The following is a 61,734-nucleotide window of genomic DNA, read 5'->3' on the forward strand; positions in this document are numbered from 1 at the left end:
TTTTTGACAAAGGACTTGCTCACTATTGTGCCGAAATTTCAGCTTCCTAGCTCAAAGGATGGCTGAGATATCGTCCGGACAAACAAACAAGAAAGAAAGCAAGAAAACAAACAACCAGAGTGAAAACTGAGTACTCTCTTTCAGCGTGCGTCACTGCCGAGCCCCCTTCGGTGCCCGGCAATGACGATTTGCAATGCCTGGAGATGGCATTGGAAAGGAGCTGTGTACAAAAAGCATGTCATTACTGATGGATGGAAACCAGGAAACTCCAAACATCACATTGAAATACAAGATGGGTGACATCAGCTAATGCCCAAGTCTGTAGTCATCAACATATGAGGGAGGGGGAGGGGGGGAGGGGGGAAAGGGAGGTGGAGGGGGAAAAGGGAGGGGGAGGGGGAAAAGGGAGGGGGAGGGGGAAAAGGGAGGGGGAGGGGGAAAAGGGAGGGGAGGGGGAGGGGAGAAGGGGAGGGGGGGAGGGGGAGGGGAGAAGGGGAGGGGGGAGGGGGAGGGGAGAAGGGGAGGGGGGAGGGGGAGGGGAGAAGGGGAGGGGGGAGGGGGAGGGGAGAAGGGGAGGGGGAGGTTGGAGGGGGAAGGGAGGGGGAGGACGGAGGGGGAAGGGGGAGGGAAGGGGAGGGCCAGTCAACAATGACGTTGCAGTTCTCATGGTCGGAGAGCAGCACAACAATCGCGACATAGTCCTGCATATTCGCAACAGCATGAAGCGGATATTGGAGACTCACCGATCCTGTGACGTCCTCCAGTACCGGCGTTGCCGGGCGGGGGAAGGGAGACCCGTACATTCCCAACCCGTACATTCCCAACCCGTACATTCGCCCTCTCGACTCAACCTCACTCGGACAAAAGCCTCACACAAATTACACCGTGAAGGCCCAATGGTCATGTCTATGCCACAAATCACGGGCGCACTGAATTGAAAATATATAGAACGCTCATACTCCGTGAAAAGTGAAGCCGCCGTGTCGCCATCTTGGTCAGCACGACTCGACCGGCTCGCTTCGCGGATCTCGTTTTGTGCAGCAATAAACTGCTCCAATCGGTTACGGAAGGGTTGTGGAAAGACGTTTCACAGCTGTTTCAAAGACATTTAATTCATATCGCACAAAATCGATACAAAACACGATCGCATAAAAGGTGAAAAAACGTGTGATGTGTGACGGGATGGAACATCACGTGATCGCTCTGAGCGAATCAGTCTGGCGGCGGGAATGGAACATCACGTGATCGCTCTGAGCGAATCAGCGCGCTGCTCTGGAACCGGCTGAGATTAGCGGGTACTTCGCTGAAATGCGCTGAGGAAAATATGAATAAAAAATATGGATCTCGTCAAATATGGTCTCGGCCATGTTCGTCCCAGGCTCAATGGCTATGTCTATGCCAAATATCAAGTACGTGACGCTCTCCGTTTAGGAGTCTATCGGTAACATTACACACACACACACACACACACACACACACACACACACACACACACACACACACACACACACACACACACACACACACACACACACACACACACACACACATACACAAACTGTGTTATATATATATATATATATATATATATATATATATATATATATATATGTATTGTTTAAGTTTTGTGTTTTTGCAATAAAAGGTTAATTTCCCCTCATAGTTTAGTTACACTACAACACGTAGCCTCGTTAAAGCTCAGTTATTTCATAGTAAGTGTAAGCGTAGACCTTTCCTATGTTTAGTTTGCGTTGAGTAGAATAATGAGAGTTAGGTCTCCTTCCAATGCTTATGCTGCCTCGATGCTTTGAGTTTTGGCGCAAAATACCACGAGGCCGGCCTGAACAAGTCGATCCAGGGCGGAGGAAGGCGGGACAGAGGGAGTGGGAGTGACGGTAAGCATGAGCCGCCAATCAGGGCTCGAGGGGAGTGGCTTACCACTGCGGCAAAAGGCGTGGTTTGGAACATTCGATGCGGGCTCGGGCGGGACCAATATAACCCTGTGCCCGAAGCCCCCACCTCAGTTATGAGGAGAGACGTGCTGCGCCAAGTGATGAGAAGGGAGGCAGACGAGACGAGTTACAAGTTGAGATCTTGGTTGAGCTTGATTCAGATCCTCCGTTGAGTTACGAGAGTGAAAGCGCGCAGTTGTATTAATCGCGCTGTGAAAGACAGCCGTGCCGGGCTACAGAGATGTGCGTATATTTCCCTGCCTGCCTGCCTTTGCAAGACACGCGCTGTGAGGATTCCTCCCGCCTGCCTGCCTGCCTTCGTCGGGGGACGTGCTGTGACCGCCAGTGGGCCACGCCGGGTGAGCTGTTCCTGAACGACCAAAGCCGGCACGTTCAGCGCATGAACAATTCTTCCTTCATCCCCCTGTGAGTGTGAATGGGCCCATTGTCTGGTGAGATAAGTAAGACTGTTTGAGACTGCCCTGTGTCTCTGCTTCTTCTCCCAATCATTGTGTAAATAATAATTATAATTAAACCTGTTATTTCTTTGATTCGACCGTCTCGTATTTTCCCTCATTGACTTAGCATGGTACGAATTATATCGCTCTGATCGGGTTCCAATACCAAGGTAACAGCACGGACCACGTGGTATGCAATCCGCTCGGGTTTACTCAAATTACGCGTGGTTCGTGCGAGACCTGATCCCCGCTTCCGCGGCGGCGTGGGTACTTAGGTACGTGCGAAAATTGTCACGAAACCCTGTCCCGCGTCTGACCGGAAGTGGCGACTCAAGTCTCGCGGTTGCGAAGACCCAAGGAGAACAAGGGGCTTAATCTCCCCTTGGTAAGGGAACGGGGGTCGCGCAAAACCGTAACAATATATATTGTTACAGACACGACTTTGATGTTAAAGTGGGCCGAGCGGAATGGCCGTCGTGTCCGCACAAATTACCCGACTATACTCGACGTTGACGAAGTCGCGCGATGCTGACTCAATAAGAAAAAGAAGACACCCGGCTGGATTACAATAACACAATACGACACCAGGGGTTCAGTTCTCAAGACCTCCGGAGGAGGTTATATTAAGGCGGAAGGTTAGATTACAACTACAAGAGGGACAGCATAGAAAGACAAGCACTTAGACACAATCTTATATTATTCCCAACAGACGACAGATAAACGGGACAAAGCTGACTCACACGGGGATTGATGGAAAGGACAGGCGGGTAGCGATGGCTCCAGGTGCACCTGGGCTCAAAGGTCAGAATCGACTCGGTCCGGTCCAGAGATGCGGGGAGGTCGCAGCGCTCGGATGGCGTCTTGTCTGCTCAAGCTGGGGGCGCATCTGACTCAGCGCTCGCAGGTGGCTTTCCTTCTCCAAGCTGGGTGCGCATCTGACGTCACATCCGGCACGGGGCCGCGTATATCCGGCGGGGAGTGACACGCCCTCGGCTCGTTAGCTCCGCCTCGTGGAATCGGCACGTTGCTTCTCATTGGGTGCGTGCGGGGGGTTTACCAGGCTCCGCCCTTGACGAGGAGCTGACAAGGAGCCCCTTCGTGGTAACCCCGTGGAGCGCATGGTCTATGGCGCTAATCGAGCCGGTGTGAGGACGCATCCTCCCCCGCTCCGCCGCCATCTCCTCTGTTGTTGTTGTAATTGTTGGGGAAGAAGATGGAAGGAGGTATGGGAAAGGTCCTAAACTCACTACTGATGCCATATAATCACATTCTGGTGCAACGAAGAGTCATAATTAATGGAGACGAGGCCTTAACTGACATAGAATAAGAATAACTAGGAAGATGTCCGAAAGTTGTCTACGTGTGGTGCGGTGGACCTGGGCACGACATTTAATGGGGGAATAAGGGGAAGGTCGGCTCTACTGATTGTTATTTACATGCAATGGGACTAGGGAATGGGGGATTGGGGAAAGTTGGGGAGTATTGGAGAAAATAGGGGAATATTTACAAGCGGATATGGAGGCCAAATTCCATATTCGCAACATTGCACCCTTCTCTACCCTCGGGGCGTCCCGACCCGATAAATTTTTACCTACTTTAGTGTGGCACGCAATGTAGTTCCCTCTACTATTAACTCTACCCTGAGTGCGACAGTTTTACAGATATTCACAAATGAGTAAATATGTCCCCCTGCGACGTTGCACCCTTCTCCTCACAGAAACACACCCACAGGATAACCGAATCCGGAAAGAATTCTCAAACTAAACATACAGCCGGTAGGGAGCATTATTTACAAGACTACGCTGCTATTTACACTACGATCCAGGACCTGTCTTTGGAGGAACACATGCAGATGTTATGCATAGAGAGAGCGCGCTTGCCAGCATCGATACACCAACCCACGAGTGCTCTGTGGCCGACGGCCTTTAATAACGTGCAGAGCACCCTTCCCGAGCATCAACAGCACCACCCCACCACCAATCGGTGCAGTCACCATTGTTCATTGGAATAAAAATAAATTCGACAACCCCTAACCCTGCAGGTGTCTCTTGCTCTTCTTGTGGTGCACTTGGTGGTGTTAACTATTAGTGGTTCACCTGTATGGCATAGGTGCCACGTTGATCCATAGGTCCATCCCCGGGTGGTGCTTGGCCGCAAACGAACTGCGGTCCATTGTGGGTGGCCACAAACATTGCGGTCCATATGTTGTATCGATCCCGGCAGCAAACAGCGAAAGTGCAGGCCCACAACTGCGCAGCCAGCACCTCTCTCTCCTCTCTCTCTACCCCAAAGCCAGATCCTCGGAGGTGGGAGACAAAAGAAGAAACAAGTGAGTAAGGTGGTAAGGGCGCAAAAGTGCACGCAATGTAAGGTGATGCACACTGGGGGCACATGGGAACCAGGTGAGACAGGTACGTTCCTATCGTACGCCCCCCCCCCCACCAGGTAACCTACATGGCCCCTCCCTTACCCCTTACTGCATCCACAAAACACAACACTACCCATAAACATCTACTTTACAAATCAACAAACATCCCTACTGTCTTCCCCGTTCCTCCCATATACCAAATTCGTCTTCTCTCCCTCCTAACCAATCAAATTTGCCATTTTCAACTCTCATCAAAATTTGCCATTTTCAACTCAACATCAAAATTTGCCATTACCAATTCAACATCAGTCCCTCCTAGGGAGGGAGAGATGGAATCACCCCAATGTCTCATCCACGTCGTGATGCGTCTCACAAATCCTCACAGCAATTCTCATTTTCTGCAACAAAACAAAGAAAACACAGGTGTGGAGTCATCATCATCACCACAGGTAAGTGGCTGCGTATGGTGCGACAGGTTCATCAATCCTAACTATTTCCTAAGTGACTTTAACAACTTTACACTACCCGGGGTCTTTCTCCGGCCAAACCATTGGCCCTCTTACACTATGGGTTCTACAAACCAATTCCCATTGGCCAAACTGTGGTGCTCTTCAATTTGGGGTCTCACTCCCCCGATTCATCTCCCGGTGCCCTCGCACAATTTCTGGGCTGTGGCGTGTACCTCTCCCAGTGGGTCCACCCACCTGCACACCTCCACCACTGCAGTTGCCTCCGAGCTTACCTGCTCCTTACCCTAACCTAACTACCTGGGGAAGGCCCTCTGGCACTCTCCCCACTCGGTGCCCTCTCTGGCACTGGGCTACCCGGGTCCATCCTCCGGATCCTCGGGCCCCATCCACAACTCTACCGGCTCCCAGAGCCCACCTGCGGCCTCACCTGGCCGACATCCTCACAGTGGTGGAGTGCCCAACCAACTACACACACTAACAGGCTACACGCCCCGCCATTTCCACAACACTAATGCACCCATTCACAACACCATTCTGCAACCGCACCACAAATGCCAATATCCAACCACAATTTACCTGTACCCTCTACCTAACACTTACACTACCCGCCCCGGGTACTCGTGAAAGGGGTCCACTCTTCCCCCATCCACACCTTCGCACCATGCACACCACTCCGTACCACTTACTCCAACTCTCTCCACACACCTGTACTTGCACACCTGTGCTCTCACACTTGGTGCCACCTGCACCCTTCTCTCCCCAAGCGCATTCGCGCTGATCCACACACTCACTACTCATACACTGCTCCACACACCTGTCCAATTGCACACCTGTGCAATCACACCTGTTCCATCCTCACACACACGGCATCATCTCAGCTAACTACTCCCTTCTGAAACTTGCGCTTCCCAGTCGTCCCTTTAAACTATTGCGCTCCCACGTCATTATCATCCACACTAATCTACCTGCGTCCCCACTACAGGTATCAGTCACTAACTAACCTTAACGTTACCTAAGGTCATCTTCTCTAGATCCCTACACACAATATCCTAACCCACCCGGGCTAGTTTTCACTGCCATACACCCCATAATCTATTGCTCCCTTGCCCCCCACATGGGAAAGGTGGCAGGGATGCCACCCTCTCCCACCGGGCCTATCGCTCCTCAATCCCCCAGTCCTCTGGCACTAATAAGCCCCCCTTATTCAGAGGTACTGGGTCCCGCCTCGGCATCAAAAGCCGAGGCAATCCACGGGGGCGCCTGCTCGCCGGTGTAAGGTCTTATCCGGTCGGCGTGGACGATCCGAGGGAGGGCTCGTGGCCCCATTTTGATCTTAAAGACCACGTCACAGATTTGCGACAGGACGACTCCTGGGCCTTGCCAGGGGGAGGTGAGTTTTGGGCACCTTCCCTTCCGCCTCCGGGGATTAAAGAACCAAATCTTCATCCCCGGAGCGTATTGACTCCCCTGGCTCCGGTCGTCGTACCTGCGCTTCATCTTTTCCCCCGCCAGATGGAGTTGGCGGCGGGCGAAGGCATGGACTAGCTCCATGCCTTCCTCTAGGTGACGTGCGTACCCCTCCCTCGGCGGGTTAACCACTGTGTCTGGCACGGGACCGCATAGCAAGTCGGCGGGAGCCCGTAACTCCCGCCCATACATAAGCAACGCTGGACTGCATGCGGTGGCCCCGTGCTGGCTGGTCCGGTAGGCCATAAGCAAATAAGGGAGATGTTCGTCCCAGTCATCCTGACGGGTGGTGGTGAACAGTGCCAGTTGTTGGATTAAAGTTCGGTTGAATCTTTCCACCATCCCGTCAGATTGAGGTCTTAAAGGCGTTGTCCTGGTTTTTCGAATTGACAGGAGACTGCACACATCTTTTAGTAATTTGCTCTCAAAATTTCGTCCCTGGTCGGTGTGCAACTCCTGTGGAATCCCATGCCGGCACACAAATCCTTCCACGAAGGCCTGCGCTACCACCCCTGCTTCTTGGTTGGGGAGGGCGTAGGCCTCCGGCCACTTGGTGAAGTAGTCCATCACAACGAGGATATACTTATTACCTTGGCGGGTGCGGGGCAGCGGTCCTAGAATATCCATAGCTACCCGCTCAAGGGGGGCCCCCACCTGATGTAATTGAAGGGGGGCCCTCATCCTCCGTGCTGGTCCCTTTTTGGCAGAACAGGCGTCGCATCTCCGACACCAGTCCTGTATGTCGCGCCCCATATTCACCCAATAGAACCTCCGGCGGACCCGAGATATTGTCTTTGTCCTGCCCAAATGGCCGCCGGAGCGGGTACCATGCACCTGTTGCAATATGACGTTCTTGAATTTGTCAGGGACTATCACCAGCCAGGAAGTTCGATCAGAGGGAACCTCCACCCACTTGCGATACAAGATGTTGCCTTTCAATTCCAGGGTCTGCCACTGAGCCCAATATGCCTTTGTTTGTGCCCCGAGGGGGGTGACCTCTTCCCCCTTTGGTCTTTGCCCCAATTTGACCCATTGGAACACCGGCCCCAGAACAGGATCCTCCTGCTGGGCCGTGCTCCAAGCCAACTCTCCAAATTCCTCGTCCGCGGTTAGTGGCAAAATTGGCCCTCTCACCCGGGTTGCCCGGACGACGAGAATCGGGGCGGAATCGCCCAATTGCTCCCTCTCCTCGTGTCTCGCACAAAATTTACAGTTTTCCCCCAGACAAGGACGCCGAGAGAGTGCGTCCGCATTACCATGGGCCTTCCCGGCCCTATGGGCCACATCAAAATCGTACTGCTGCAACTTTTCCAACCACCTTGCAATTTGGCCCTCCGGTTCCTTGAACCGAAGGAGCCATTGCAAGGAGGAATGGTCAGTTCTAACCAAAAATTTCCGCCCGTACAAGTACGGGTGGAAATGGTTCATGGCAGCCAGCATAGCCAATAACTCTTTGCGAGTGACGCAATAATTTCTCTCGGGCCTACTTAAGGCCCGACTATAATAACCAATCACTCTCTCCACGCCCTCCTGTGTCTGAGACAAAACTGCGCCCAATCCTTCCTGGCTCGCATCCGTGTCCAGGGTAAATGTCCCGTCACTAGTGGGGTAAGCTAGAAGGGGTGCGGATGTTAGACACCCCTTCAATTTTTGGAAGGCCTCGTGGCACTCCCGTGTCCAATTAAATCGCGTCCCCTTCTCCGTAAGCCGGTGGAGGGGACGGGCCAACTCCGCAAATTTCGCCACAAAGCGCCGGTAGTAGGAGCAGAGTCCCAAAAATCCCCGCACCTCTTTGATGGTACGTGGTGCGGGCCACTCCTCTACCGCTTTAATTTTGTCTGGGTCTGTTTTTACCCCCTCGCGGCCAATCACGTGACCTAGATAGGCCACCTCTCTTGCAAACAAAGTGCACTTACTCGGGTTCAGCTTCAACCCTGCCTGTCTGAGGCACCCGAACACCTGGTCCAAATTAGCTAGTGCCTGGGGGAACGTTTGGGCATGTACCAGGACGTCATCCAGGTACACCAGGCATGATTGCCATGGCATGCCGCCTAGTACATGCTCCATCAATCTCTCAAAGGTGGCGGGGGCGTTACACAAACCAAACGGCATCACAGTAAACTGATACAGTCCCTTACCTGTGGAAAATGCCGTTTTCTCCTTCCCTGCCCTATCCATCTCCACCTGCCAATACCCACTCTTGAGGTCCAAAGTTGTGAACCAATTTGAGCCCGCAACGGCATCGAGGGTGTCATCAATCCTTGGCAGGGGATATGAGTCCTTGAGTGTCACGTTGTTTAGCTGGCGATAGTCCACGCAGAACCGCGTGGTCCCATCCTTCTTTTTGACCAGCACAACAGGTGACATCCAAGGACTTCCCGAGGGCTCGATCACACCTGCGTCGAGCATTTTTGCAACCTGCTCGTCAGCTTCCGCCCTCTTGCTCCAAGGGAGCCGTCGGGCGGCCTGACGAATAGGCCGGGCCTCACCGGTGTGGATCTGATGTTTCACCAGGCCCGTACGTCCAATATCCTCGGTGGACAGGGAGAAGAGGTCCAAATGGGACCCAACCAGTTTGTGTAAGGCCTCCCTCTGGGTACCTCCCAACTCTACGCTACTACGATTTACCATCTCGCAAATGGGATCGGGCCAATTCCTACTTGTTATTGAAGGCTCCCCCCGGGGTCGGCTCGGCTGGACGTTCTCGCCCCTCACTGTCGCGACTTCCTCAACTGGGGTGCAGCCAGCTACCCTCGTGCCCCTTACTATAGTGCGTGGTTCTGTACTCACATTTACTACTCGGACGGCCACTACCGGTCCGTCCGTTTTTACAAGGGTGCGGCCCACGATTAAACCCGGTATGGACTGCGCTGCCACCGGTTCGACCAGGCCGCAGGACTCCTGCCATGTTGGGCGAGCTGCCCACCGGGCCGGCACTATCGCCTCGGCCCTTGGGGGGATGGTCACGGCCTCGGAAGCCTCCAGCTCCGCTCTCTCGGCCGTGCTCACTCCCCCTAACGGCAGCTCTTCTACTCCCACCTGCAGGATCCCCCGGCACAAGTCGATTTTACAACCGCTGGCAGTCAACAGGTCCAACCCTATTAAACATGGGTCGCACACCTCCGCCACCCAAACATCTATCTCCCTCCTTACCGACCCTAACTTGAGGGTCACAGAACCACGCCCTATGATCGGGGCCGTTACCCCGGTAGCAAGCTGCAAACTATAATTTTGCAGGCGCTGGATCTTATCCCAGCCACCTGCGCTCGAATCAAGGACCACAGGGCTGATGATCGTGGCGCTAGCTCCTGTGTCCACTACGGCGTCTACCCCCACGCCGGCAATTTTGCATCTAATTGTCAGGCTACCGGTTCCAATTTGGCCACAATAAATGACCTGTCGCGTCAATGAGGGCTCTCCTCCATCCTCTGCTGCCGAACACCGCCCTACGTGCCCGACACCTTCTAGTTTCCCGGGGTCTGGCGGGGGGGTGTCTGGGGTCGGCTAACCCGCTCCCCCCTGGGCGGAGTTGAGGACCTCAACTGCCGGGGATCATCCCGGCGCGCGTTTCGACAGTGCCGCGCCAGGTGACCCAGGCGGTTGCAGGTATAGCACCTCACCTGATAAGGTGCTTGCCTCCGGAATTCCAAATTCCCCCCCCTGTAGGTCCGAATTGGATTACCCGCTCGTGGTCCACCGCGGGCCACCTCCGTGGCCGCCTGCCATGGTCCAGGTCCCGCCAGGCGCTGGTCCACCAGCCTCCGGACCATGCCCGCCAGGTCAGGACCCACGTCGGGGGCGGGTCCCCTAAGGGGTCCGCCCTCCATCGGGGGTCCCACCTGGCGGACCGCCATTGCGAGACGCTCGCCCCCTCGGGCCAGGGGCCTCGCTGCTTCCCAACGGGCCGCAGCGTCAGCCGCCTGGCTCAGAGTCTGCGGGCGCCACATGGCGAGCTGTTGCCGGAGCTCAATATCCGGGAGGGCCTGGATAAAATGGTCCAGCGCCAGGCTTTCCCGGGAATCCGCTGCCATGCTAGCATGTGCGATCCCCACTGCGCGGCGAATGTCGTGGGCAAGTTCCCCGATGGCTTCCTGGGGCTTGCGTTTTCGCAGCGCGAGCTGAGCTTTAACAAGCTCGCTCTGCTGTTCTATGCCGAATCGATTAATTAGGGCGTCGCGGAGGGCTGGCAGGGTGAGAGCACCCGCTGGTAATGCCGTCAGCACCTCCGCCGCCGCGCCGCGCAATGCGGCCACCAGGTGTACTCCACCTTCGTCCTCACCCCAACCGTTGCCCTTACACACACAGTCGAACTGCGCCAGGTACGCGCGTAGATCACTCTTGCCGTCATACGGCGCGAGTGGGACCTTGTGGGACCACCTCGTATGTGAGTCGTTGCCCGCCTGCCGGACCCCGTGCGTCGCCCCTTGCGGGGTCAGCGCGGGGCCGAACCGGCCGGGCCCCCACAGTACACTACCCCCAAGGGGCTCTCGTGCCTCCCCGGTCCCTCCAACAACTACCCCTGTTGGTGTCGATGCATGGGTCACACCTCCGCAACCCGCTACCCATTCCATACCACCACCACCACAACCTTGCTCACCCACACCTCGCACCTCTCGTTCCATACCCTCCGGACCAGCCATACACCTCACTCTTGGCCTCTCACGAACATCCGGGTCTATCTCGACCCCCAAGCTTATTAAATCACCTGGCGCATCATACGCACGACCATATTGGTCACCACTTACACCGGGTCCTCTTTCTCTTCGCTTCTCCTCCATCACCTGCGAATCCCTCATCCGGTTAATGAGCACATCATCACGATCCGAACACAGACTCTGGACCAATTCTTTTACCTCCTCTTTTATCTCTTTCTTATCCTCTCTCCGTCGCTTTTTAATTTCGCTCACCCCTTCTTCCACTTCTTCTAATTTTTGCTTCATCTCCTTCATCTCTTCGTGCGCCCCTTTAAGTTCTTCCTCTAACTCCACTTTATTTTTTTCTATGTGCTCCCGCACCTCCCGCTCTTTAACCTCCATTACCTCTACCACCTTGTCCATTTTCCTCGTCAGGTCCTCATGTACCGTCTGACACTCTTTTTTAATTACCCCTACGTCCTTTTTCATCTCCTTCTGTGTCGATTTTAAACCCTCTATTACCGCTGTGTTCTTCTTTACCTGGTCCCCCAACTCCTTTTGTCCCACTGTCAGTTGTTCTACTCCCAGCGTCAACTCCTCTATACCACCTTGCAATTTTACAGTCCCCTTTCTCACCTCTTTCTCCATGCGCTCCTTACAGTGCCTCACCTCCTCGCGCACTCCTCCGACCTCCTCACTCACTCCTCTTCTGATCTCCTCTCCCATCACTTGCATCTCCTGCCCAGATGCCACCCTCATCTGCTCCATTTCCTCCCTGTGAGCATCCAGTTTGGTTTCTACCCCCATTCTGACCCCCTCTATCTGCTGCTCCATTTGTTTAACTTCCCTTTCCGCTTGGTCCCTCATGTCCCTCAATTTGCCTTCCATACTGTTTTCTAACCCCTCTAACCCATTTTTCACTCCCTCTATCTGATTCTCCTGGGCAGCCATTCTATTTTCTACCCCCATTAACCCATTTTTCACTTCTTTTATCCCGTTGTCTAACCCCTCAAAATTATTGTCTATCTTCCCAAATTTCTTGTCTAACTCCTCAAAATTATTGTCTAACCCCTCACTGGTACCCCTCGCTTCGTCCCTCATTACCCCCATTTGCTCACTCTGAGCCCTCGCTTCGTCCCTCATTACCCCCATTTGGCCCTCCAATCGCTCACCCAATCGCTCAATTTGGCTCCCCATACTCATCTGTACAGCTGCCTGTAGCTGCGCAATGAGGGCCTGTATGTCAATCGGCTGCATGTTAAAGCCCGTTGATACAGCGGGCTCGGCTACCGCGCGCTCTTGCGAGGCGCCATTTTGCGTGCCTGCTACCCTCGCTGTTTCGCTCTCCTCATGTCCCTCATTTTGGTCCTGGACCGACCCTGCTTCACTCTCCGCTACCGGACCCCAGCCGTCTTGATCCGCCATAGCGCGACTTGCAAAATTCGAGTTTCGTAAAACAAATCCAAATTTTTTTTTTTTTTTCGTTATAATTTCGGCGAGCGCAGTAACCACGGGACCGCGCTCCGGCTCGATTTTGTCGAGCGCAGTACGCGCTCCGAACCGATTTTCCCTCCCAAAATTTGGGCCTAACTAATTTAGTCCCGGGTCCGAATCTCACTCCTCGACACCAATTGTTACAGACACGACTTTGATGTTAAAGTGGGCCGAGCGGAATGGCCGTCGTGTCCGCACAAATTACCCGACTATACTCGACGTTGACGAAGTCGCGCGATGCTGGCTCAATAAGAAAAAGAAGACACCCGGCTGGATTACAATAACACAATACGACACCAGGGGTTCAGTTCTCAAGACCTCCGGAGGAGGTTATATTAAGGCGGAAGGTTAGATTACAACTACAAGAGGGACAGCATAGAAAGACAAGCACTTAGACACAATCTTATATTATTCCCAACAGACGACAGATAAACGGGACAAAGCTGACTCACACGGGGATTGATGGAAAGGACAGGCGGGTAGCGATGGCTCCAGGTGCACCTGGGCTCAAAGGTCAGAATCGACTCGGTCCGGTCCAGAGATGCGGGGAGGTCGCAGCGCTCGGATGGCGTCTTGTCTGCTCAAGCTGGGGGCGCATCTGACTCAGCGCTCGCAGGTGGCTTTCCTTCTCCAAGCTGGGTGCGCATCTGACGTCACATCCGGCGCGGGGCCGCGTATATCCGGCGGGGAGTGACACGCCCTCGGCTCGTTAGCTCCGCCTCGTGGAATCGGCACGTTGCTTCTCATTGGGTGCGTGCGGGGGGTTTACCAGGCTCCGCCCTTGACGAGGAGCTGACAAGGAGCCCCTTCGTGGTAACCCCGTGGAGCGCATGGTCTATGGCGCTAATCGAGCCGGTGTGAGGACGCATCCTCCCCCGCTCCGCCGCCATCTCCTCTGTTGTTGTTGTAATTGTTGGGGAAGAAGATGGAAGGAGGTATGGGAAAGGTCCTAAACTCACTACTGATGCCATATAATCACATTCTGGTGCAACGAAGAGTCATAATTAATGGAGACGAGGCCTTAACTGACATAGAATAAGAATAACTAGGAAGATGTCCGAAAGTTGTCTACGTGTGGTGCGGTGGACCTGGGCACGACATTTAATGGGGGAATAAGGGGAAGGTCGGCTCTACTGATTGTTATTTACATGCAATGGGACTAGGGAATGGGGGATTGGGGAAAGTTGGGGAGTATTGGAGAAAATAGGGGAATATTTACAAGCGGATATGGAGGCCAAATTCCATATTCGCAACAATATATATATATACAGACTTGGCATTTAATATGGAATATTTTTTTTGTGGGGGTGAACTTACTTTTCAAGATGTTTTAGAACCAAAAGTTCATTGGAATTATGTTGAAATTATTCTAGATTTTGTTAATGTGACCTTTAAAAGAAACAAAAACCACATTTGACATTTCGAAACAAATAAATTGATCCTTGAAAGTGATGTAAACTTATATCGAACTCAATTCATGGACAGTACTGTGTTAAACTTCTGTACGTTTTCCAGAAGTATCTCTTTATTTTTCACATTAGCCAAAAATGTTTTTAACAAAAACAAAAGCTAAATTATGACTGGGATTACGGACAGTAAAATTACAGTTCAGTACTTCGTGTAACCCCCACGAGCATTCAGGAGAGCACGTACACGTTGACACATGCTGTTCACGAGATTTGCCAAGGTTTGGACAGGAATCGCTTGCCATGCAGTGACAATAGCCTGCTGCAATTCACGCACAGATGTCGGCTGCTGGTCCAGGTGGTCGATTTGACGCGTTAATTCTGCCCACAAGTTCTCTATCGGATTCATATCCGGGGACATGGCAGGCCACTCCATATGCTCTACACCATGGTCAGCAAGAAAGTGTTGGATCATGCGAGCACGATGAGGCCGTGCATTGTCATCTTGGAAGACAAAGTTTCCTCGAAAGGCTGCACGAGCAAATGGAAGCAATGTTTCTTCCAGAATGGCCCTGTACTTGAACTGGTTCAGGTTTCCATTCAGAACAACCAGGTCAGTTTTGCCCCCTGCATGAAAAGCAGCCCAAACGGTCGCCCCACCACCTCCAGCTTGGACTATTGGCACTATACAATCTTTGTTGTAGGCTTCATGCACTTGTCTGCGCACTCGGACGTGGCCATCTTGACGATAGACCAGAAATCTAGACTCGTCACTGAAGATCACGTGATTCCAGTGTCCTGGCTGCCATTGACGGTGCTCTCTGGCCCACTGCAATCGGCGCTGGTGGTGTTGTCTGGTCAGGCGTGGCTTTCTCAGGGGACGCCTGGCACGATAGCCTGCTTGAACCAGTAGTTGGTTGACTAGCCTTCTGGATACAGGCACATTTTCCAGTTGCTGCCACTCAGCCCTAAGCCAATTAGCTGACTTGGTACGGCCATTGCGGACTAACCGGTGCAGCTGGCGATCATCGCTCCTTGTGGTTCTGCGTGGACGTCCTGGCCTCGGTATTGGAGTAGGGACACCCCTCTGAGCATTTCGTTTCAGGATCTTTGACACCTGACCTTGAGTGATGCCATACTGCCGAGCAATAGCACGCTGTTTCATGCCGTAATTTCGTAAAGCCACCACTCCATGACAAACAGCATTGTCGAGTTGACGGACCATCTCCAGAGGAAGCGGCAATAACTTTTGGAGACGTGCAGCAGTTGTTTTCCACTAAGACAGAACGCAACAACCCTTGTATACCCGACTGTGAAGCCAATCATCAAATGCACCTGTCCGTACATTTTGCCACGCCACCTGTGATATAATCCTGTTGTTGACTTCTTGCTGCGACAGTGACATGGTTCTTTGAACAAATAAATCACCAAAGTGTGAAAGAAACTCACCAGATTGATATACTGAGTTAAGAAAGTAAACCCAAGTCAAGGAAAAAAAATATTCCATATTAAATGCCAAGTCTGTATATTATATATATATATATATATATATATATATATATATATATATATATATATATATATATATATATATATATATATATATATATATATATATATATATTGTTGCGGTTTTGTAAATACAGGCAACCCCCCCCCCCCACCCCCCCATAGTTAGTTACACCACAACATGTAGCCTCGCATAGTTAGTTATTTCTTATTAAATGTGAAGTATAGTCTCCTTCCCAGTGTTAGTATGCGTTGAGGCAGGCAGGGTAATGGTCGGCCTCATTGCAGCCTAAAGTGCCTCGTCATGGGCCAGGGCGAGGCCTTGCAGGCCCGAGGGAGGAGCTGGAGGGCGTGGCCGGTGAGCAGCGAGCAGCCAATGGGAGCTGAAGGGAGTGGCCAAAGGTGACCAATAAGGGGCTGTCACGACACGTGACCCCAGGCGGCCAATGGAGGCCCGTGGAATGTTCGAGTGGGGGTGTCGGGGGGCTATAAAACCCGGCCTGGACCCCCCACTCTCTCTCTCTCTCTCAGTCTCAGACTCAGGATGACATGCAAATTCGTGAAGCGTTCTCTCTCAGACTCGCGCCAGGCTCCTGAATATAGACTCTCTGCCTCACTCTCTCTGCCTTGCTGATCCTGAGATACGCTGCTCTTCTTGTCGGGTTCCTGCTACGTGCACGTCCTTGATCAACGCCCCTACCGCGAACATCTCCGGCTGTGGTGCCCCAGGTTGGAGCGATCCTTTGGGGGTTTCCGTCCAACGAGCCCGTCCAGGCAAACTGCACGAAGCGGCCGCGCTTTGTGCGCATTACCCTCTTCCTTCCCTTCCCCGAATGAATCTGAAGGCCCTTGTCTGGGAACCTAGGTAAGGCCGCTAAGATTCTTCGCTGTGTCCCTTTTCTGTGAATACTGTACATTGTAAATAAATCCTGTGGTTTGGTTTCCAACCTGGCCGTCATCGTCCTTTCAACATTGGCTAGCACTGCCCGAATTAAAACCGCTCGATCGGGTTCAATAGTGTTAACGACACGAGTTACGCGACGCACAGCCGCTCGGGCGTCCAGTACCAGCGTGACTCTTGCGAGGTTCAGTCCCCGTTCCGACAGCTGCGTGTGTCAAAGGTATTCGGGTCGTGACCATTAACCCTTCCACGCATAGCTGCGGGCTCGGCGGCTGGAATTACTTAGCAATCTGTCCATCACGAGTGTAGTGTGGGTGGCGGCCTCGTGGACCGGGAGTTTGAGGGGGAATAGGGCTTAACCCCCCTTAGTACGTCGACGGACCCGAGAGCCGCAACAAAATTGGTGTCCGGGAGTGGGATATTTGGACCTGGAGTGCGCTGCACATACTCAAAATTACGAGTGTACACAATTTAGTTTAAAAACAATTTTTTTGGGAATTCGTGCAATGGCAGGCCAAGACGACCAGGTGCCGGTGGGAATAGAAAATATGGACGAATTAATAACCCAGGACCAGCAGGAACAATTGGAAAGGGGAGTTGATGAGGGTGCAGCAGGAGGAGAAATGGCGGCGCTTCGCACACGGCGGTGGAGGCGGAGCCCGCTGTGCAAGCCGGGTTTAACATTGAATTATTCTTAATTCAAATGAAAGCATCCTTTGAAGTGCAAAGTGAGAAATCAAACAGGGACATGGAAAAGATGGGTGCAGAGGCAAGAAGTGACATGACCCGCCCTGAAAAGATCACGTGATTGACGTGGGGAATCTGCCGTGCGGAAATCGCGAATGAGATAGTTTCGCTTGCAGAGGCAACGCGTCACGTGATTCGTTTTTACCAGAGCACGTGATTCGTTTTTACCGGAACACGTGGTTTGTACTCGTGTATCAGAGAGTAACACGTGACTACACACTACCTTAACTCACGGTTCTTTGCACTCTGCCTTTCAGTCCCCTCCCGTGCGCCATGAACCGAGATGTCTCCGTTCTGGGAGATTCTCCCTCAGATCGCGGGTCCAGGGTCGTTCCACCCGAGGATGAAGACCCGGGACCAGGTACGTGTCCTTCTGTCCACACCGTCACCTTCTGGTGGTTCTTGAAAGTTTAGTTTGAATGGATTTTTTGCTTTCAGGTGTTGTGAAGGTGAAGTCCGAGTACGTCGATGATCCGCGCCCTCACCATGAAGGTTTGAACCAAAACACACACACACACACACACACACACACACACACACACACACACACACACACACACACACACACACACACACACACACACACACACACACACACACACACACACCTACACACCTACACACCTACACACATACATACATACATACATACACACATACACACATACATACATACATACATACATACACGATCTGTTAATGTTGTACTTTTTATTATCATACAAGGTCGAGGCTCATGGAAGAACTTGGACACAGAACAGATCACGACACAACATAACAATGGGAACATCAGGAGAACTCAGAAAGGGGAACACGAACAACAGAGAAGAGGGGGAAAGGGGGAACACGAACAGCAGAGAAGAGGAGGAAAGGGGGAACATGAACAGCAGAGAAGAGGGGGAAAGGGGGAACACGAACAGCAGAGAAGAGGAGGAAAGGGGGAACATGAACAGCAGAGAAGAGGGGGAAAGGGGGAACATGAACAGCAGAGAAGAGGAGGAAAGGGGGAACACGAACAGCAGAGAAGAGGGGGAAAGGGGGAACATGAACAGCAGAGAAGAGGGGGAAAGGGGGAACACGAACAGCAGAGAAGAGGAGGAAAGGGGGAACATGAACAGCAGAGAAGAGGGGGAAAGGGGGAACATGAACAGCAGAGAAGAGGGGGAAAGGGGGAACATGAACAGCAGAGAAGAGGGGGAAAGGGGGAACACGAACAGCAGAGAAGAGGAGGAAAGGGGGAACATGAACAGCAGAGAAGAGGGGGAAAGGGGGAACATGAACAGCAGAGAAGAGGGGGAAAGGGGGAACATGAACAGCAGAGAAGAGGGGGAAAGGGGGAACATGAACAGCAGAGAAGAGGAGGAAAGGGGGAACATGAACAGCAGAGAAGAGGGGGAAAGGGGGGGGGGGGACATGAACAGCGGCGAAGAGGGGTAATGGGGGAACATGAAGAGCAGAGAAGAGGGGAAAAGGGGGAACATGAACAGCAAAGAAGCGGGGGAAAGGGGGAACATGAGCAGCAGAGAAGAGGGGTAAAGGGGGAACATGAACAGCAGAGAAGAGGGGTAAGGGGGAACATGAACAGTGGAGAAGAGGGGTAATGGGGGAACATGAACAGCAGAGAAGAGGGGTAAAGGGGGAACATGAACAGCAGAGAAGAGGGGGAAAGGGGGAACATGAACAGCAGAGAAGAGGGGGAAAGGGGGGGGGACGACATGAACAGCGGAGAAGAGGGGTAATGGGGGAACATGAACAGCAGAGAAGAGGGGGAAAGGGGGGGGGGGGAACATGAACAGCGGAGAAGAGGGGTAAATGGGGAACATGAACAGCAGAGAAGAGGGGGAAAGGGGGAACATGAACAGCAGAGAAGAGGGGTAAGGGGGACCATGAACAGCAGAGAAGAGGTGGTAAGGGGGAACATGAACAGTAGAGAAGAGGGAGGAAAGGGGAAGACAAACAGCAGAGAAGAGGGGGAAAGGGGAAACGGTCACTCTCCCACTGACGTCAGGTTTGGTGAGCTCTATATTTTGCACAAACTTACAACTGACCTTACTCCTCCTGCTCTCTCACTTTACCAATTTCCAGACAGGTTGTGCACCTGCATTAATTCACCTCCATGTTCTCTCGATTGTGGAATCGTGTCTCTGTGTCCACTGCATCGTCCTCATTTCACTCTTTCAGAAGTGCTACTGATCACTACCTCATGTGCTAACCCACACACACACACACAATCTCTTCCACATGCGCTCATTCTTTCCCATTATTTTCCTCTCTGGGCCACTGTTGATTGTTCTCATGTTGGTCCTCATTTCCTCCTTGTCCCACAAACCCTTTGGTAGTTTGTGAACCTGGTGCCCTTTTATCGTTTTGCCTGCCCCATGAACCTCGACCCTTGCATTAAAATTATTGCAAATTATACATTGTGTTGTGATCTTGACATAGTCTTCAAAAATGCTTTACGCTCTTGAATTTCATCTGTATTCTAATTAACAATTTGTTTTCTTGTTATTACTTCTATTTTGATGATGTAAATGTATCAAAATTTGCTATATATATATATATATATATATATATATATATATATATATATATATATATATATATATATATATATATATATATATATATATATATATATATATATACATATATATATATATATATATTGTTGTGGATCTCCAAACGTCGGCCTCCCCCTTATCAAGGGGGGATTAATCCCCTTGTCTTGTTACTAGCCGACGCGAACCCGGGGCTATCACGTTCCTTCCGGTCGGTGTTAAATAGGGTTGGAAGCCGAATTAGTCTTATTCCCTAAGTACTATCACCGGCCGTGAAGCAAGGAAATAACCCCACCCGAACCACGGTTTCAGTGGACACGCCGAGCGATTAGCAAGCCGCGATTCGGGCCGTTAACAGGTACTAAACCCGATTGGAACGGCTCCTGATCGTGCCACGCTTACCCAATGGAGAAATCACTAAGACGGTCGAATCAGGAAAACAGGAAGAACAAGGAATTTATTTACACTTTGTACAAATAAGAAAAGGAAAAGAAGCAATGTACAGGGAAGAAGAAGCAGATACACAGGGCAGTCTTATATTTATCCCTGGACATGGGCCCGTTCGCACCCAGACTCACTCTCAGACTCACTCACACGGGGTTGAAGATGGTCGGGTTGAGGGTCCACCGATGGCGTCCACAGCTCGCTCCGGTCCCCGACTCGTACCACGAAGCAGATGGTGATGGTAGACGGCAGGCAAGATCGTCCTGTGTCGGTGGCGCGGACCGGACAATTACACTGGGGGGGATCGGCAAGCTGGCGATTATACTGGTGTATGTAATAGTTGTTCCGGCGCCTTATACGCGCTCCCGGTCTAACTTGGTACAATGTGCCACTTCCCCAAGTCCTCCGCAATGCGCCGCTCCGGCAATGCTTTTACAATGAGGTCACCAAAGCCAAGCCAATTCCCAGTTCTTTGCCACTGCCGTATGCACCCGAGTCCTTCTCATATATTGAGTGCCGTTCACTCCTCTTGGTAAAACGCAATCGTGCAAGTCCTTAAATAATGGCGCCTTCCACAAAAGTCCTTCTGCACGAATGCCAAATGTGACAATCCTTTCACACGAGTCCTTCAGAGGGCTTTTCGCTCGCGGTTATATAGCGCCGCTTTGCGAACCTTCTCAAATCTGGGAGATGCGCACTCACCACGCCCCTTAGCCATGCCCACTCGATCCCTGGTTGGTTGATGGGGTCTTACCGGCTCCGCCCTTTATGTCTGCTTGACTTGGCCACACCCCCGACCTCGTGCTCCACCCCCTTTTCGGGCCTTACCTCGTGGCATTTGGGCTGGTTTGAGCGAGCAACTGGCAGCTAACGCTGCCGGCCCAACGCGTAACAAACTGCGAGCATCCTAATGCGAGGGTCAATTGGGTGCAGACTGGATGGGTGCAATGGGGCATGGGGTGCAGACTGGATAGTGCGCAATGGAGTCGATTGGAGGGAGGGCTGCAGTTTGAACGGGGCCTACTCTTATTTGTTTTACACAACGCAGATGATAACTATTGGAAATGGCCTTATCTCACATATACTAAGAAATAACTAACGTTCTAAGGTGACCTACGTGTTGCCTGTGGCCTAACTATGGGGTGCAACCTTTAACCTTTTAATGATGTTACCTGTGTGGGTTCTCAAAACCGCAACAATATTGTTGCGGATCTCAATGTCGGCCTTTTCCCTTTACCAAGGGGGGATTAGTCCCCTTGTCTTTTTGCTAGCCGACGTGATCCGGGGCTATGACGTTCCTTCCGGTCAGCGTTAGGTAGGGTCATAGGCCAAATTCCTAATACCTAAGTACCAACGCCGGCCAGGAAGCAAGGAAATAACCCCGCCCGAACCACGGTTGTAGTGGAAACGCCGAGCGATAGCGAGCCGTGATTCGAGCCGTTAACAGGAACTAAACCCAATCTGAGCGGTTCCGAATCATGCCACGCTTACCCAATGGAGGAAAGGACTGATACGGTCGAATTAGGAAGAAACAAGGAAGAACAGATTGGTTTATTTATAATTTGTACAGGAAGGAGAAGAAGAACACACAGTGAAGCTTATACAGTCTTAACTTATCCCAGGACACGGGCCCGTTTCACTCTCAGACACACTCACACGGGGATGTAGATGGTCGGGTTGATGGTCCAGGTATGATGGCGTCCAGGCAGTTCACTCTGGTCCCCGACTCGTACCGTGAAGCTGATGGTCAGAGCGGCAGAAGCTCCCCGCGGGTCGTTTACGCGGAGCGGACAATTACAGGGCGAAAGGCAAGGCTGGCTGGCGGTTACTTCGCGGCTCCCCGCATACGTATTAGATGGACTGGCGCTATACGCGCTCCCAATACCGCTCAATAGGCGCTCCCTAATGCAAGTTCAATAGCATCCGTGCTCTTTCAAAGCGCGTATCCGCTCCAGTCCTCTCCCAATGCGCTTTCCTCACGAGTCCTTTGCAAGCTCTCATACAACGATTCCTTCTGGCCAGTCCTGTTATATAGTTCTCTCATAAGGGCAGTCCTTTTACAACGAGTGCAGTTGCGTCAGTCCTGCACAAGGGCTTTGTGCGCGCATTTATATAGCGCCGCCCAGCGAAGCCTCTGGAACTTGCCAGCCGCACCCTTACCACGCCCCTCAAGCCATTTCACCAGAGCCCTGGTTGGTTGTTGGCTCTCACCGTCTCCGCCTTTGACGTGCTGCTTGACGTGGCCACACCCCGACCTCGCGCTCCTCCCCCTTTCCAGGCCCAACCCGTGGCATTTGGCTGGTTTCGAGCGAAAAATGAGCCGAATCAGGGTGCGGGATGTGGTCCGAGAGCTAGGTGGATTTTATTTGACGTGGAAACTACAAAAGCTTTGTCATGCTGGTGTGGTACAGGTAGCTTACCTGACCCCAGAAAGCCAATTCTTAAGTGCAGCTAGCGGTGGGTGGGGTAGGGGGCGCCACTCAAAGTACCCCCCAGATTGGTTTTATTTGACATAGAGACTACAAGACCAACTCATATGCCAAGTGGTAGGGTGATCTCCACCGACTACAAATCTGCAACTTAAGAAGAAAATTTCTGGTGGGGAGGTCACTTAAGAACAACATTAATTGGTGCTAATTAGGCCTTTATTTGACATATAAGCTACAAAACTGAAATCACATACAACATGTAGAGAATGGTCCCCTCATCAATAAACAACAACTTAAGAACAGAATATGTGGTGGTAAGGTCACTTAAGAAGAGGTCAAAGGTCACAGAATAGGGGTTTCCAGCTCTTAATTACTTTTTGATTACAACATGCCACATGATACACACATGGCGTTGTCATTGAAACCTATATCAGTGGAGCCTGAAGTGAGATACATGAGAAGCAGAAATTTTCCAATACCATTTCCTTTGATTTCAATCAGCGAAAACATTTTAAAATGCACCTATTTGACCCCCATGGCTAATAACACTGTTATTTGACATGTAAGCTACAAAACTGAAATCACATACAAAATGTAGAGAATGGTCCCCTCATCAATAAACCACAACTTAAGAACAGAATATGTGGTGGTAAGGTTACTTAAGAAGAGGTCAAAGGTCACGGAATAGGGGTTTTCTGCATTTAATTACATGAGAAACTTGTAAACTGTGAAGACAATGTCAAAGCTGTAACATTTATTATAACAATTTTTGCTAAATTAGTACAGGTAAAATTTCTTCTAAATTACTACAAGTAATTTCTTAGAATTGCCTGTACAAACTATACTTCAACAATTTCCGAGAAATTATATTTGAGGAATTCCCTGTCCAGCAATTTCCTGTAAATTATAAACTCCAAGGATTCCTCATCTAACATACTCGAAAATAATTCACCAAATTCCGAGAAATAATATTTGAAGGACCCCACCCACCGCTAGCTGCACTTAAGAATTGGCTTTCTGGGGTCAGGTAAGCTACCTGTACCACACCAGCATGACAAAGCTTTTGTAGTTTCCATGTCAAATAAAATCCACCTAGCTCTCGGACCAATGGATGCTGCCCAACGAGGTCGATTTGGAGGGTGGGCCGCAAAATGAATGGGACCTAAGCTTATTTATTTTACACAACGCAGGTATCACTAATGGAAATGACCTTATCCTACACACATACTATGACATAACTAATGTTCTAAGGTGGCCTACGTGTTGCATGTGGACTAACTATGGGGTAAACCTTTAACCTTTAATGATCAATATGTACATTCTCAGAACCGCAACAATGTGTGTGTATATATATATATATATATATATATATATATATATATATATATGTATATATATATACAGTGAAACCTTGACTTACGAGTTTAATTCGTTCTGTGAACCCTGGTGTTGGGCTAGCGGCTAGGGTGTCAGCTTAGGATCCTAGGATCCTGGGTTCGAAACCCGGTCGATCGCTGAATTAACGCCAGGGGGGTTGACTCAGCCTGTCATCCTTCCGAGGTCGGCTAATTGAGTACCAGTTCACTGGTAATTCCCTGTTTGTCGTTAAAGGCGGCAAAAAGGGTTGGCGTCAGGAAGGGCATCTGGCCGTAAAACATTGCTTCAAAAAGGGGACCGAAAAACAACAACTACCACGGTTCCCGAAAAAGGCCAACCCCCGCTTGCGGGGAAAAATGGCCTCTAAAGGTGGTGTGACCGAGCTCGTAACTCAATTTGCTCGTTTCTCAAATTAAATTTCGCCATTAAAATGAATTGAAATACTATTAATCCGTTCCAGCCCGCCAAAAACCACACCAATTTTTTTTGAAATATATATATATATAAATATCTCACGCTTTATATTTCACCTGTATGCAGCATACAAGTTGGCAGGATGGCCTGGACTGGAGGTACGCACACTTGACTCTAAACTGTCCAGCCTGGGTTTGAATCCCGACCCAGCTATAACCTGTCATGTCGGTGTTTCACAGGCAGGGTGATTCATCAATGTGTGTGCCGCTAAACTTGGCGCCCCGTTTGCGTCCCATTAGTTGTTGGATGTTAAGGATCTGTGTAGTGTTCTGGTAGTGTTCTGGGCCCTGTGCTATTTCTGGTCTTCATCAATGACCTCATCGAAATGACCTCATCAATGACCCATCGAAAACCTTGATCTTTTCTACCCCCGGTAATTCACCCCAGAGTCCTTGCAGTGTTCATATGTTTTATTCCTCTCCCACCTCCCCCCAAGTCCTCCCGATGTCCCTGCTCTCAAATGTTGTGTTTGTGTCCTTCCCCCTCTCTCCCCATCTTGTCTGCCGCTCCCCTTGTTTTTTGTGTTTTGTGTGTCGGTTTGTCTTTTTGTGTGATTAATGTTAGCTCTTTCACGAGCCTCGATCTTGTATACAAAGAAAAAAAAAAAAAAAAAAAAAAATCTCACCGTGTCTTCCACAAAGAGAAGGCGAGCTATCGCCGGCACTCTGAACAAGTTGTGGCCTGGCATGCTCTTCTCCTCTGCCGTTATATACGTCCTCCTCGGCATCTTTTTCCAGAAGAGCCCTGTCTCGTCACAGTTGAAGATTTGCTGGGGGATGTATCCTTCGGCTTCTATCAGTTCGGCAAAAGTTATAATAAAATCTTCAGCTGCCTTCACATCTGAGCTTGCTGCCTCACCATGCCTGACGACGGAGTGAATGCCGGTCCTCTTCTTAAAATTAAGAAGGATTAAGAATTAAGAATTAATTATTAAGTTCTTAAAATTCTTAAAATTAAATTCTTAAAATTAAGAATTAAGAATTAAGAATTAAATTAAAATTAATTAATTAAAATTATCAAACCATCCCCGACTGCCTTTGAATGACTCTTCCGATGCCTCGTCCGTTGATGTTCCCGCCGTCTGCTGCACCAAATCCCCGTAAATGTCTCGTGCCTTCTCAGAGATGATGCTGTCGGTCACGGTATCTCCTGCGAGCTGCTTCTCCGTCAACCACACAAACAACAACTTCTCCATCTCTTCATGGACAGAGGTCCGGAGCTTTGAAATAATCGTAACGCCCTTGGCTGGCGTTATAGCCTTTATCGACTCCTTCTGCTTCAAAATCGTACATATCGTAGAAGTACTACGATCGTACTGCCTCACCAAATCGACAACACGCACACCTCGCTCATGTTTTTCGACGATTGCGTGTTTTATATCCAAGCACATCATCCTCTTCTTCTTCTCAGTACTGCCCTTGGCACTCAATTTCTTAGGACCCATGGTTAAAACTAAGAAATTTTCCAAAATAAACAAAATGCGAAAACAAAGCAGCAGCGATATACGGCAGAGATGCTTGCACGGCAAGATAACCACGTGACCGGAACCCACCTGGTGGCGGGTGGCGTAAGCTCGTAACTCAGATCTCGGCTCGCATCTCAAAGCAAAAAACCGCCCGAGCGACGGCTCGTATCTCGGAAAACTCGTAAGTTGGTGCACTCGTAAGTCAAGGTTTCACTGTATGTATATATATATATATATATAATTTTTTTGCATTATAATTTCTTTTATTTATTTCTTTATTTTTCAATACTAATTGAAATATAGTGCATTTTGTAGTTAAGGCAGCATAACATATTTTTTTGTGTTGGATCTAAGCCTGGTGTTGGCTTAGTGGTTAGGGTGCTGGCTTGGGATCCTAGGATCCTGGGTTCGAATCCCGGTTGATCGCTGAATTAACGCCAGTAGTGGTGACTCAGCCTGTTATCCTTCCGAGGTCGGCAAATTGAGTACCATTTCCCTGGTAATTCCCTGTGTGTGGCAACTAACAGGGTTGGTGGCAGGAAGGGCACCTGGCTGTAAAACATTGCTTCAAAAACAGGCCACGGTGCCCAAAAAAGGCCAACCCCCACTCTGTGGGGGAAATATGGCCTCTAAAGGCGGTTCTTCTTTTTTGTTTTGTGTTGGATCTATAACCCTTTTATTTCAAAATGTATTTTTTTTTGCATTCCTTTTATCTATTTCCTGAAATAACATGAGATCACATTGTTTGCAGGTCTGGTTCATCCAGTGAATTTTCAAAGTGACTTCCATCAGAGTTTCCAGGATGCTTTGACCAATGAGTGTGTAAAGCAGGGACCGTGTGATTCTCTCATGGAGTTGAATAATCCTCCAATGATGCATGAAGGTAAGCAGATCCAGCACAGAACACACAGCACAGCTCCACTTGCTTTGTTTGATTAACGATGAAATGCTTAAATTGAACATCATGTCGGAGGAATGATCTGTTTAAACAGTGGGCTGCTTGTGCTACGTGATCCACTTAAGCTTGTGTTTCCTCGATGACTCTGACTAACGTCACTTAAGCGCCAGGAGCTTTGGCTACTCCTGAAGATCGCCGAGCTTACCAAATGTACACTGCGCTCAATTAGCTGATCTTTACAATTTTCAAAACCACAAGGATCGCTCCGATCCGAGGTCGAACTAGGCGGTACAACACATGGGAAGTAAAAGATGGGAAGCCGTCTCTTATAACCAAAATGGGTTTCTTAAAAAGGAATACGGGGATAAGGGCAGACGAGATGCTATGATAACTACAGAGTTCATAGAAAACAATATCCCGCACAGTGTTCAAGTGGATACTTCAATTTTAATAGAATAATGATTTTAAATATCGTGAAAAAAATCTGTAAAAATCCAAACAAAGAGAGTGGAGATCGATTCTGCCTGTCTAAAAGGTCCAACTCCAACTCCAACCACAACGCGCCAGCCAAACAGTCTTGTCTGATTCCTCTGAAGTCCTCCTTTCTTTTCCCCATTAATGTAACGCTTGTTTATGTAACAAGGACGTCTGTTGCATTCAAAATACCCAGCGCATTTTACCTAACTTTTAGAATAAACGTAGCGTAACATACCCAACACATTAATAACTAGAACGGCACTCAGTAGAGAGCAAACCTCTGCCTGGTTGGCCATAATCACTCAATGGTGAAGAATCACTTTAAAAATTACACTAGATGGACCCGGATCTTCACTAAAATTGAATCGATTCTTCCTTGTCACAAACAAACTGTCCAACAAGTTTCGTACAAATCCATCTATAACTTTGAGATATCCTGCTATGTATCGTTTTTGCGCCTATCTCCCAATGGTGTAGAATCACTTTTAATAATAATAGTAGCTGGATCCGGATCTTCACCAAAATCTAATAATTTCGTCCTTGTCACATACGCTACATCTCTGCCGAATTTTTGTCCAAATCCGTCTACAACGTTTTGAGATATTTTGTTCACAAACAGACAGACAGGGGGTGAAAACATAACCTCCATCCACCTTTGATGGCAGAGGTAATTATTGTTTATACTGACTCAAGTTATGGAATTTGCTTGAAGTGAGTCTGAGGCAAACTTCTGTGTTAATAGTTTGAACCAATGAAAGAATCGCTTCAAATATTTTCATAGTTTTCCTTTCCTCGGTTGATGTAGATCAGGGGTCGGCAACCTTTTTGACATGAAGTGCCAGTTTGAAATGTTCTTGTTAATTTGTTTGCCATATCAACATTAAGTTTAACATTAAGTTTAATTATGACACCACATCAAAAAAATACTTCCAACAGACATGGAATTTAAATTCCATCCATATAGGCGACATGCACAGCAACAACATTTTAAAGAAACATTTATCTCTCATAATCAGGACATTGTAATGATCATTTTATCATTGTAAAATTTGTCCCCCATGAGGTTACAAATTATATGCATGGACCCCATTTCAAAACACTGTTTTCAGTAACTCATTTACAAAGTATTGGGAACAAATGTCAAAAAGGAAGAATAAAGTGTATCAAACAGAAATACCAGTACGATACAAGAATGCTGCCATCCTCGTGAAAACATCCACATCTGAGTTGGAAAAAAGAGATGGACAAACAGCTACATATGCAAAGCCATGTGTACTACAAATAAACAGATGCCTATTGGTCAGTGTGATCCCTGGCCCTGCTTTCCTTTGCTGAGCTCCATTATCTGGGGGTTGTAGTTAGTCACTTTAAGTTGCACACATGCTTCGGAGTGTTTGTCAAACGACTGCGGGAGGGGCTGAGCACGTTCTTTATGTGTGAGAATATCTGCTCACAGAGGTACTTTGACCCGAAGACTGACAGCAAAGCCAGTGCAACGTTCCGGAGAAAACTGAACTTCTTCGGCAAGGATGTCCAGCAGGTGAAGATGCAGGTTTCGTGATCTTGCACTGCCGTGGTTTCTAGTTGTTTCCGGAGCTCTGCAAACTTAGTCACCCACAGTGTTGAACTTTTCAGCTCAATCAGCTGCATTTCCATGTCCTGTGTATCCAACCAGTCTATCAGAGATAAATCCAATTCGTGTCCATCAAAGCTGTCTGGCTTGATCAAGAAAGAGAACATGGGCCCATACTTCTGAAAGTCCCCAAATCGTGTTGTGAACTCCGACTCAAGCTCGCTCATGTATTTGCCTATTTCAGCAGTGCTGATGCTGTGCTGCGAGGAAAGCTCCCTTACGTGTCTGAAGTAGCGGAAAGTGGAGGTAGCAACATAGCTTGAAAAGATTGCTAGCTTGCCGACTGCCAAATGCCAATGACTGCCAAACGTGGTATGTCATTCACGTCCACGCTCTCGTCAAGTGTAATGCTAAATACCACAGCATCTTTTAACCCAGCTATTTGCTGCACGCTGACATTTTCTGACATTTCTTCGATGCATCGCTCAACACTTCCAGCTGACATGGGAATATCTTTTATTCTTGATTTGATTGTCCCTTTGTTTGGTAAGCCTTCAAACAGAACCTCTGAGCTGCAAAGAAAAGCCTCCTTAATATATTCACCATCCGTGAATGGCTTTCCATGTTTCGCAATGCAATGACCAATGCGATAGTTTGCTTCAGACGCATGGTTTTTAGCAGTCGCAAAGATTTTGAGGGTGTTGGCTTGCTTCCCATACCTGGACACGGCACGTTTGATGGATTCTGCCTTGTCTGCTGATCTTTGAAAGTTTTCTCGTGCTTTGTCTCAAAATAGCGCTTAACACTCGACATTCGACAAACAACATTTTCAAAACAAAGTACACACAGCACGGTCCTTCTGAAAAACAAAACCCCACTCTTCTGTCCATGAGGGCTGGAATGCCCGAACCTTTACTTTAGCTTTCTTATCTAGTGGGGTTGCCATCATCTCCCGAACCTGAACCGCTTCACTACAATTCCTGTGGGAAATGTGAGCGGGAGGCCGTACTGTCAATCAAACGTAATAAGACAGGCCGAGCAACAGCCAATGGCTGTTCAAGAGGTGATTTGGCATGCAGCTGAGAGGGCACTGCTTTCGCCAGTGTGCCAATGACTACGCTGCTACGTGCCAGTGGTGGCACGCGTGCCTAAGGTTGCCGACCCCTGATGTAGATGATCGCGAATTGAATATAGTAATTGGGAAACAAAATGACCTAATAATTTTATTATTGCCCACATCATCAGGTCGGCTTGGTTTAATACCCCACGACAATACCTCTGGTGTTTCAATATATAGTTTTGTAATGTTTTCATTCGAATCTTTATATTTAATTGATATTTTACAAGATTCAACCCCCCTGTGTTTGGAATATTTAGGTGTTCCAAAAATTATGTTTTTAATATCAAAATTATCATAACTCGGTGCCATTTTATATATATATATATATGTTTTTTTTAAATCATCATATATAACAAAAAAAATTGATTTTTATATTTCTTATATATAAAGAGATGAATTCATATAATAAGATGAAGTTTCTTAAAAAGAACACCAAAATCACAACATATTGTGGTGTTTGTGACCATGATTACAAACACAACTATAAAAAACATTTTCACACCAACAAACACAAAGCTAAACTTTTACATATGGTAGCTCCGCTTGAACGAGAAACAAAATATTGTCGCGTTTGTGATAAGACCGTCTTGAAGGGGAGCTTTCCCACCCATCTTAAATCACAAAAACACATAGAGTTGAGGGGATACACTATCAAGGAGACTGATAATGCATTTAGGAACCATATTAGAATAAGTAGGTTTGGTTTAACACCCCCAGAACCAAAATCAATAGCTGAGGCGATTGAAACATTCAAACCCGCCGTTGGAAGCCATGTAAAGAATACGTTGGCTGAGATTAAACCCCTTAAATTTTATGTGGGAGTAAAAATGGAATTGAAAAAAATCAATTCCTGAAAAAGAGGATCTTGTTAAGAAACTCTATATAAGAACAAAACCTTACTTTATCACATCACTCCAGGGGTTCTTATAAACAGACGTTTATGATAAACGTTTAGAACAAGAAGAGGAAGAGAATGAAGATGATAAGAATTATGGATATGGACCACCTTTGGAGGCCATTTTCCCCCGCAGAGCAGGGGTTGGCCTTTTTCGGGCACCCTGGTCCCCTTTTTGAAGCAATGTTTTTACGGCAGGATGCCCTTCCTGCCGCCAACTCTGGTAGACGCCTCTTGCACACACAGGGAATTACCAGTGAACTGGTACTCAATTTGCCGACCTCGGAAGGATGACAGGCTGAGTCAACCTCCCTGGCGTTAATTCAGCAATCGACCGGGATTCAAACCCAGGATCCTCGGATCCCAAGCCAGCACCCTAACCGCTAAGCCTACACCAGGCTAATATACACCAGGCCAGATAAGAATTATGGATATGAACTTGCTAAAATATTATACATCGATTGTTTTTCATGGTTTTGTTTAAATATTTATTTAAATATGTTTAAACCGCAGCCGTGATGCTGATGCCCCCCCCCCACCCCCCAGAATTTCCATGTTTTAAACGTTTCCCAGTGTGTACCCTGGATAAGAATAGGTACGCCGTATCCCTGGGTGTCGTAAGAGGCGACTAAGAGGGTTGGCGTCAGGAAGGGCATCCGGCCATAAAAACATTGCCTCAAAAAGAGAACCATGACAATTACAACTACATGTGGGCAGGGTACAGCCCGAAGTGGAGATCGGTTTCTGAGGTTTGGGACATGGAATGTAGGGACAATGACAGGGAGATCAGGAGAAGTGGTGGAAGTATTGGTCAGAAGAAGAGTGGACATATGTTGTGTGCAAGAGACGAGATGGAAGGGAAGTGGTGTGAGAATGGTGAAGGGTAGGCAGGGACAGAAATACAAGTTTGTGTGGCAACGGTGCCTGGAGGGCGTGAATGGTGTTGGTGTCCTGTTTTCTGAGGAGTTTGTAGACAGTGTGGTGAGTGTGACTAGAGTGAGTGATAGGTTGATGATGGTGAAAATGATGATTGGAAAGCTCTTGGTGAACGTCATCTCGGGATATGCTCCGCAGGTTGGTCGAAGCGATGTAGAGAAGGACAAGTTCTGGTGTGCGATAGAGAAGCTGATGGAAAACGTGAAAGATGAGGAAGTTGTTATGGTAGGAGGAGACCTAAATGGACATGTGGGAAGGAGTATGGATGGTTTTGACGGAGTTCATGGGGGTTACGGATATGGTGTGAGAAATGGAGAAGGTGAAAGGATTTTGGAGTTTGCTGATGGAGCTGAATTGTTGATTTGTAATACTCAGTTCCAGAAAGAGGATAATAAGCTTGTTACATACACGTCAGGTGGGCCGACGACAACCGTTGACTACCTGATGGTGCGTCGGCGAGATAGAGGGCACCTCCGGGACACAAAGGTGATCCCGGGGGAGGAGGCTATTTCACAGCACCACTTGGTTGTCTGCGACATAAGGGTGAAAGGTGCGAGGAGAGCTCGGCGGGTGAAGTACCAACAGAGAATGAAGGTGTGGAGGTTGAAAGAGGTGACAGTAAGGGAGGCATTAAAAGAGAGGCTGAGTAGGGTCGAGGATGATGTGGTTGAGCTTGAAAGTGGTTGGATGTCAATGAAAGCTAGTCTGTTGGGAGCCGTTGGTGAGGTATGTGGATGGACAAAAGGACCACCGAGGCACTCGGAAACATGGTGGTGGGATGATGAAGTTGGAAAGAGGATTGACGAGAAGAGGAAGAAGTTCAAGGAGTGGCAGAAGGCGAAGGGTACGGGAGCAGAAACAGCAGAGCATGAAAGTTATAAGGCAGCCAGGAAGGCTGCAAAGAAAGAGGTAGCAAAGGTGCAGGAGGCATGTAGGAAAATGTTCGGAGAACGCTTGGATTCGGAAGAGGGTCAGAAAGCAGTATTCAGGATTGCAGAGCAGATAGCGAAAGAGAGGTGTGATGTGATGGGGGTGAGTTGCTTGAAGGATGAAGTGGGACAAATCGTTGTCGACCCAGATGGAATTAAAGGAAGATGGAAAAGATGTATGGAAATGCTGTTGAATACAGAGAATGAATGGGATGGCAACATAGCGAGTAACCCAGTTTTAGGACCGGCAGAGAAGATAACTGAGAAGGAAGTTGAGGAAGCGATAAAAGCAATGAAGGGTAGAAAAGCGGGAGGGCCGACGGGAGTTGTGGGAGATATGTTGAAGGCAGCAGGAAGTTGGGGTGTGAAGAGAATGACAGAGATCTGTAATCTGGTGGTGAAAGAAGGCCGCATTCTAGTGGATTGGGAACTGAGTACCCTCCTCCCTCTATACAAGGGGAAAGGTGACCCTCTGGAGTGTGGCTCGTACCGAGCGATAAAGTTATTGGAGCATGGAATGAAGGTATTGGAAAGGGTGTTGGAGAGGAGGATAAGGAAGAAAGTGAAGATCGACGAAATGCATTTTGGATTCATGCCAGGAAGAGGAACGACAGACGCGCTTTTCATTGTGAGGCAGTTGCAGGAGAAGTACATGGAGAAGAGGAAGAAGTTGTTTCTTGGGTTTGTTGATCTGGAGAAAGCATTCGATCGGGTTCCACGCAAAGTATTGACATGGGCATTGAGGAAGTTAGGAGTGGAGGAATGGTTGATCAGAGTAGTGATGGCAATGCACATAAGAGCGCGCACAGCTGTAAGGACGAAGGACGGGAACAGTGGTGAGTTTGAGGTGAAGGTGGGAGTGCATCAGGGTCGGTACTAAGTCCACTACTATTTGTAGCTGTGATGGAGGTGCTGGCTCAGAACGTAAAGGAGGGTTTACCGTGGGAGTTGTTGTATGCAGATGATCTGGTGTTGATTGCGGAAAGTATGGATGGACTGAAGGAAAAGATGAACACGTGGAAGGAATGTATGGAGACAAAAGGTCTGAAGGTGAATATCGGAAAGACGAAGGTGATGGCAAGTGGTAAAGCATGTGGTGAGGTGGAAAGAACTGGGAAGTGGCCCTGTGCTGTGTGTAGGAAGGGTGTCGGAGTGAACTCCATTCAGTGTACAATGTGCGCTGAGTGGGTTCATCAAAAATGTAGTGGTCTGAGAGGGTCATTAACCAGTGTGGCAGCTACATTCAAATGTAAGGTGTGCACAGAGGGAGCTGCAGATGGAGGAAATGTTGAGTTGGATCTTGGAGACAGCGTGAAGCTGGAAGGTGTGAAAACATTTTGCTACCTCGGAGACATGCTGAATGGAGAAGGTGGATCAGACTCGGCAACGGTTGCTCGAGTGAGATGTGCATGGAAGAAGTTTCGGGAATTGAGTGGCGTGCTGATGATGAGGGGAGTGTCGTTGAAGCTGAAGGGAAAGGTGTATGCTGCATGTGTGAGAAGTGTTATGATTTATGGGAGCGAGACATGGGTAATGAACGTAGAGCAGCAACGAAGGTTGGAAAGGGTGGAAATGCGAATGGTTCAACGGATGTGCGGAGTATCGTTGAGAGAGAGGAAGACAAATGATGAATTGCGAAAGATGATGGGAATAGAGCCTGTGATTGATGCTGTGAAGAGGAACAGGTTGAGATGGTTTGGTCATGTGTTGAGGAAGGATGAAAGTGACTGGTTGAGAAGAGTGATGGAAATGAATGTAGAAGGAAGTAGAAGACGGGGAAGACCGAGAAAGACTTGGCTAAAGATGGTGGAAGAAGAAATGCGGGCAAGGGGGTTAACAAGGAGAGATGCAGAAAATAGGGCAAAATGGAGAAGATTGTCATGGGGACCGCAAGGCTAACCCCCGCTCTAGCAGGGAAAATGGCCTTTTAAAATGCATGTTGTTGTGTTGTTGATATACACGTTTTAAAATCAGACCCCCTAAAAGCTTCTTCTTACATTGATTTACCAAGAGAGATAAAACTTAAAAAGGTGGTCATTTATATTCAAAACAAAGATAAAAAAATGTTTCCTATGGGGTGTTCTTGCACACTTACATCCTCCTGAATGGAATTCTGAAAGGGTATCACATTATGAGAAATTTGAAAATGAGTTAAATGTTGCCGTCCATTTCCAATGCTATTGAAAGATATTCCTAAATTTGAGAAAATGAATAATCTATCTGTTAATGTTGATGGACTAATGGATGAAAACAATGTTTGTCCTTTGCAAATTTCTGTTAACTATAAAAATAAAGAAACTCATATTAATCTTCTCCTCTTTAACTCGGGTGGAAATTCACATTACGCTTACATCAAAAATTTATCAAAATTAGTTTATTCACAAGTAAGTAAACATCATGGTAACAAACACATCTGTGATCGATGTCTCAACTTCTTTAATAGTCAAGAAAGGTTAGATAAACACTTAGAATTCTGTGTTAAACATAAATCCACCGTAATTAATATGCCGGTAGAACGTTCAAACATAAAATTTAAAGATTTCGATAAAACTATAAAACACCCATTCGTGATATATGCTGATTTTGAATGTATTCTTGAAAAGATAAATGACGCTTCTTCAAAACCAAACGAAACATCCACGAATAAATATCAAAAACATACTCCTTGTGGTTTCTGTACTTATATCAAGTCATCCGTTGGCAACAAATACAACAAACAAGAACTTTATAGAGGAGAAGATGCGGCTTCTGAGTTCATAAAACGATTAGAAGAGGACTGTCGTCGCTTAAGAAAGATAATGAGATGAACCAATAAACCGATGAACCCCCTCACAAAAGAAGAAAAAACAGAATTTAAGCAACCAAATAGCATCTGTCATATTTGTGGGAAGAAAATTGACAGGGAGGAAGATACTGAGGGACCAAAGGTTAGAGACCATTTTCATCTCACTGGGAAATATAGGGGTCCGTCCGGCTCATTATGAATGTAATCTTAATTATAAAACACCCAATTTCATTCCGGTCTTTTTTCACAACAACGCTCATTATGACACGCATCTATTTATTAATGAACTGACAAAGACAAATGGGAACATTTCAGCAATTCCTACCACGGACTAGAACTACATCTCTTTTACAAAAAACAATACGTACAAAAATAGGAATTAACAAAGAAAACGGCAAAGATACAGTCACGTGAAAAAGTAAGTACACCCCATGTAAAGTTTTGACTTTTTCAACATATTTCAACATACAGCTATTTGATCTTCATTTCAACAATATTGATAGATAAAGGTGATATAATATAACAAATATCATGAAACATTTACATTTTGTAGTCCATTGTATAATTTAAATAAACGTAAATTTCGCATGTGGAAAAAGTAAGTACACCTCTACATTTATCACTACTTCATATACCTAAAATTAGAATCGGGTGCACGAGCTCAGGTGCAAATGAGTAGAACATCGTTAGAGAGGATCTTGGAGGAACCTGTCTTATTTAAACCTAAGACATTTAGTTTGGTTTGCTCTTTGTTGTTGAAGTGTGCGGCGTCACCATGCCTCGATCAAAATAGCTCTCTGAGCCCTTCAGAAAGAAGGTTATAGATGCCGACGAGTCTGAGAAGGGATTTAAAAAGATCTCCAAACAATTTGAAATCAATCATTCGACTGTCCGGAAGATCAAAGGTAGAGCTAAAAGAGTCAAAGGTAGAGCTATTTGGCCACAGTACCAGAAGACATGTTTGGCGAAAACCAAAGGCAGCATTTGACCACAAGAACCTGATACCAACTATAAAGCATGGTGGTGGAAATATTATGGTTTGGGGCAGCTTTGCTGCATCAATGCCTGGGCAGCTCACCATCATAGAATCCACTATGAATTCTTCATTGTACCAGAGTGTGCTTGAGGATAATGTGAGGCCATCTATCGGAAAGTTGAAGCTCAACCGAAGGTGGACCTTGCAACATGACAATAACCCTAAACATACCAATAAATCCACCAAGGAATGGCTGAAAAGAAAGAAATGGAGGGTTCTGGAATGGCCAAGTCAAAACCCGGATCTAAATCCCATCGAGATGTTGTGGGGGGATTTGAAACGAGCTGTGCATGCAAGAAACCCCTGGTGTGTTCCCTGGTTTAGAATAGGTACACCGTATCCCTGCGTGTCGTAGGAGGCGATCAAGAGGAGGGTTGGCGTCAGGAAGGGAATCCGGCCATAAAAACATTGCCTCAAAAAGAGAACCATGACAATTACAACTACATATGGGCAGGGTACAGCCCGAAGTGGAGATCGATTTCTGAGGTTTGGGACATGGAATGTAGGGACAATGACAGGGAGATCAGGAGAAGTGGTGGAAGTATTGGTCAGAAGAAGAGTGGACATATGTTGTGTGCAAGAGACGAGATGGAAGGGAAGTGGTGTGAGAATGGTGAAGGGTAGGCAGGGACAGAAATACAAGTTTGTGTGGCAAGGGCGCCCGGGGGGCGTGAATGGTGTTGGTGTCCTGTTTTCTGAGGAGTTTGTAGATAGGTTGATGATGGTGAAAATGATGATTGGAAAGCTCTTGGTGAACGTCATCTCGGGATATGCTCCGCAGGTTGGTCGGAGCGATGAAGAGAAGGACAAGTTCTGGTGTGCGATACCGAAGCTGATGGAAAACGTGAAAGATGAGGAAGTTGTTGTGGTAGGAGGAGACCTTAATGGACATGTGGGAAGGAGTATGGATGGTTTTGAGGGAGTTCATGGGGGTTACGGATATGGTGTGAGAAATGGAGAAGGTGAAAGGATTTTGGAGTTTGCTGATGGAGCTGATTTGTTGGCTTGTAATACTCAGTTCCAGAAAGAGGATAATAAGCTTGTTACATACACGTCAGGTGGGTCGACGACAACCGTTGACTACCTGATGGTGCGTAGACGAGATAGGGGGCACCTCCGGGACATAAAGGTGATTCTGGGGGAGGAGGCTGTTTCACAGCACCACTTGGTTGTCTGCAACATAAGGGTGAAAGGTGCGAGGAGAGCTCGGCAGGTGAAGTACCAACCGAGAATGAAGGTGTGGAGGTTGAAAGAGGTGACAGTAAGGGAGGCATTAAAAGAGAGGCTGAGTAGGGTAGAGGATGATGTGGTTGAGCTTGAAAGTGGGTGAATGTCAATGAAAGATAGTCTGTTGGGAGCCGTTGGTGAGGTATGTGGATGGACAAAAGGACCACCTAGGCACTCGGAAACATGGTGGTGGGATGATGAAGTTGGAAAGAGGATTGACGAGAAGAGGAAGAAGGTCAAGGAGTAGCAGAAGGCGAAGGGTACGGTAGCAGAAAAAGCAGAGCATGAAAGTTATAAGGCAGCCAAGTAGGCTGCAAAGAAACAGGTAGCAAAGGCGCAGGAGGCATGAAGGAAAATGTTCGGAGAACGCTTGGATTCGGAAGAGGGTCAGAGAGCGGTATTCAGGATTGCAAAGCAGATAGTGAAAGAGAGGTCTGATGTGATGGGGGTGAGTTGCTTGAATGATGAAGTGGGACAAATCGTTGTGGACCCAGATGTAATTAAAGGAAGATGGAAAAGATATATGGAAATGCTGTTGAATACAGAGAATGAATGGGCTGGCAACATAGAGAGTAACCCAGTTTTAGGACCGACAGAGAAGATAACTGAGAAGGAAGTTGAGGAAGCGATAAAAGCAATGAAGAGTAGAAAAGCGGGAGGGCCGACGGGAGTTGTCGGAGATATGTTGCAGGCAGCAGGAAGTTGGGGTGTGAAGAGAATGACAGAGATCTGTAATCTGGTGGTGAAAGAAGGCCGCAATCCAGTGGATTGGGAACTGAGTACCCTCGTCCCTCTATACAAGGGGAAAGGTGACCCTTTGCAGTGTGGCTCGTACCGAGCGATAAAGTTATTGGAGCATGGAATGAAGGTATTGGAAAGGGTGTTGGAGAGGAGGATAAGGAAGAAGGTGAAGATCGACAAAACGCAGTTTGGATTTATGCCAGGAAGAGGAACGACAGACGCACTCTTTATTGTGAGGCAGTTGCAGGAGAAGTACATGGAGAAGAGGCAGATGTTGTTTCTTGGGTTTGTTGATCTGGATAAAGCATTCGATAGGGTTCCACGCAATGTATTGACATGGGCATTGAGGAAGTTAGAAGTGGAGGAATGGTTAATCAGAGTGGTGATGGCAATGTACAAAAGAGTGCGCACAGCTGTAAGGACGAAGGACGGGAACAGTGGGGAGTTTGAGGTGAAGGTGGGGGGAGTGCATCATTGGTCGGGACTAAGTCCACTACTATTTGTAGCTGTGATGGAGGTGCTGGCTCAGGACGTAAAGGAGGGGTTACCGTGGGAGTTGTTGTATGCAGATGATCTGGTGTTGATTGCGGAAAGTATGGATGGACTGAAGGAAAACGGGGAAGACCGAGAAAGACTTGGCTAAAGATGGTGGAAGAAGAAATGCGGGCAAGGGGGTTAACAAGGAGAGATGCAGAAAATAGGGCAAAATGGAGAAGATTGTCATGGGGACCGCAAGACTAACCCCCGCTCTAGCAGGGAAAATCGCCTGAAAATGCCTGTTGTTGTGTGCATGCAAGAAACCCCTCAAACATCGCACAGCTGAAAGAATTCTGCATGGAGGAGTGGGCAAAAATTTCTCCAAGTCGATGTCAGAGACGGGTAGACAGGTATAAGAAACGCCTACTTGAGGTTGTTTCTGCCAAAGGGGGCAATACCACCTATTAGAGCCAAGGGTGTACTTACTTTTTCCACATGCGAAATTTGCATTTATGTTTATTTAAATTATACAATGGACTACAAAATGTAAATGTTTCATGATATTTCACCGACAAGACATCAGGACCAGCCTCATCTCCATCGCATCTGCTCCATCATTTGAACACCTGGCTTTTAAACTCTCTGGTCACACACAGTCAGTCATGGCTGTTGTCTACCGCCCTCCCAAACCACACCCATCATTCCTGTCTGACCTCTCCTACGTTCTGACCCAGCTATGTTCCCTCTTCCCCTCAATCCTCCTTAGTGATTTCAATATCCACATGGACTCCACTGACTCCACGATAACCACTGACTTCACTGATTTACTCACCTGCTTTAACCTCACTCAACATGTCAACTTTCCTACCCATAACCGTGGTCACATTTTGGACCTTGTCTGCTCTACTGGATTAATCTTGCACCATCTCTCTGGCTCCGACCTCACCCTCTCTGACCACTTAGCCATCACTATGACCATCAACATCCCCGCCCCAACACCAAGGCATTATCGCACTATCAACTTCCGTAAGCTAAACGCTCTTTCACCTACCTCATTCTCATCCACCCTCTCTGAAAAAATGTCCACTTCTCCCTTCGCTGACCTCCACAACCCTTCTGATCTCACTGACTACGCCAACCACACTCTCTCCTCCTGCCTTGACCAACTTGCGCCTATAAAAACCAAAACAGTTTCTTTCACCCATTCTGCTCCCTGGTTTACCCCTGAACTCCGCCTGATGAAAACTCGTGCTCGCCAACTTGAAAGACTCCGCAATAAAACAGGTCTCACAATTCACTCCCAAGCCTACAAGGACCACCTACAACACTACAAAGATGCCCTCTCCCGCGCCCGCTCCGCCTACTACTCTCAAATTATCCACTCTGGCTCCGGAAACCCAAAAGCACTCTTCTCTACAATAAACAAACTCCTCAGCCCCCTGAACACCACCACCCAGTCATTCACAGTAGACAACTGCATCTCCTTCCTTTCATTCTTCCAATGCAAAGTTGAAAACATCTACAACAGCTTGACCACCGCCGCACCCGCTCCCCCTCAAACCACCTGCCCCCCCTTATCCTGCCATCCCCTGTCTCAATTCTCCCCAATCTCCCCTACTGACCTCTCTGAACTCCTCATAGGAATGAAAACTGCCACCTGCACTCTTGACCCCATCCCCTCCAGCCTTGTCAAGGCCTCCCTTCCTGCTCTCTCTCCACTTATCATTGCAACAATAAACTCCTCCCTGTCTACAGGCATCGTCCCACCATCCCTCAAAATTGCTGCTGTTACCCCCATTCTGAAAAAAACCTGGACTAAACCCTGACACCCTAAACAACTTCAGACCCATCTCCAACCTACCCTTTCTGTCGAAAGTTTTGGAACGCGCTGTAGCCGCTCAACTCAAACATCACCTCTCTGCCAATAACCTGTATGAAACATTCCAATCTGTATTCCACTCCAACCACAGTACTGAAACTGCTCTCCTCAAAATCACCAACGACCTTCTCCTCTCCTCTGACGCTGGCAACCTCAACATTCTCATCCTCCTCGACCTCAGCGCCGCCTTTGACACCATCGATCACACCATCCTCCTCACCCGACTTGAAACCACCTTTAACGTTACTGGCACTGCCCTCTCTTGGATTAAATCATACCTCTCTGACAGACGCCAGTTCATCTCCATCAATAACTGCAAATCCCCCACTGCTCCCCTCCCCCAAGGTGTCCCCCAAGGTTCAGTTCTTGGCCCCCTCCTCTTCATCCTTTACCTGTCCCCCCTCGGTCACTTAATCCGCCGTCATGGTCTCCAATTCCACTGCATCGCCGATGACATCCAGCTTTTCATCTCCACCAAGTCCATCTCCACCACCACCCACTCTATCCTGACAAACTGCATCACTGAAATAAAATCCTGGCTTCAAATTAACTTCCTCAAACTTAACTATGATAAATCTGAAATAATCATCATTGGCCCAAAAACGCTCATAAAATCCACCAATAACATTGCCCTCAACATCGACGGTATCCCAGTATCCACCTCCCCTCACATCCGGAATCTTGGCATCATCTTTGACCAAACCCTCTCCTTCGACAAATACACTAAACAGATCACAAAGACAGCCTTCTTTCACCTGAAAAACATCGCCCGTCTCCGTCCATCCCTCTCCTCCATGGCTGCAGAAACCCTCATCCACGCCTTCATCACCTCCCGTCTGGACTACTGCAATAGCCTCCTCTATGGTTCACCCTCAACAATCACCAATAAACTCGAATACATTCAGAACTCCGCTGCCCGTCTACTCACCCATTCCCGGACCCGTGACCACATCACCCCCGTCCTTTACAAGCTTCACTGGCTCCCCATCTCCCAGAGAATCCAGTACAAAATCCTCCTCTTGACCTACAAAGCCCTCCATAACCTGGCCCCATCCTACCTGGCTGACCTCCTCTCCAAACACTCCCAACCGCAACCTCCGCTCTGCTGGTACCAACCTCCTGACCCCCCCCATCCGGACCAAATTCAGATCCTGGGGGGACAGGGCCTTCTCCATCGCTGCTCCCACCCTCTGGAACTCACTACCTCACACCATCAGAGACTCCTCATTCACCACATTCAAAACATCACTCAAGACCCACCTGTTCAACACTGCATTCAACATTTAACCCACAGCATTTAACCCCTGACTATCTCTTCTCCTTCTACCTCCTTTTTGCTTTGAATATTTCCCTATTGATTCTTGTTTTTTGCAATTGTTTTTATGTTTTGCTTTGCATTATGTTTTGCACTCTGTCAAAGCGTCTTTGGGCTCCCTGAAAAGCGCTATATAAAATAAATGCATTATTATTATTATTATTATTATATTTGTTATATTATATCACCTTTATCTATCAATATTGTTGAAATGAAGCCTGCTGTTGGGCTAGCGGCTAGGGTGCCAGCTTAGGATCCCAGGATCCTGGGTTCGAATCCCGGTCGATCGCTGAATTAACGCCAGGGGGGTTGACTCAGCCTGTCATCCTTCCGAGGTCGGCTAATTGAGTACCAGTTCACTGGTAATTCCCTGCTTGTCGTAAAAGGCGACAAAAAGGGTTGGCGGCAGGAAGGGCATCCGGCCGTAAAACATTGCTTCAAAAAGGGGACCGAAAAACAACAACAACCATGGTCCCCGAAAAAGGCCAACCCCCGCATTGCGGGGAAAAATGGCCTCTAAATGTGGTTATTATTATTTATTTTTTTATTGTTGAAATGAAGATCAAATAGCTGTATGTTGAAATATGTTGAAAAAGTCAAAACTTTACATGGGGTGTACTTACTTTTTCACGTGACTGTATATATGATACGACACATCAGGTTTCTTGATTCATTTAAATTTATGGCGAGTCCATTATCTACCTTGGCATCAAATATTAAGAACTTTCCGTGCTTTTCAGAGTATATATCAGATAAAAAAGAATTTGAACTCATCACAAAAAGGGATATACCCGTATGATTACATGGATTCATTTGAGAGATTTAAAGAAACACAACCTCCCCCTAAAGAATGTTTCTATAACAAGTTAAATAAATGTCATTTTACTGATAAATAATATACTCAAGCACAAAATATTTGGAAAACGTTTAACATAAATAACCATGGAGAGTATCATGATTTGTATCTTAAAACCGACGTCTTACTACGAGCTGACGTCTTTGAAACGTTGAGAACAGTTTGTCATAATAAACAATCATATGGGTTAGATCCAGTACACTACTACACCACTCCTGGATTAGCTTGGAGTGCCATGCTAAAAATGACGAAACAAAAGTTGAATTTAATCAGTGATGTTGATATGCTTTTAATGATAGAAGAGGCTAAAAGAGGAGGAATATCACAAGTATGTTCGAAGAGATATGCTAAAGCCAAAAATAAGTATATTCCTAATTATGAAGATACGAAAGGTAGTTCTTACCTGATGTATTACGATGCTAATAATTTGTATGGATGGGCTATGTCTCAAGCTCAACCTTATGGTAAACTTAAGTGGGTTGAAGAGAAAGATTATGAAAAGATTTTACAAAACATCGTTACATCCTCACAAAAATAATTGGATCAAAATTGAAAGTTGGATATTATATTGAGGTTGATTTGAAATATCCTGAAGAATTCCATACTAAACATAAAGATCTAGCATATGCCCCTACCAAAGAATGTCTTAGAAGAATGGCTAAGTGATTATCAACGAACATTTAATATAAAAGGTAAACCAACAGAAAAATTACTTACTACATTATATGATAAAGAAAATTATGTTTTACACCAAAGGAAATTAAAACAATATGTATCGGCGGGATTGATAGTAAAGAAGGTATATAGAGTTATACAGTTTAACCAAAGTCATTGGATGAAGGAGTATATTGATTTTAACACTCAAAGGAGAACCGAAGCAAAAACTGATTTTGAGAAAGACTTTTATAAATTGATGAATAATTCTGTATTTGGAAAGACGATGGAAAATCTTAGAAATAGACAAAACATAAGACTTACTACATCTTGGGGACAAGCGGCAAAATTAATTAATAGACCTAGTTTTCAAAGAGAAGTGGTGTTTTCAGAGAACTTTGTCGCTATTCATTTACAAAAAGAGAGTATTACAATGAATAAACCGATTTATATAGGGACGACGGTTCTTGATTTATCAAAATTACTACTGTATGATTACCTTTACAACAATTTGAAACCAAAGTATCAAGATAATGTTTCTCTACTTTATATGGATACGGATAGTTCCATTTTAGAAATTAAAACGGAAGATGTTTATTCAGATATGCTTGAGGATAGTGACTTGTATGATACGAGCAATTATAAACCAACCGATAAGTTGTTTTCCTCAAAGAATAAAAAGGTTATTGGAAAGTTTAAGGATGAATTAGGAGGAAAGGTAATGACTGATTATGTTGGATTGAGAGCTAAAGCTTATGCTTGTAAATATATTGATAATAATGGTATTGGAAGATGTGATAATAAGTTAAAAGGAATAAAGAAGGGTGTTATCGAAGAAGAAATAGAATTTGAACATTATTATAATTGTTTAACTTTAAAGATGGAGGAGTTGGAGGTGTTTAGAAAAATGAAGAATACAATAAGAAGTTATAAACACCAATTATATATGGAGGAGGTGAACAAGAAAGCTCTTGAGGCTTATGATGATAAAAGGTTTATTTTAAACAATGGAATAAACCGTATTCAGTTTGGTCACAAAGACATATGCAATTTTAATAAAAATAAATTAATCTCATAAATAAAACGAGTTATTTTATCAAATGTGAAAAGAAAACTAAAAATATCTCTTACGATATAAATAAAAATAATAGAGTTTGTGAAAAGGGAGAATGTGTAATATGCGGGGCTAAAAAGTGTCAATTCATCCCATCTAAAAGTGGGGGTGATATACAAAAATTTATATCAGGGACTAAATTTACAACCACGGTGATTCCAGGGGAACTACATCTACCGGACTATTCCTTCTGTGGCCCAGGAACAAACTTGGAAAAAAGATTAGATGAAAATAACAATCCTAAACCATGGTCTAAACCCATAGGCAGGGTTGATGGGACGTGTATGAAGCATGACATTGCTTCTCGTAACACCGATACATTAGCTGGAAAACATGAAGCCGATAGAGAAATGCTGTATAATTTGTCTTTGATACGAGATCCAACGTTGAGAGAGAAACTTGTTAGGCCTCTCATGAAGATAGCGTTAAAAGGTAAATTAAGATTTGGCCTTGGACTTCAAAAAAACTTCTAAATTCCAAGGCTGATATTAAACCTGAGGAAGGGGTCATTTTAGCTAATGAGTTACACAAACCTATAATCACAAAGTTTAAACGAAGGAAGGTTTATTCTAAAGCCGTTGATTACATCTGGTCTACTGATTTAATTGAACTAAATAATGATAAAGGGTACAAGTATGCTTTAACTGTTATTGATTTGAGAAGTAGATTTGCCTGGGTTATTCCCCTGAAAAACAAGAGAGGTAATAAATACCCTGATGTTAGCCTTCCAACAGATATTTAATAAAAGTAAAGGGAAACCAAAGAAGCTATGGACCGACGAGGGGACGGAGTTCTACAACAGTATATTCATGAAATTTCTTAAAGAGCATGGCATTACATTATACAGTACATTTAATGAAGAAAAAGCAGTTGTTATTGAACGTTTTAATCGCATTTTGAAAGAGAGGTTTTATAAAAAATTCACACAAGTCGGTTCTCAACAATGGGTATCGGTAATTCAAGATATTTTTGTTAATTACAACAATGCAGTGCATTTATCTACTAGAGAAAAACCATCAGAAACAGATACAACATTAGAATATGAAAAGAAGGTTAATTTAAGCAAACCAAAGTTCAAAGTTGATGATGTCGTAAGAATATACAGACGGAAAAGCCATTTTGAGAAGGGTTATACAAAGAGATGGACTAATGAACTTTTTAAAATTGTTGAGGTGGTGGATATAGTGCCTTGGTGTTATAGGTTATATGATTTACATGGAGAAGAAATCTTGTGGTCATTTTACTCACAATAATTACAAAAGACAAAACTCAGCGGTTAATGATCTTGAAAAAATAATTGATGTTTTATTAAAATGGCAAGAAAACTACTTCAGGAGAATTATAATTTTTGTATTCAAGGATACTTGCAAGAAAAGGGGGTAAAATTTTTATTTCCTTATGAATTAGAACATAAACAGGGAAAGTTTGTAATTAAGGATTGGCCATATACAGCTATTGTAAAACCTACAAATAGAGACCTGCTTAAAATATTAAACAAAAATGAACTTCTCAAAGTTATGAAATATAAAGCTCTTTTAGAAAATATAAACAAATCCTATTGGTATCCTAGTGTGAGAAAAATAATTATAAATACAAGATTAGCTCAAAATCCAGATGAATATATGTATAATGTACTCCTGGGGAGATGCTATAAGGGTTAAAAGGGAGGATGAAGTGAGGGAGAAGACGTGGGAGAAGGAGGAGGAGAAGGAGGACTTGGAGAAGATGAAGGGGGCCTTGGAGAAGATGAAGGAAAAGGAAACGAGGAAAGCACTGGTAATAAGGGAAGCAGAAGTGGAGAAGAGGGCAGAGGAGAGGTGGGAAGGAGTGAAAACATGGATTGATAATACAATGGAGGAAATAATAACAAAGGTAGTAGAGGGAGGGGAAAGGGAGGGGGGTAGCAAGAGCAAGGGAGGAAGCAAGAGCGACAAAGGTGAAGGAGCAATTGGAGGAGTATAAGACGAAATGGTTGAATATGAATGAGAAAGAGCAGGGGAAAAATAGGGGCGGCTACCAAATGTTGCTTACATTGTCCATGGGAAAGTCGCAGATGGATCAGGAATTGGAGAAGGCGAAGGAGGATGGGAGATACCCCTTCTTCCGAGGAAGAAGGGTACCAGCAATAGAAGAGGCGGAAAGGGCAGCAAGGGCAGCAGGGGTGGCAGAGACAGCAGCAAGGGTAGCAAAGGTGGCAGAGATAGCAGCAAGGGTAGCAAAGGAAGAGGAGGAAATGGTAGCAAGGGCAGCAAAGGAAGAGGAGGAAGTCGAGGCATCAATAGAAGAGGTGGTAAGGGGGCGGCCAGCGATGAGGAGTTAATACATAGAATTGATAAAAATAATTTGAAATTATTTAATTTCAAATTAAATAAACATTTATGTTTTTGAAATATACATGAGATTAATAATATGGCAGGTAATTCCATTCCATATTCCCACTACCAAATCGGTTTGTATTCCCCGACTTTGTATAGTTACCCAGTTGTCTTGCTGCTTTGTCATGTAAACCATCGCTTTGCTATCATATATTTTTTTATTTCCTAACTCATGTATTTGTTGTTTACTAATTGTGCTTCCACACACATCATTAGATTCACCAAGTGGGTAATAGTCTTCTTTATGGGAGGACCAAGTAAAATCTTGTAGGTCTTCCAAGTTTATTGAACAAAGCCAATTATACCCCAAATCAGGCATATCATACCCCCAGTTATCAATTATCATATTAACTATTTGCCCTTCTTTATAAAGTTTAATTGTAAGTGACACGTTAAATTTAATATGAAAAGGTGTATGAACTGGAGAACCCGGGGGTTGTGGCTGTAAATTCTACTTGTTTATCAAAACGCGCTGTTTTCTCTTGGGTTATATATTGTAATACATCACCTAATCTCACCAAGTCATTGTTACCCATGGGACTCTGATGATTGGTGAAATTATTTTTCATATTAAGATTTTTAGTTATATCATATTTCTGTCGTTCGGCTTGTGCCTTTTTTTTTATTTTTTATTTTATTTTTATTTTTTGTTTTGTATACAAGATCGAGGCTCGTGAAAGAGCGAACATTAATCACACAGAAAGACAAACCGACACATAAAACATATAACATCGGGAGCGGTAGACAAGATGGGGAGAGAGGGGGAAGGACACAAACACAACATTTGAGAGCAGGGACCGAGAGACATGGAGACATCGAGAGATCTGAGAGAGGGCGAGGGCTTTGGGGGGGGGGGGGCATGGGAAGGGGGCGGTGGGAGAGGTATAAAACATATGGACACTGCCAGGACTTCCAGGAAAGAAGTTGGAATTTCAAACAAGGTGGATCTGGGGTGAATTAGCGGGGGTAGAAAAGATCAAGGTTTTGGATGGGGGAAGATAAGAGATGGTGGTGAACAGCTGTTTTAAAGACCTGGAGGGAGGAGTGGGATTGAAGGGAGTGAGGGAGTTTGTTCCAGAGGCGGGAGAAAAGAGGAATGAAAGAGTGAAGGTGAGCAGAGAGCCGAGATTTCGGCAGTTTAACCATCAGAGGGTTGCTGGCAGATCTTGTGCGACCTGTAGGAATATTTGGGGGACAGAGCACAGAGAGAGCTGGGGGTGCAAGGCCGGAGAGGAGTCGGTAGAAGACAGAAAGACCACCTACCTGCCTGCGGTGAGTGAGTGAAAGGCCCTCAGAGATAGCTTCATCGCGGGAGATTCCAATAATTCTGGTCTAATAATAATAATTCTAATAATAATTCTAATAATTCTTTGTATAATAATTTGATAAATCAACAGTCGTCTCTTGAGATCCCCTAAAGGTAGAACCATCTTTTCCAACGTAGGTCATTTTACTTAAGTTTTCTGATATTATTTTAAATCTTTTCATTCTTGTTGAGGTGAAATAATACGTATAAACATAATTGGCCACAACATTTGGAATTTACTTCTTGGATTTGAAACGTTTGATAAACACCAAGCTGCAAGAAGTCTTTTACTTCAAGAGGCGGCGGAAGCCCATAGCTATCAAAATAATATTATCCCGGCTATTATGAATGCAAGTCCAATGAGATCCATTCCCATTATTATCTTCGAAATTCATAATAATTTTCTTTGTATTTTTAGGCAACTTTGGTAATTCATCCCTCATACAAATACTTACGTTATCGAGGTTTAGCTGTTTACAATATTTACCGAGTTCTATATTTGACGTTGTATTCTTTCCAAAATGGTTAAACCACTCCTCCATATTATTTAGGAGAAAGCTATAATCCATTACCTCTTTTAGTTAGTTTTACACCCGCCTGTGCGATAGAAGACAGCATATCTCCAACTGACGCTCTCGCCCTATTAGGAAGACTTTCAAGCCTTTCAGCAAAATCTACAATCACACCGCTTCCACTAACTTCCTTCTCCAACGCCTTGTTATGCCTTTCCAATTCTTTTTGGGTTGCTCGTTGAGCCTTCCTTTCGTTAGCGGCTTTTACCGCCGCTGAAATACCGCCCGCCGCAGCTCCCGCTGCACTTACAGCACCGGTAATTAGGGGGATTAGGGCTAGAAGTGGAAGAAATCCTCCGTTTATTTCCTTTAGTGAATATTTTTTCAACATAGGTTTTGACATTTTTAAACTAAGTGAACCGGTACTATTTAATGTTCCTGCCTGCACCTTTGTGAGCAAAACATTAATTCTTATATCACCCTTTCTTTGGATTGTACGAATGGTAATCGTACAGGGTTTTTGAAGTTGAATACAAGACGATAGCTTATCGCGATTTGTTTGATTAATATATACGTCAGTTGTAACTTTATTCATTTTTATATATTACGAAAATACATTTTCTATTTACTACTGATGTGATATTAATCATAACACCATTATCCATATTAATCTGTAGTTCTGTTTCTTTCACAAGCAAACAATACACATCAAGTTCTCCACTTTCCGCCCTTTCAATGGTTAGGCAAGTATCTACTCTATTAGACATTATAGTTTCCTTTTGAGCGCTCAGGTCAATCGCGCAGATTGTATATAGATTTTTAAATGCACTCATATCCAAAAAGGGTTCCTTATTACCGTTATTTTCACACACCTTTTGGTAAGACTTGTCGACTTCAGCATAATCATTATTTTCCCAATTAATTTCCAATCTATATTTCGGGTAATATGTTCCATCTAGAGTAACCTGAAGATGTTTTACCTTAGCATTATCACACAACACATTATTCTTATCAGTAGCAGTATCTCCATCGGATTTCTTAAATAATAAGCCAAAGGTACCGAGGTTTTCCTTGGAGAAGACCCAAATTCCAACTGTAAGTGGATTTATCCATTTTAATGTGTTGACATCTTCTTTTAAGGTATGTTACATTTAGTGTTGTCTTTGAGTCGTCTTTTATATAACATAACTCTCGTTTTATCACGGCGCATATTCGTTGATATACCAACACAGGACAAATTTATTGTTAGCACCGAGAGCATTAGTAACCCCAAAAAACAATCTATTTTCATTAGTATTCCTTTGTAGTTGAAGTATAATGTTAAGTCCATACAGAACTTTATCATAATCACAAAATTAAAATATACCTTTAAGAGGCACAGCTCCGGTAAAACTATGATCTGTTTTGTTACCCTCGTTATACATTGTCTTCCTTCGATTAAGACCAGGGTCACCGGCTTCTCCCGTTGCCATATCAGGCAAAAAAAACCTTCAACACACACCCTACCCATGCTATCACTAAACGAATATGGCATAAATTTCATCATTTCAGATGCAGCAGAGACGTAATCAATCATTTCCACTTCTTGTGTACCAATATACAAATGAATACTATCAAACATTTTCCAGAAGAAATCATTTAGGAGTGTTACGTTTGTGCCAGCTGCGGCCTTAGTGAATTTAAATTTACACAACAAGAAACTATCAGCTAGGTTCAAATAACTTTGTTGATTATTATTTATCTCAAAACTTTTTGTTCCAGTTGTATTCGAATCTGTTCCTGTTACGGCATTTACCTTATTATAATCTTCTTTTTTAGTTCAGTTTGAGATGATAATCGTATCATCCAAATCATACATATTGTCAATCGCCTCCATACTTTTTATATACAACAAAAAAATATATAAGAAATAAATTTATTATATTTACGTGTAATACTAATAAAATATTTTAAACTTTTCAAAACCCGATCCAAGTATCTTAATTATTTTTTGTTTTTCTTGTGGAGTTAGTTCAGTTTTACCTTTTCTAATTTCTTTGATCGCTTTTAATTTATGAGACTCCTTTTGTGCGTCTTTTATACTCTTTACAGCATCCACTACATTTCCCATGGCATAAGTGGTTGAACTAATTAGGTCTTTATGTTCAAGAATAGTTGAACCGATACCCATTAGACTATTAGAGTATCAATTAGCCCATCTCTTTTATTTCTAAATTGATCTCCTACACCACGTTCTCTCATAGGTTTATAGTATCCTCTCCCAAGAAACATACCTTCCCCCTTATAGTATTTTGAAAGATACATACCTTCCCCAATTCCATTCCCAACTGTTTTACTAGTACCTTTCGTAATGACTTTATATTTGCTTAACTCATGTTTTCGTACAACAACCATCGTGTTTTTATCCTAAGTAGAATAAAAACTTTTAATATTTTAGTTTTAATTTTTAAAATTTATCCGCTTTGATTTTTCGTTCTAGTCGAGAATAATTAGTGGGTGGCAGCCAAAACAATTTTTCAAAACATAATTGATCTTCCATTGAAAATTTTGATGGAATTAAAAATTCCCCGCTCGGCATTAACATAACCTCTCCTCTTTCCCGAGTAAATACAAGGCCTATTTTTCCAAACGCTAACTCTTGGAAGGTTTTCTTTTTATCTTGATCACTCGTGTTAAAACTACATTCTAGAAAAAACAGTTGGATGTTCATTTATTAATTCGTTTATATTTATTATATAATTTTTTCAATTATTTGTTGAAGAACATCATGTAGGTGTTCTCCAATTGGTTGTTGAACAACAACTTCACATAGGTGAATTCTGATGGATATAATTTCACCATTGAAAGAAACCATATGGTGATCCTGATCGGTTATCTTAAAATTTACTTCAGAAATGGTTTTTCCTGAGACGGGTAAATAGGAGAGATTCTTTGGCTCCATATTGAATTTATAACCTATTGGGGTTGAATAAGCGCTAAATGAAAATATTGTATTTGTTTTTACTCCGTCGTCATAAGCACCATCAACCAAATCACAGTTAATCAACACCAAATTTATACCTGAGGATATGTCAACGATGTTATCACTGACAAACGTATTATTATCCTCAAGCTTCTTTGCGGTGAAACCTAACATCTCTCGGAATGAATTAGTAATTGTGAAATCTCCGTTTCCGGTCTTGCTGGCGAGGGTTCGTTTATTCTCAGCTCTCCATGCTATCCATCGAAATCGAAGTTAAGTAATTGTTCCCATTTGTATTTTCGTTATAACTATTTATTTTATGGTGTATATATTGTCTCCCGACGAAGATTTTCGGTGCAAATCTTTCATACCTGTATTGATAATCGTGTTAATTCGGGTCGTGTTTTGAGGCCTTGTAGTTGTACAGTGAACACTGTACAACCTTGAGGCTTTGTTTTTCTCTCAGCGGTCCGTGTTTTTGTGATCCAATAACTTTCGTTCTCTGTTTTCCCAATCTTTTCACCCCATAGCCCTCTTCCTTGTGTAAATCACAACTCAAAAAAATCCAAAAAAAAAACATTTCCTTCTCTGTTCTCATTCGTTTATTCATTCTTATTCGTTCGTTCGTTCGTTCTTCGACCACGTGTTTCTCCCCCATTTCCCCAGATAGATTGTCAAATTTCAACTCGTTATTTTATCGTCCATGCGTTATTGTTTTGATTATAGTTACTTTTGGTTTGAATTTCCTGTAACTTGTAATTATTTAATCGTGTTCTGCTCCTCGTGTGCGGCCTTGTAGTTGTACCCCCGTCGGTGTTTGTTATCTTAATCGTGTTTTGCTTGGCTCTTAGTTTTTTTCCCTTCTACCCCGAACATAATACTCTGTCTAATGTTCTAAATTCCCACCTCCCCCCCCCCCCCCTCCCCCAAAAACCAAACAAACAAAAAAAAAACCAAAAACATTTATTTTCCTTTCTCCACGTGTACTGTTGACTCATCCTGTATTTTCTGTCCAGGTGTGCTGTTCGCCCCGCCCCCATTAGCTCCTTGCCATCCACCGTTTGCCCTTCACGTGACTCGTGGTGGTCCCTCTCGGCTCTCCCCACGTTGGTATTTTTGTGCACATAAGATTGTTCACGGTTCTGTTTAAATATTATTTAAATATGTATAACCTTTCCCCTTCAGTGTTTTACTCAGTGGTATTTTACAACACGCTGTTTTTCTTCCTATTTAAAAGGCTTTTCTCAATTTCCTCTCCAACTCATTCCACCTCAAAAAAAAGAAATTCAATATCTTATACGTCTCCCTCACTACATGGTCTAAATTCACATTCATTCCATCCCTCCTCCATCATTCTGAACCGGATTGCTAACTTGAAAATCACAACAAACCCAATTTGTTTTCAATGTTCGTCTTTCATTAATCATCCACTTTCTAAACTCCTCTCTTGCCCCTCCCATCCAAATCCCTCCCCTTGCACCTACACTCCTAAACTCCCCCCTTGCCCCGCCACTCTTAAACTCCCCCCCTACCCCTCCACTCCTGAACTCCCCCCTTGCCCTTCCACTCCTGAACTCCCCCCTTGCCCTTCCCCTCCTAAACTCCCCCCTCACTCCTCCCCTTCAAAACTCCCCCCAACCCCTCCCATTCAAATCTCCCCCCATACCATTCCTCTCCAATTCTCCCTCCTCTCCCCTCCTCCTCAAAGCTGCCTCCTCCCCACTTCGTCTCCCTTCTATCTCATACCTCCACCCCCCCCAACCTTCTTCTTTCCTCTGCCCCCCCTCAAACAACCCCTCACTGTGCCTCATCCCTTCACCTTCAAACCTTTCATCCTCCTCATCCTTCCCTTTCTTGGAACTCTTCTGCAATCGCTGACACACTAACAACTGCTCTCCCTACCTCCCCCTCTCATCCTTCATCTTACCCTACTCCTCCCCTCCCCTGTCCTGTACCCGATGCTCCCCCTCTCTCTTCATTAACGGTATGGACCTCAAACATCCGGGGCCTTCGCTCAAACCTGACTGATCTCTCCATACAGGTTGCTTCTGACAATCCAGACTTGATCTGCTTAACAGAGACTTTCCTCCTTCAAGATGTCTCTGATTCCTTAATATCTCTTCCTGGTTACTCCCTCCTCCGGTATGATAGACCTGAGCCTCGGCCTGGTGGTGGGGTGGCTATCTTTATCAAAAACTCTCTTCCTCACTCTCCTTGCACTGCCCTCTCTCCACCTCACCCCCAGGAGTACCTCTGGCTACGGCTTCCTCTCCGCTCCCACCTTTTGTTCATATGTGTTCTGTACCGTCCCCCAAACAGTGATGACTCCATCTACATTTCACTGTCTGACAACATGGACCAACTTCTATCCACTCATCCCAACTCTCTCTTCCTCATATGTGGTGACTTCAATTGTCATCATGCCACCTGGTTGGGTGTGGGTTCCTCTCTCACCAGTCATGGCACCTCAGCAAAGGACTTCTGTGACTCACTGGGATTGACACAATCTGTCAATTTCCCGACCCGGATCTCAGCCAATGGAGTATCTTCTCTTCTAGACTTGGTTATGACTAACTTCCCTGCTAATGTCTGCTGCTCTTCTTCTGCTCCAATCGGTTCTTCTGATCATGTGCTTGTCAAAGTGGACATCTCTCTGGCCATTCTCAGAGAGCCTCCTCAGCGTCGACGAGTCTAGCATTTCACTCAGGCCGACTGGGACGGTCTTCAAGCAGCCATCAATCGTCTGGATTGGTCTCCCATCTCCACTGCCTCTGACATCAATTCTTCCTGGGAATTCTTCCAAAGCAAACTGATCTCTCTCATGCACAGATTTATCCCATCTCGCCTTCAGTTGTCTTACCCTTACTCCCGTCCATGGTACACTGAATCTTGTGGTGAGGCAGTTGCCCTGAAACAACTTGCCTTTGCCTCTTGGAAGGCTAATCCAACTGAAGGAAATCTCAGTTCCTTCCACCAAGCTCGGAACAAGTGTGTGTCTACCCTCAGGAGTGCCAGGAAGCACTATCTCTCCTCACTCAAGAATGAACTCTCAAACCTGTCTCCTTCCTCCAAATCCTGGTGGCGTCTGGTCAAATCCGTTTCTGGTGTTTGTTCCCCCTCCATCCCCTCCCTTACCTCAAATGGCCACACAGTTGACATCGCACGTGACAAAGCCGAATGCCTCAACTCTGTGTTTGCCTCAAAATCTTGTGTCCCAAACCCATCTCTCTCTGTTCCCACCTTTCCCAGTCGAACCAAACTGCTCCTGGACTCTGTGACCTTCTCTCCTGACAAGGTGGAGGAGTTTTTGTCAAACCTCGACTCTGATTCTGCAACTGGACCAGATGGCATCAGCCCACGGGTCCTAAAATCCTGCTCTGCCGCTCTATCTCACCCTCTCTCTGTTCTTTTCACCCTATCTTTTGCTCAAGGTCATCTGCCAGCATCCTGGAAATCAGCAAACATTACCGCTTTACACAAAAAAGGTGCAAAAACAGATCCTTGCAACTACAGACCAATCAGCCTGCTCCCAATTATCAGCAAAGTCATGGAATCCATAATTGCTTCGGATATGAAATCTTTCCTCTTCTCCAATGGCTTGATCTCTGATCATCAATTTGGTTTCAGACCAGGTCACTCTACTCTGGACATGCTGCTTCTGCTGTCTCAACAATGGATGGAGGTCCTCAATGCCAAACAGGAAATCAGAGCTGTCTCCCTTGACATATCACGTGCCTTCGATACGGTCTGGCACCCAGCTCTGCTCACCAAACTCTCCTCCTATGGTATCCATGGAAATCTCCATGCATGGCTTGCGGACTTCCTCTCTGGTCGTAGTCAACGTGTGGCCCTGAATGGATTTCTCTCATCTCCCCTTCCCGTTCAGGCTGGAGTTCCCCAAGGCAGTGTGCTGGGCCCTGTGCTTTTTCTGGTCTTTATCAATGATCTCTCCGACTCTCTGGAAAATCCTCTGTATCTCTTTGCTGATGACTCCACTCTCTGCCGCTCCATTCCTCTTCCCTCAGATCGGCAGTCTGCAGCCTCCTCACTCTCTGAAGACCTGGACAAAATCACAGACTGGTCAAACATGTGGAACATGTCTTTCAATCCTGACAAATCTCACACTCTTACTATGTCTCTCCGAAAAGATCGACTGGACAACCCTCCCATCTACTTTCTCAACAATCCTCTCCAAGAAGTTCTGTCGCTCAAGCTTTTGGGTCTCACCATCTGCCATGATCTTTCTTGGGAAAACCACATTTCCAAGCTGGCCTCCAAAGCCAGTCGCCGACTGGGCATCCTCCGTCGTGCGAAGTCCTTCCTAGGCACACCTGAGCTCCTCACCACATACAAGGCTTTCATCCGCAGCTCAATGGAATACTGTTCTCCCCTATGGGCTGGTGCTCCTGCCTCACACCTGGCTCGGCTTCACGCTTTTGAATCCAAAGCTTTCAGAATCATTGGATTCTCCCGCGATGAAGCTATCTCTGAGGGCCTTTCACTCACTCACAGCAGGCAGGTAGGTGGTCTTTCTGTCTTCTACCGACTCCTCTCCGGCCTTGCTCCCCCAGCTCTCTCTGTGCTCTGTCCCCCAAATATTCCTACAGGTCGCACAAGATCTGCCAGCCACCCTCTGATGGTTAAACTGCCGAAATCTCGGCTCTCTGCTCACCTTCACTCTTTCATTCCTCTTTTCTCCCGCCTCTGGAACAAACTCCCACACTCACTTCAATCACACTCCTCCCTCCAGGTCTTCAAAACAGCTGTTCACCACCATCTCTTATCTTCCCCCATCCAAAACCTTGATCTTTTCTACCCCCACTAATTCACCCCAGATCCACCTTGTTTGAAATTCCAACTTCTTTCCTGGAAGTCTTGGCAGTGTCCATATGTTTTATACCTCTCCCCCCCCCCCCCCCCCCCCTTCCCATGCCTTCCCCCCAAAGCCCTCTCCCTCCCACAGTTCTCTCGATGTCTCCATGTCTCTCGGTCCCTGCTCTCAAATGTTGTGTTTGTGTCCTTCCCCCTCTCTCCCCATCTTGTCTACTGCTCCCGATGTTATTTGTTTTGTGTGTCTGTTTGTCTTTCTGTGTGATTAATGTTCGCTCTTTCACGAGCCTCGATCTTGTATACAAAAACAAACAAAAAAACAAACAAAAAAAAAAAAAACCAAAAAAAAAATCTATTTTACAATTATTTTTATGTCTAATAGTTGATTTTTATGTGTTTTTGAGTATCTATTTCGATATTTTTTGGTTCATCACCTTTTTCTTTCATACCGCGTGAAATTTCTAAACATAGTACAGATATCTTGTAAGCTCCGGGGTGTACTCCTATAGTTTTATAACCGGTTCCCGGATCATAACTAAACTTGTTATTCTTTTCTGTGATATTAAACAAGGTATTATAGGCTTCCATATAATAGACAATAACGCCGCTTCATATTATTTTGTGGGATCAAGTTGTATCGGGTATTGGAATGGAGCCGTGTGATCACTCGGTGTAAAATCAAATCTAAGAGTTGTGCTTCTCATTTTATTGTATGTGAGATGAAAGATCTTTTATTGGCATTTATTAATTATTTTCATATTCAGCAACTGATCGAGAATATATATATATAAAACACAGTGTGTGTGTGTGTGTGTGTGTGTGTGTGTGTGTGTGTGTGTGTGTGTGTGTGTGTGTGTGTGTGTGTGTGTGTGTAATGTTACCGATAGACTCCTAAACGGAGAGGCTCACGTGCTTGATATTTGGCATAGACATGGCCATTGAGCCTGGGAAGAACATGGCCGACCTAAAAAAATTTATTTCATAATATTTTTTTACCATATTTTTACCTCAGCGCATTTCAGCGAGGAATATTATGCACGGAATCTGAGGTGGTGGCAGAGCAGCGTGCTGATTTGCTCAGAGCGATCACATGATGTTCCTTGCCGCCATAAACTCAGTTACGCGTTCGCACGTATTTCAGAGCGAAAAGCGATTGCGTTTTTTCACATTTCAGTGAGGAACATTGCCATTCACACCACATTGGTTTTTTTTTCTTTCATCTTTACGAGATCCATATTTTTTATTCATATTTACCTCAGTGCATTTCAGCGAGGAATATTATACACGGAATATGAGCAGGTGGCAGAGCAGCGCGCTGATTCGCTCAGAGCGATCACGTGATGTTCATTGCCGCCATAAACTCACAGTTACGCGTTCGCACGTAATTCACACGTTCAAAACAAACGAGATCCGTGAAGCGAGTTGGTCGAGTCGTGCTAACCAAGATGGCGACACGGCGGCTTCACTTTTCACGGAGTATGAGCGTTCTATATATTTTCAATTCAGTGCGCCCGACTCGCTCACGTACTTGATTTGTGGCATAGACATGGCCATTGGGCCTTCACGGTGTAATTTGTGCGAGGCTTTTGTCCGAGTGAGCTTGAGTCAAGAGGGCGAATGTACGGGTTGGGAATGTACGGGTCTCCCTTCTCCCACCCGGCAACGCCGGTACTGGAGGGCGTCACAGGATCGGTGAGTCTCCAAAATCCGCTTCGTGCTGTTGCGAAGATGCAGGACGATGTCGCGATTGTTGTGCTGCTCTCCGACCATGAGAACTGCAACGTCATTGTTGACTGGCCCTCCCCTTCACTCCCCCCTCCCCCTTCCCCCTCCGTCCTCCCCTCCCCCTCCCCCTACCCCTGCCCCTTCCCCCCCCTCCCTCAGGCAATGTGTATGGCCCATAGGGCATTGTGCATTTTTTTCTGCACCAGATTATAGTTGTTCAGGTTTGTTGTTGTTGTTGTTCAGGTTAGGGTTAGGGTTAGGTAAATTTGGGTAAATAGTCATTTTTGAGAATTTGCATTTGGTAAATATTCCACATCATTTTGATACAAATAATAAGAAAGTAGGGTGTTACTTTGATAAAATATTTATATTTACTTCACTTTGTGTGACTAGTTCCGTGTGAGATGATCTTCATTTGGGTAAATCTTGGCTGGTTGCTGTTCATTTGGGTAAATCGTCAATTTTTTTGATTTTCATTTGGGTAAATATTCCACATCATTCTGATACAAATAATAAGAAAGTAGGGTGTAACTTTGATCAAATATTTATACTTCATTAATGTCTAGGATGAACCTATGTGGGTAAACTTACCGCCACCTTGGTCGCTTCAGCACGGATTCATTAATCCTGCAGATGTATCCCGAGTTATGTCCCCATGGCCTAAAATGGCTGCCACCGATCGGGCCGGTAAAATTTGCAAAATTCTGTTCGCATTCGTTTTCTTGGACGTCAAGAAGCACACCATAACGTTTTACTGCATAAAATAACCTTCCTTTACTAGCACGACTTACATTTGGGTACATTGTGCTTTCATTTGGGTAAATTCACTTACATTTGGGTACATTTAGGTAATTCGTCGGACCCCTCCTTAGCATTATTTTCATTCCCTTTAATGCCCCACAAAAACAACGTTGGTGTTTCAATAAACAGTTTTCTAATACTGCTTTGTGGATGAGTATGATCATAATTATATTTAATCATATTACGGTAATAGTTAATTCCGTTGTTGTTGTAATATTTTGGTTCTTCAAAGATAATATTTTTAATATCAAAATTCAGATAAGTCAACGCCATAATAGTTCTTTTTAATAATACTATTTTATTTTTTTAAACTAAAAATCATTTTTTAAATTTAATTTCATAATCTTATACATAAATGACAATATCTATTATTACACAAATATTATGTATCATGACCTCATTCTCCATTATGAATCTTTGTACCCCACAGCTAAATGATAACATTAACCTTGTTATTCCCCGTCCTTTTCCCTGTTGTTGCGCGTGTGATTGTGTTATTGGTCCCCTACCGGTGTACACCGGAGGGGGCTATATGTTTGCACGCCGCCCGTCCGTCAGTCCGTCAGTCCGTCACGCAATGAACAGTTTTCCGGACTTTTTTTCTAAACTCTTAATGCTAATTAAGATAATATTTAAACTTGTTACATGGTTTCCTCATGATAAGTTACAGATCAAGATCGAACTTCATGACGTTTCGATCATTTTTGACAAAGTTATGGCACTTTGAACTTTGGGAATTCTGATAATTCTGATGATCCTTAACTCGGTACATTTTAAGTTTTAATTTCCTTTAAAAAAGATTTTCTCTGCAATAATAGGACCGATTGGGATCAAATTTTCACCGTAGGGGTGACTCGGTCTGTAGAATATTTTAATGGTAATTATGATGTCACAGGTCACGTGGTTCGACCGCCATATTGTTTTTCGTGAAAACACGAAAACCCCTTTTTCTCTGCAACGGCTGAACAGATCGAGGCCAAACTTTGCAGGGAGAATCGCTTACCCATGACGAACAAAAAAGTCCATGAGCATGACATCATGCATCACATGGTTTCAGAGTGATGACGTTTTTAAGCATGAACCGTTAAAACCGAGCCCCTCTCTCATTTTTGATCCAATCGAGGGGAAAATTCACAGATCTGTTCAGCATGTCAGTCTACTAAAATGTCCTTTTGGAATATGCGATAGGGCACGTGGTTTGGCAGATATCGTTAATTAAACGAAAATATTAACAAATGGAAATCTCTTGTTTATTCTGGAGTTCTCCTCAAGCCGCACCACGCGCCCTCAGCCTCATCTGCCAACGTCAAAAGTGTGACACAGCGCGCGCTTTCGGGAGGGGCTGAGCCAAGCCGAGCAACATATATATATATATATATATATACACATCGATCATTGATCGTGAACCGGAAAATATAATAAATTACTGATATTTAGCGACTCGAAAGGTTCTTTATCAACAACTTATTTTGTCGTGCTTCTGCTGACCTGTCTGCAAGGTGTATAAATCGAAGTCCCGAGTGCGAATCACAGGTGAGCCCGTCCTGAGGTAATTAGCGATTGGGAACGATTCAGAACCTGCAGGTAAATAACCCTTGGTAATTTCCCCAACAGTTTTCCGGACAACAGACTGCCGGTAGGGGACATGTATTACAGCGCAATACTCAGAATGCTTGTTACTCATGATTCTCGTCGTTATCCTTGCCCTGTTGATTATGGAGATTGTAACGGGGATCATCACGACGATTATGACGATCGTGATGATTTTGGCTGTAGTGATGTTAAGGATAATGATAAGGATAATGATAATTACATTACTGAGTATTTTAAGTCCGTAACCCTACCCGAATGCTGTGAAGACCCCGGTACTTGTATGAAACACGTTAGTGTTATAGATTCAACTACCAACGTTAATGTTACTAAAGTAGAAAATGATGCCGACATTGATTATTGTCGCGAATATTGTTGTGCATAAGTAAAATTATTTCTTACTAACCTAAAATTTTGAGTAAATCTCAAAAATCGTGAAAATCGGGAAATGTTAAGGATAATGATAAGGATAATGATAATTACATTACTGAGTATTGTAAGTCTGTAACCCTACCCGAATGCTGTGAAGACCCCGGTACTTGTATGAAACACGTTAGTGTTATAGATT

At 45.6% G+C, this 61,734-nt stretch overlaps 1 protein-coding gene across 1 annotated transcript; it reads left to right on the top strand.

The window, feature by feature from the left end:
* Positions 1-2,193: 2,193 nt before the first annotated feature.
* On the top strand, positions 2,194-27,280 carry LOC137435704 (uncharacterized). The gene is made up of 5 exons (XM_078785062.1): positions 2,194-2,378; positions 17,664-17,767; positions 17,845-17,898; positions 26,905-27,036; positions 27,216-27,280. The coding sequence occupies exons 1-5, from the start codon at positions 2,194-2,196 to the stop codon at positions 27,278-27,280; spliced, it is 540 nt and encodes a 179-aa protein (XP_078641188.1).
* Positions 27,281-61,734: the final 34,454 nt, after the last annotated feature.

This window comes from Myxine glutinosa, chromosome 9, assembly GCF_964187855.1.
Source record: "Myxine glutinosa chromosome 9, kmMyxGlut1.1, whole genome shotgun sequence".
In the NCBI taxonomy this organism is placed as follows: Eukaryota; Metazoa; Chordata; class Myxini; order Myxiniformes; family Myxinidae; genus Myxine; species Myxine glutinosa.

What these genes read in the sequence shown, in the direction of transcription:
- LOC137435704 (XM_078785062.1), top strand. Translation starts at nt 2,194, where the DNA reads ATGTGCGTATATTTCCCTGCCTGCCTGCCTTTGCAAGACACGCGCTGT. An exon ending in AATTCTTCCTTCATCCCCCT is followed by an intron (nt 2,379 to 17,663) that starts GTGAGTGTGAAT and finishes TCTGCCTTTCAG; the next exon opens with TCCCCTCCCGTGCGCCATGA. An exon ending in TCCGCGCCCTCACCATGAAG is followed by an intron (nt 17,899 to 26,904) that starts GTTTGAACCAAA and finishes CATTGTTTGCAG; the next exon opens with GTCTGGTTCATCCAGTGAAT.